This window comes from Dipodomys merriami, unplaced genomic scaffold (assembly GCF_024711535.1).
Source record: "Dipodomys merriami isolate MVZ:Mamm:240054 unplaced genomic scaffold, mDipMer1.0.p SCAF_32, whole genome shotgun sequence".
Classification (NCBI taxonomy): Eukaryota; Metazoa; Chordata; class Mammalia; order Rodentia; family Heteromyidae; genus Dipodomys; species Dipodomys merriami.
The window spans coordinates 8,162,535-8,234,623 of NW_027204715.1; positions in this window are offsets into that span (position 1 = coordinate 8,162,535).

The following is a 72,089-nucleotide window of genomic DNA, read 5'->3' on the forward strand; positions in this document are numbered from 1 at the left end:
CATTTCTTATCAAGCATTGTTGCCTCTTCCTTTGTTTCCCCTTCCCATCCCTACTCTCCCAGCCCTCCCTGCCAAAGTTGTAAAGTTCATTTTTCAACATAACGTCTTGTACATCAACCCAGATGTCCCTCAGTAGATGAATGGATCAAAAAAATGTGGTATATATATATATATATATATATATACACAATGGAATTCTATGCCTCCATCAGAAAGAATGGCATTGCCCCATTTGTTAGGAAATGGAAAGACTTGGAAAAAATTATATTAAGTGAAGTAAGCCAGGCCCAAAGAAACATATGTCCCATGGTTTCCCTTATTTGCAATAGCTAGTCTGTGTCTGAGACAAGCAGAAACGGTCAGACAAGTTGATGTTAGGTGAAATGAACCCCAAGATAAGGACTCACATGATTTTTCTTTCTTGCTATTGTTTCTAACCTATTTATAAGATGATTTCTTTGTTGCTTTGTATATCCCTCCCTCAAGGTATAACTCCTGTTTGCACTGTATTTGATGTTGGTATAATTTGGGGAGCAGAAGGGAAAAACAAATTGTTTAAATGGGGATACAGGCGGACCCATTGCAACAATTTTTGATATTGTAAAAAATAAAAATTAAAACAGACAACGAAGGGAAGAATACCACTGAACAGTGGACTTTCTCTATTGTTTGGTTGCCAATCCTGGGCCTTGAAATCAGCACCTGGGCACTGTCCCTAAGCCTTTTTTTTGTGAAAATATCGTACAGAGGGGTTAAATTACTTAGGCAAGGTAATGAGTACTTTCTTATTGAGCATTGTTGCTTCCTCCTTTGATTCCCCTTTCCTACCTTCAGATCCGCCCCCCCTTACCCCAACTCTCCGCCCTCCCCCCCCCAAAGTTGTAAAGTTCATTTTTGTACATAAGGACTTGTACTTCTCATTGTTGCAATGGGTCCACCTGTATCCCTATTTAAACGATTTGTTTTTCCCTTCCCCTCCACAAATTATACCAATATCAAATACAGTGAAAACAGGGGTTATACCAATTGAAATTCAGTAAACATAAACCCTGAGAATGGCTCTAAGCCTTTTTTTTTCCAAGGCTAACACTCTACCGCTTGAGCCACAGCATCACTTATGGCTTTTCTGTTTAATTGGTAGTGAGGAATTGAACCCATGGCTTCATGCAGGCTAGGCAAGCACTAAGCCACATTCCCAGCCTGGAGTCTCCTCTCCTCTCCTCCCCTCCCCTCCCCTCCCCTCTCCTCCCCTCCCATCCTCTCCCCTCTCCTCCCTTCCCCTTTCCTTTCTTTTCCTTTCCTTTTTGGACGTACTGGGATTTGTACTCAGCACCTGGAGCTTGCTTAGTTTGTGCTCTACCACTTGGGCCATGCTTCCAGCCACAAATTGTGATTTCAATTCTGTTTAAAGAGTGTGTTCCGATTCCAGGGTTCCAAGTCTACCAAACAGTGAGCATTTTTAACAGTGACCACACCAGACACAGTTCTTCAGTGCTCTTCTCAACCATTGGAACAAGGCCAGCTGTGTTCTCTGTGTCTCCCTTCAATCCCAACCAATTTTGCTTCATAGATCTGGGCTATGCCATTATATTTGATCTTTGCAATATACAGATTTGAAACATATCATTTATCAGTAGTTAATAGCCAAGTGATATGATAGATCAATCCTAACATACAAACATTACATTCAAGAAAAGTATATGTATATAATTCATGGTATTTCCAGATAACAGCAGAAGGAGTAGAAATTAACTATTCTATTTATCTGAATTCATTGTAGCAGTGGAGCTAATAAACTTCACATCTGATGATATGTAGAAATGATATAGTGGAGTGTGAACATTAAAATGACATTTCAGTTTTTCTGTTGATTAAATAGATAGACCTTTTATTTATTGATTTTATTATTTTTTATTGTGAAAATACTGTACAGAAGGGTTACAATTACATGGGCAAGATAATGAGTACATTTCTTAGCAAGCACTGTAGCCTCCTCCTTTGTTTCCTCTTCCCATCCTCCCCCTCACCCCCCACCCAATCCTCCCCACTAACCACCCCCCACCAAAGTTGTAAAGTTCATTTTTTGACATAATGACTTGTACATCTCATTGTTGCAATGTCATTGTTGCAATGGGTCCACCTGTATCCCTATTTAAACGATTTGTTTTTCCCCTTCCTTTCCACAACTTATACCAACATCAAATACAGTGAAAGCAGGGGTTATACTGTGGGGGAGGGACATACAAAGCAACAAAGAAATAATCTTATAAATGTGACTCCACTCAGGAGTCAGAAGCAGGAAAATGGATATTTCTGGTGAGGATAAAGCTTTTATCTGGTCAGATTCCTGTCTGCAATTTCCTCATCAGGCTGTGGCACCATTTCTATTCAGAAGGATTTCTTTCTCATTATCTAATTTTCTCTCAACTTCTCCAAATTCTATCACCTTGGAAATTAGATTTCCACAATATTCTTTCTAGAGCCAAATGCTGGGCTGGAGCCCTGGCTCAGTTGGTAGAGTGAACTGAAGAATGCATCATGAGCCATCATGAACCCTTAGGTTCTATTCATAGTCCAAACATAGTAATAACTATCATTGTTAATAACCAGGCATGATTATTAGTTTTGTTTTTTTATTGTGAAAATACCATACAGAGGGGTTACAATTACATAGGCAAGATAGTGAGTACATTTCTTATCAAGCATTGTTGCCTCCTTCTTTGTTTCCCCTTCCCATCCCTTCACCTCTCCACCCACACACTCCCACACTCCCCTACCACTCCCCCAACCCCATCCCCCACACCTCCAAAGTTGTAAAGTTCATTTTTTGACATGTCACAAACAAGACCATACAAAAGCTACCAGCACAACTATGTTTATTGCAGCATTATTTGCCATAGCTAAGATATAACAACCCAGATGCCCCTCAGTAGATGAATGGATCAAGAAAACGTGGTATACATATATATAAAATGGAATTCTATGCCTCCATCAGAAAGAATGAAATTGCCCCATTTGTTAGGAAATGGAAAAACTTGGAAAAAATTCTATTAAGTGAAGTAAGCCAGGCCCAAAGAAATATAGGTCCCATGCTTTACCTTATTTGCAATAACTAGTATATGTCTGATTATTAGTTTTGATGAGACTAAATAAAGATATGTGGCACTTAGAAGCTCTGTTATATCCTCATATTCATAGCACGCCACAGCCCAGTATTTTCTTCTCTTGAGCTACAAGATACATGCTAGGAAGCCATGAAAAAAGGGTGGAAGTTAAAATCTATAAGCAAGATGCATGTATGTGTGTATGTTCATTAGGAGCATCATACGTTTCCTGCAGTAGAACTTGCTAAGTGAGCCTAAACCCAAAAACAAAACAAAAAGGGAAATCATTTACTATTACATTTGTAAAACACTCCAAAGTCAACTCCATGAGTTAATGAGGTCCAACTCCATTTTATCTATAAGCATAGTATAAGTTATATCTGATCTCATTGATTCTGTAGAGAGATGTTTACTATAAGCTCTGATTAGTTTCTTTATCTGCATACTGCTGTTTCACTTCTCTTATTCATGGTTGCTGTGTATATCTATTGCTTTTATGTTTTATTCCTTCTGGTATGTGTTTATTTATGTTAATGCTGCCAGAGTTTTTGGAAGATAATCCTGTTAGGCACAGACTTTTCTCCTGTTACATTGTAGTATAAAAAATGTATTCAAATGCATAATGCAACAGATTCAATTCATTACCTCTGAAGGAAGCAGAAGATTGGCATCAAGTGAATTTTAATTTGTAATTCATGATCATGGGAAGAAAAATAACACAGTTCAGGAAAAGAATGGAAGTAAAATGCATATTTTAAATATGTATTTGTGTGTTCACAATTGAAACAGTTCTCCAAGGAAACTCTTTTATATGGATTCACAACAGGCACCACCTGCTATAAATTTATTTGTTGCCTAACATGCAAGATAGCACTAACAACAGAAAAGTACCATCAGATGCCTTTCATAGAAGAAATATTTCAACAAGACACAGCACACTTGCTTTGTCTCAAATAACTATATGCACTCTGAATAACAAAAATAAAAATATTCTTTATAAAACACTAAATAAATAAGATTATATTAAGAAATATAATTTCATTACTTATTTACCAGAATAATTGGGTTGCCTGATATTAACAAAACGTTAAATAGATTGATTTTGACTTAGAAGATTTTCAATGAATAATAGAGACTGACTTTTTATAGTTTCTTATACAGTACATAAACTATCTCAGTGAGTTTTGTGGTTTTGTTTTAAATTGATAACAGCAAAAAATATGAGAAAAAGTACAATACCAATTTGGTAATCTTAGAAGAATTTAAAATAAGATTTCCCCAAAGTGTACCACATAGACTTGGATATATAACTTTGCTACATTATTCATTCCATAAACAATTGTTGGGTTTTACTCATCTGGTAACATGAATTTTTGTTTCTTTAGGAAAACAAATAAATGAGGTAAATTTTACAAGTAGGCGGGGGGGAAATAAATGCTTGGGATGTTTTAAATTATGTACTAATTGTATTAATAAATACTTCATTATATTAAATGCATTGCCTTATTATATACTATATAATACGATGGGCATGTATTTCATAGTCTAGACTACGAGAGTGACGATGAAAGGTAAAGCAGAGAAGTGAAATGTGCACTGATTTTGTGTTTGATGGAGCTGAGGGCAGGAGCCCTCATAATCATGGAAGCTTGAACTGAGGTCTTTGGTTATGGGATGAGCCTTGGAAACTTGGAGAATTAGCGTCCCAAAAAGAAAGGACATTTGAGGGGAGAAGGTGAAGAGACAATGGTAGGTAGCACTCAAAAAAGTTACAAAGCATGATTTTTAATGGTTGCTCACTTGTGTAAATACACTATTTCCTGATGGAATTCATGTTGCCAACTTGGTCTGGCAGACAGTGGCTTGGGATGAGCGACTTACAACAGCTCTCAAGCACACCACTGGAAGAGTGAGGATGGAAGTTGAAGGATGGAAGGGCCAGTTGGGGGATGAGAAAAAATATGAACTCTTAAACAGTTAAGCACTCTTTTTATATTCTGTGTAAAATGGGAGCCATTAATTAGCTTCAGTTTGCCTAATTCATAGACTATCGTGTGAAAATGTAAGATTATTTAAAGTTTATTTTCAAGGTGACCTACAGAGGGGTTACAGTAGCTAGTACATTTCTTGTCACACTTGTTACCCTCTCTCTCTCAGTTTTCTCCTGATTTCCTTCTCCCCAACTTCACCCCGCCCCCACCAAGTTATACAGTTCATTTCCAACATATTATCTTGTTAGTGTCTCTGTTGCATTGGTTCCCCCTTTGTCCTTTGTGTTACCATTTTGTTGTTCCCCTTTCCTTCCCTAATTCAGATAAACGTATAGATAATATCCAGGGTACCAAAATCATATACAGTGACAACAGGGGATAAACCATAGGAAAAAATGCAAAAGAAAAAAATCACATAGTACATTGAAAACAACAGCAACAATATAGAAAAACTTCTTGTTTCCATATCTTGGACTTCATTTTCCTAAGCATCATCTTATATGGTCATATGTACATAGCTATTGAGCTATTGTGATCCTCTGCTAGGATGAGGGATACCATGAGGTCTATGTTTCTTTGAGTCTGGCTTGCTTCACTTAGCATGATTTTTCCAAGTCTTTCCATTTCCTTATGAATGGGGTGACACCAATTCTATGATAGAAGCATAGAATTCCATTGTGTATATACCACATTTTCTTCTTCTATTGAGGGACATCTGGGTAGGTTCCATATCTTAGATATGCTAAATGATGCTGCATTGAACACGGTTGTGCTGATAGATTTAGCATGGCTTTGTTTGTGGTTATTTAGGTAAATGCCTAGAAGTAGGATTGCTGGGTCATAGGGGAGCACTACGGTTTAAAGACCTCGAGATAAAAGCAGATACCTTGAAAACATTATAGAAGGAATAGCAGAAACATTAAGGCTCCTTGCCACAGGTTGAAATTTTCTTTCTTCCTTTATTTCTTTATTTTTTTTATTTTTTGGGGTCCAGTTGTGGGGCCTGAACTCTGGGCCTGGGTGCTGTCCCTTAGCTCTTCAGCTCAAGGCTAGCGCTCTACCATTTGAGCCATAGCACCACTTCCGTTTTTTTTCTTTTTTGCTTATGTGGTGCTGAGGAATTGAACCCAGGGCTTCAGGCATGCAAGGCAAGCACTCTACCACTGAGCCACCTTCCCAGCCTGAAATTTTCTTAATAAAGACCTAGAAACACAACAAATCAAAGAAAGGTTGGAGAAATGGGATTGTAAGGAACTTCATGGCTTCTGCATGGAAAAGAACACAGTTAACAAGATCAATAGAAGGCCTACGGATTGGGAGAAGATTTTCACTGGCCATACAACAGACAAGAGTCTCATATCTAAAATATACTTAAAAGTTAAAAATTAAATCTCCCAACAACAAACACTCAAAGAAAGTTGCCTGATAAATAAGTGGGCTAAATATTTACAGAGAGAGACTTCTCTGAAGAGGAAATACTATATGGTTAAAAGACTCATGAAAAAATGCTCAACTTATCTCTGGCCATAAAAAAATCTAAATCAGAACAACACTGAGAGTCCATCTTACCTCAGTTAGAAAAACCATTATCAAGAAATCTAGGGGCTGGGAAGGTGGATCAGTGCTTGCCTCGCATGCATGAGGTCCTGGCTTCAATTCCTCAGCACCACATAAGCAGAAAAAGCTGGAAGTGGTGCTGTGGCTCAAGTGGTAGAGCACTAGCCTTGAGCTGAAGAGCTGAGGGTCAATGCCCAGGCCCAGAGTTCAGGCCCCACAAACAATATAAAAAAAAAGAAAAGAAAAGAATTCTAATAACAACAGATGCTGGCAGAGATGTGGCCCAAAGGGAAGCTACTACACTGTTTTTAGGAGTGCAAACTTGTTCATCCATTCTGGAAAGCAGTGTGGAGATTCATCAAAATATAAGTTTTTTGAAATTATATTTAAGTGATTGTACAAAGGAGTTTCAATTTAACATGTCAGGTGGTAAATATCATGCATCTTGAAAAGCAGAGAAGATGTGCAGTGAGACTCTTATCTCCAGTTAACAACCAAAAAACAAAACAAAATACCACAAAATTCAGTAGAGGTGTATGTCAAGTGGTAGAGCATCAGCCTTGAGATAAAAAGTGTCCAGTCCCTAAGTATGCACACCAGCATACACAGCAGTGCACACACACACACACACACACACACACACACACACACACACACACACACACACACACACACACACACATACTTTGGCAAACAAATAAATGAAACTATTACTTTACAAACTGAACAGACAGAATCATAAAGAAGTTAATGTATTTGAAAATGTAGTAGTACTTAGCCCTTCTATTCTATAACACCTATTTGCCATAATCCCTAGGCTCTATTTCCTATAGCCTAAGTAAGCTACTTTAATAGAACCAGAGATTCCAAACAATTCTCATTAAAATCTCAGCAAACAAATTGTAAAAGTCAAGAAACATCACATTTGCATGAAAATGCAAACATTCAGAATAACTGATAAAATAAAGAGAATGAAAAGGGATACTACTTGAATTTAACACTTACTAAAAAGGTAAAGTATCACCGCACTTGTTATTAGTGAAAGGGCAGATAAACAGCCTCATGGACCAGAACACTGAAGATATTAAGCAGCATAAGAATTCATTGGAGACAGCAGAGATTTTTAACACAAACTGTTGAGACAACTGAGCATTCATAGGCAGCAAAACAAAACTCAAGTAAACCATAAACTCAGTTCAAAAGGCAAAACATAAAACATCTGAGATGAGGTTCCTTGAGTGAGTTAGAAATCTTGGATAACCTTGATTTTGAAATTCATGTTTACCTCTGACATCAAAGAATGAAATTTGAAAGAAATTGTTGGTTGAGCTTCATAAACTTTGGCAATTTCTGTGTGCATGACACCTTTAGGAAAAAGCACATATTGCCCCAAACATATACTCAATGAAGGGCTTGCATAATACATACACACACACACACACACACACACACACACACACACACACACACACACACACACACACACGTGCGCGCGAGCGCGCGCACACACACACACACACACAGAGAGACATACACAGAGAACACTTAAGCATTAATGATTAGCAAACAATCCAATTTTAAAAGCAAGAAACATGCCTGAATACACAACCAAGAAAGAAGATAGACATAGAAAATAAGGGTAAGAAAAGATGCACAGCATGTCATTAAAGATTAACTTAAGAAATATTCTTTAAAATGCTAAAAAAAAAACAAAACCACCTGATGCTAAAGAGAAAGTGATGCATAGGAATCATCTTTAACTATCAGTAGAATAGAGACTTATTTTTCCAATGAAACTATTTTGTGTAATATTAAACTTTTAGAGACAACATGATCTGCCTTTGTCAAAAATCTATAGCTCTGTTACCACAAAAATGGGAACATGATTGTAGGTGTGCAGATTTTAGTTAGAATTAAAATATTACTTTAGATTCATTATATTTATAACAATTCTGCCAAACTAATTAAAGATTTTAATAGTAAGCAACAAAACCCCATATAAGGAATATTTTATGGGAACTCAACATTGCCTGATCAAACATTCTGCACATTGTAAAATGTTTACATCGAATTAAGAACAATATCTTTATTATGAAAAAGAGTATATTCTGCCAGGCGCTGGTGGCTCACATCTGTAATCCTAGCTACTTAGGGGGTTGATATCTGAGGATTGCAGTTCAAAGCCAGCCTGGACAGGAAAGTCTGTGAGACTCTTATTTCCAATTAACCACCAGAAAACTAGAAGTAGAGCTGTGGCTCAAGGTGGTAGAGTGCTAGCCTTGAGCAAAAGAGCTCAGGGACCTTGCCCAGTCACTGAGTTTTGAGACCCATGACCTACCAAATAAATAAATAAATATGAGCACTTTCCCCTTTCAAATTTTCATTTTAAACATTCCCACCAATCATTACTAGTAAAACTCCCTAAGGTTTGGTGATGATATAAAGATATTTTTTCTCAGCTAATTCATGCACTTGTGAACATACTAATCAAGCATTGTGTTTAACGATCTTTGAAAGCAAACTGGATGTAAGTTCTGGATGCTCGTAACATCGTTGTCCAGACTTCATGTTTAGACACCAGTCATATGAAGTCTCCCTTTTCTCACAGAACCACTTTTGCCCAGTGGAGTATATTTAATATAATTCTGGCTATTTCTGAGTGGGAAAATCAAATGAAAAGGGAGTAAATGAAAATTCAGAAATACGTATTTGATGAGCGTGACTGGTTTTATCTGTGAGATTCGGCACCCTGCTTATAGACACTAGAAACCCCAGCACATACCTTCAGACAGCAGTTGTTCAACCAATTTTTCTGGGTGGAAGGTCTTGACTAGATTTCTACACACAACATTGCCTTTTAGAGATGCAGGAACTCTCCAGAGTCCTTCTGGGAATTTACTTTTTAAAGGCATGTGGCAGCAATGTGGAGGGAGAGAATTTAATGTGGAAAAGAAGCCAAGTTGGGAGAAATGGAAAAGGCACAATATTTTCAAAGCAAAGCAGCAAGGATCATGTCATATCTGGAACTGAACAGAGAATTGATATAGTATTCTTTGGACTTGTCTTTGTTTTCTTTAAATAATTCATAGAAATAGGAAAATGAATTCTAACTGACTTTTACAAATGCCAAGTGCTAAGCACGGAAATGTGGAAATATTGTTAGCAGATAACAGTATTTTACAATACAAAGAGACACATGTAATCAGGGTTAATTAGAAGAAAAAGACTCATGATTCTTATTCAATAAAAAAGTCCTCAGTTTCACTACTATAAATTAAATAAGGACATGATCACAAGGGGAGTAAAGGAAGCCAAGAAGTAAGTGTTGTTAAAAGATTTTAATTTGTGAGTGATTGCGTCTCCAGCCTGTAATCCTAGCTGCTGAGAAGGCTGAGATCTGAAGATCGCAGTTCAAAGGCAGCCTGGCCAGAAAGTTCTGTGAGACACTGACCTTGAATTGGCCACCAGAAAACCAGAAATGAAGATATGGCTCAAGTGGTAGAGCACTGGCCTTGAGCAAAAGGCCTAGAAAGACCATAAGACTTTGAGTTCAAGCCCTACTAATAGCACACACATCGGGGAACACACACACACACACACACACACACACACACACACACACACACACAATTGTAAAATATACAATAAAATTCCTAGAGTATAGAATGAAGAGAGTAATACAAAATAGAGCTCTCTATGAAACTAGAATTCAAAGACGAGGTCAAGATACAAACCTCACATCTTCAGAGAATGCAGAAGGGCTATGTATTCCCCAAAGAAAACATATACAGTTATTTCCTTTGAATTTAAACTGAAATCTAGTATCTACTTATAGCTTAATATAAATAAGAATTCAAATTATTGTCAGTAGCAACTGTAATTCTTGTCATTGCAATAGTTTAATATCACAGATGAGAAACTGAACACACAAACTATCAAGAATTCACACTTCTTCCAAAATATAATAGTACTTTGCCTATAATAATTAAAAAGTAAATAAAATCCAATTTAAAAAGTAATATTTTGCTAACTATATTTCCATTAAAGCACTGCATATTTTATTTCTTGATTTTATTATGAACATTGTTTTGAGCAAGGGATCATTGCTTCACTGGAATTCAAGATGACCTTGTGTGAATTATTAATGCTTATTACATATCTAATAAATTTAGATCCAAATTCTACATTTTGCCTAAGGTGATTGACATCTCCTATTTTCACAATACTTATTTTTGACCCAATGTTCTTTCTTTCGAACTCCAAAGTTTCTATAATGGAAGAATGATATAAAAAATTCCTAGTATTTACTCTGTCTTAAAAATTAATAAACTAGGTCTGGGACGGTGGCTCAGTGGTAGAGTGCTTGCCTCACATGCATGAGGCCCTGGGTTCAATTCCTCAGCACCACATAAAGAGAAAAAACCGAAAGTGGGCACTGTGGCTCAAGTGGTAGAGCACTAACCTTGAGCTGAAGAGCTCAGGGACAGCGCCCAGGCCCAGAGTTCAAGCTTCATGACCAACAAAAAAATAAAAAAAAATATGATGAGATTTAAGAAATAAAACAATAATTTCAAAAAAATTAATAAACTAAGCAGTATACAGTGTCTCAAGCCTTTATTCCTAGCTCCTTTGGAGGCTGAGGTCAGATCACTGGAGTTCAAAACCACATTGCATGAAAGCTTGGGACTCCATCGCAACCACTGTCCAGATATATTGGTATGTCATCCCAAACTATAGAGTGAAGTACAATAGTAATTCATAACGGTATGCTCCTGCCACTCCAGCACCTCAAAGGGAGTTCAACCAATAGGGGTAGTACAGTCCAGACCACTAAGCAGGGGTAAGTTAGGAGGGCTACTGAGAGAAATCATGGAATCTGTGTGCTGCTCCTTTGTCTTGAAAGCTCAATTACTTTCTCCCTTCCACAATGGTATGAGCCTTTCCACATGTAGCCCTCCCATCTTGGACAAGGATGCGAACAAACTTCTGATGTGTGTGATTTGTCCAGTTGTCATACATTCAGAAAATTAGCATACAGAACAGTGCCGTAGCTGTGAAATTTCTATGCTCCTCTTGTTCCTTCTTTCCACTCCTGTTAAGCCTGACAAAATTAATCTTTTTCCTGACTCCATAGTTTTTTTTTAATTTAATTTAATTTTATTTGTGAACATACTGTACAGAGGAGTTACAATTACATGGGCAGGATAATGCGTACATTTCTTACCAAGCATTGCAGCCTCCTCCTTTGTTTACCCTTCACATCCCTTCCCAGCTTCCCCCCTCCCTCCCAATCCCAATCCTTCTCCTTCCCCCCCTTCCCTCCCCCCGCCCGCACCGACATTGTAAAGCTCATTTTGGACATGAAAACTTGTACTTCTCATTGTTGCAACAAGTCCACCTGTATCCTTAAACAACTGGTTTTTCCCCATCTCCTCTTCAAGTTATACTGACATCAAATATAGTGAAAGCAGGGGTTATACTGTGGGGGAGGGACATACAAAGCAACAAAGAGATAATCTTATAAATGCATTAGAAACACATGCATGAAAGAAAAAAACATTAAAATACACATGTAAGGGTTCATTTTCCTGACATCACATTATCTGACCTTTTCCGCTTGACTCATACATATACTACATATTACAAATAAGGGAAACCATGGGACCTATGTTTCTTTGGGCCTGGCTTACTTCACTTAATATAATTTTTTCCAAGTTTTTCCATTTCCTAACAAATGGTGCAATGTCATTCTTTCTGATGGAGGCATAGAATTCCATTGTGTATATATACCACATTTTCTTGATCCATTCATCTACCGAGGGGCATCTGGGTTGGTTCCATATCTTAGCTATGGTAAATAATGCTGCAATAAACATAGTTGTGCTGGTAGCTTTAGTGTGGTCTTGTTTGTAAACATTTGGGTAAATGCCCAAAAGTGGGATTGCTGGGTCATAGGGGAGTTCTATGAGGGAGTCTTTTGAGGAACCTCCATACTGCTTTCCAAAGTGGTTGAACAAGTTTACATTCCCACCAACAATGAAGTAAGGTTCCCTTCTGTCCACATCCCCTCCAGCATCTATTGTTGTTAGAGTTCTTGATTTTTGCCGTTCTAACTGGAGTGAGGTGATATCTCAATGTTGTTTTGATTTGCATTTCTTTTATGGCTAGGGATGTTGAACATTTCTTCATGTGTCTATTGGCCATCCTTCTTTCTTCAGAGAAGTTTCTCTTTAAGTCTTTCGCCCACTTATTTATTGGACAGTTGTTTCTTTGCGGATTTGTTGTTGGGGGGTTTAATTTTTTGAGTTCCAAGTATATTTTAGATATGAGACCCTTGTCCGTTGTATGGCTAGTAAAGTTCTTCTCCCAATCAGTGGGCTTTCTATTGATCTTGCTAGCTATGTCCTTTGCAAAGCAGAAGCTCTGCAACTTTATGCAATCCCATTTGTCCAACCTTTCTTTGATTTGCTGTGTTTCTGGGTCTCTATTCAGGAAATTTTGGCCTGAGCCAAGGAGACCTAGGGTTTCTCCTATTCCATCCTGTAATGTTTTCAGAGTGTCTGCTTTGACTTCAAGGTCTTTGATCCATTTGGAGTTGATTCTGGTGCAGGGTGATATATAAGGATCTAGATTTAGTTTTCTACATGTAGTTAACTGATTTTGCCAGCACCATTTACTGAAGAGGTTGTCTTTCTTCCATTCTATTGTTTTAGCTCCCTTATCGAAGATTAGATGGCTATAGGTCTGTAGATTCATTTCGGGGTTTTCAATTCTATTCCATTGGTCCTGAGGTCTGTTCTTATGCCAATACCAGGCTGTTTTGATTACTATGGCTTTATAGTAGTGTTTGAAATTTGGTATTGATATTCTTCCAGCAGTGTTCTTTCCATTGAGGAGCGTTTTTGGTATTCAGGGTCTTTTATTGTTCCATATGAATTTTTGGATTGCCTCTTCTATGTCCTTGAAGAATGAGGTTGGAATTTGGATAGGTATTGCGTTGAATTTGTAGATAGCCTTGGGAAGTATTGCCATTTTCACGATGTTAATCTTTCCAATCCAGGAGCATGGGAGGTTTTGCCATTTTTTAAGTTCTGTGTTGATTTCCTTTTTCAAGATTTTAAAGTTTTCGTCATAGAGGTCCTTCACTTCTTTAGTTAAGTTAATACCTAGGTATTTTATTTTTTGTGGGGCTATTACAAATGGAGTTGCTTTCCTAATTTCAGGCACACTTTTCTCATTGTTGGCATACAGAAAAGCCATTGATTTGGGGGGGTTAATTTTATAACCTGCTACTTTGCCAAAGATTTGAATCAGCTTGAGTAATTTGGGAGTGGAGTCTATGGGATTCTTTAAATACAAGATCATGTCATCTACAAAGAGGGAGAGTTTTATTTCTTCTTTCCCGATTTGGATCCCCTTTATGTCTGCATCTTGTCTTATTGCTGTAGCTAGGCATTCTAATATTAGATTGAAGAGAAGTGGAGAAAGTGGCCATCCTTGTCTTGTTCCTGAGTTAAGAGGAAATGGCTTTATTTTTTCACCATTGAGTATAATGCTGGCTGTAGGTTTGTCATATACAGCCTTTATTGTATTGAGGAATGTTCCATGGATTCCTAATTTTTCCAAAAGCTTCATCATAAAGGGGTGTTGGATCTTGTCGAATGCTTTTTCTGCATCTATTGAGATAACCATGTGGTTCTTATTCTTCCTCCTGTTGATGTGATGAATAATATTAACTGATTTGCGTATATTGAACCAGCTTTGCATCCCTGAAATGAATCCTGTTTGATCGTGGTGTATGATTTTTTGGATGAATTGTTGAAGTCGATTGGCCAAAATTTTGTTGAGAAGTTTTGCATCAATGTTCATCAAAGAAATGGGTCTATAGTTCTCTTTCTTTGATGAGTCCCTGCCAGGTTTTGGGATGAGGGTTATGATGGCTTCATAGAATGTGTTCGGTAGTGAGCTTTCTCTTTCAATTTCATTGAAGAGTTGGAGGAGTATTGGTGTGAGCTCTGCTTTGAAGGCCTTGTAGAATTCCGCTGTAAAAACCATCTGGTCCTGGACTTTTCTTAGCTGGGAGGACTCTTATTGCTGTTTCTATTTCAATGCTTGATATGGGCCTGTTAAACTGGTTTAACTCATCTTGGTTTAGTTTTGGCATGTCAATATTTGCTAGGAAAAGGTCCATTTCTGTCAAGTTCTCAAACTTATTAGCATAAAGTTTTGAGAAGTATTCCCTTATAATGTTCTGAATCTTGGTTGTTTCTGTGGTGATGTTTCCATTCTCATCTCTGAGTTTATTAATTTGGGTGTGTTCCCTTCTTTTGCTGATAAGATTTGCTAAGGGTCTGTCAATTTTGTTAAGTTTTTCGAAGAACCAACTCTTTGTTTTGTTGATTCTTTCTATAGTTTTTTTGGATTCTAATTCATTTAATTCTGATTAAATTTTGATTATTTCTTTCTGTCTACTGGATTGGGGTTTATCTTGCTGCTCTTTTTCAAGGAAGTTTAGATGTGTCATTAAATTGCTAGTTTCAGATCTCTCCAATTTGTTGATGTAGGAGCTCAGAGCTATAAACTTGCCTCTGTGTACTGCCTTTGCTGTGTCCCAGAGGAGCTGGTAATTTGTGTGTTCATTTTTGTTGAATAGCATGAACATTTGAATTTCCTTTCTAATCTCTTCCATGACCCACTCATTATTCAGCAGTGTGTTCTTAAGCCTCCATGTGATACCGGACTTTCTTTGGTGGCTTTTGGTGTTGAGTTCTAATTTTATTCCCTTGTGGTCAGAGAGAATGCAAGGTATAACTTCAATGTTTCTGAATTTAGACAAGTTTGCTTTGTGGCCTAAAATGTGGTCTATTTTAGAAAACGGTCCATGTGCTGCTGAGAAAAACGTGTATTCTGATGCTGCTGGGTGAAATGTTCGGTAGATGTCTGTTAAGTCTAGTTGATCTATGAAGCTGTTTAGATCTGCGGTTTCTCTGTTGAGTTTTTGCCGAGTTGATCTATCTAGTGGGGAGAGTGGTGTGCTAAAATCCCCAACAATTAATGTCTTTGGATCTATATGGGATTTGAGGGAAAGTAGTGTTTCTTTGATAAATTTGGGTGCTCCATTGTTTGGCGAATAGATATTTAGAATTGTAATATCCTCCTGAAGGAGAGATCCTTTAATTAGTATGTAGCGACCTTCTTTATCTCTTCTCACGAATTTTAATTTGAAGTCTATTTTATCTGATATTAGGATTTCAACTCCCGCCTGTTTATGGGGGCCATTTGCTTGGTAGAATTTGTTCCAGCCTTTAATATTGAAAATGTGTTTGTTTTTACGGGCAAGATGTGACTCCTGCAGGCAGCAGATAGAAGGGTCTTGTTTTTTAATCCAACTAGACAGTCTATGTCGCTTAATTGGAGAGTTCAGTCCGTTAACGTTAAGGGATAGGACTGAGAGGTATTTGGGAGTTCCTGCCATGTTATCCACCTTCTTGGGGTCTGCAAAAACTGGGTTCTTCCTAAGGTTCTTGGATTCTCAGTTTGGGTGCAGTTTCTTGGCCTTTGCTGTGGTCTTGTTGGTTTTCTATGTGTAGGACATCTTTAAGAATCTTTTGTAGAGTTGGTTTGGAGGAGATGTATTGTTTCAATTTTTCTTTGCTATGGAAGGTTTTTATTTGGCCTTCAGTTATGAAGGAGTGTTTAGCTGCGTAAAGTATTCTTGGTTGATAGTTGTTTGTTTTTAGGGCATGGCATACATCATTCCAGGCTCTTCTTGCTTTGATTGTCCCTGCTGAGAAATCTGAGGTGATTCTAATTGGTTTCCCTTTATAGGTTATTAACCTTTTCTCCTTGACAGCTTTAAGGATTTTTTCCTTGGTCTGAGTTAATCCTGTGTGGATTATAATGTGACAGTGGGATGTCCTATTCTGGTCTGGTCTATTTGGGGTTCTAAAAGCTTCTTGTATCTGAATAGGCCTATCTTTTTGTATGTTTGGGAAGATCTCTGCTAGGATCCTGTTAAACAAATTTCCTAGACCATTAACTTCTGTTTCTAGGTGCTCCTCTACACCCATTATCCTTAGATTAGGCCTTCTGATGGTGTCTTCCAGGTGTTGGATAGATCTATCATATTTCTTGGACTTGTCTTGGATGGTTGTATGTTCTTTCTCTATAATATCTAGGCTGTCTTCAATCCCTGAGATTCGATCTTCTGCATGGTCTAACCTGCTGTCAAGATTCTCTACTTTGTTTTTTATCTCTTTTCCTTCTACTTGGTCAGCTTTGATGGCTTCAAGTTCTTTGTTGAAGCTCTGTTTTAGGTCTTGTATGAATTTCTTTACTTCCTTAATTTGGTGTTCAGTGTTTGTTCTCAAATCACTTAGTTGATTGGTTATGGTTTCTTTGGACTCCCATTCCTTCTGTTGGGTTCCATTCAGCATTCCCTTTGTGGTCTCCCTGACTTCCTTCAGCTCTTTGTTAATGGATTCCATGAATGCCTTTAGTGATCTTTGTGTATTCTCTACCTGGTCTCTCAATTCCTGTATTACTCTTTGATTAGCTTCCTCCCGTTAGTGGGATTCCTGCAGTTCTCTTTGAGTGTTCTCAGCCTGCTCACGCCATTCCTCCCTTTCTCTTCGAGTATTCTCAAGTTGTTCATGCAAATCCTGTATCAGTTTTTGAGTAGCTTCCTCATGCTTATGATATTCCTGTATAAACTTTTGGATGCCTCCTCTCTCTCCCTATCACGCTCATACAGAGTCCTTTGTAAGTTGTCAAACTTCTCATTTATGATGTTTGCCAGCAGTGTTTGTAGGGCTATTTGGGAACTCTCCTCTGGGTTGTTCATTATCTGATCTGACCCCTGATTATCAAGATTGGGAATTGAGATACCCGGATTTGCCATTTTTCTTGTGTTTTTCCGGCTTACTCTGCCCATTTGAGATGAAAATAGCACCAGTTTTGTGCTAGAACACTATCTTAAGGCAACCATCAACCAACGTTTGCATTTATACAGTCAATAGTCTACAGATACAATCTAGTTCAACAGATACATCTATTCAACATCAAACAACTATATGTTAATGGGCTTTGAACCACAGATAAGAATTTGGAAAACCAGAAATATTTAGGGTTAGGGAGAGATGTGGGTAAAAAATAGGAATAGACTGGTGTGGGGAGGCACAGGGAGGGTTAACTATGTCCTAATTTCAATGCAGGAAATAGATTGGGTAGGATGCAAGTAGAGAGAGAGGGAAAAAGAAGAAAGGGAAAGGGAAATGGAAAGAGACCAGAAAAAAATAGATACGTAAAAATTAATATAGTTATATAGATTTAAAGACCATCTTTTTAGAGAGGAATGTGAATATATTGAAAAAACAGGAGGGAGATAGTGGAGATGTGAAAAACTTTTAAAAATGCTTAAAATATTATATAGGTATAAAGAGGTAGTACTGCTATTAAGGAATTTAAGTCTCAGAAGTTTTGGATTGAGTAATAAATTTGTGGATTAAGTGTGTACACAATGGGGGATAGGGTCTACTAGTTAACTATGGGTTTAGCTGAGGATGTGCAGGACAAGAGTTAAGTCACATACAGAAGAACAAAAGAGAGGAAAAAGTGAAAAGGATAAGAAAGGGAGAAAAAAAGATCAGAAGTTCAGTAGAGCTAGACAAAAAACAAAACGATACTTAAGAAAGAAAGAAAAAGAGAAAGAAGACAAGAAAAGAAAGGAAAATGCACATTCACGTATTCCTAAAATAAAAATTATAAGAGGGGAAAAAAAGTTACTAGAAAACAATTACTTTTTCAAAAAAGGCAAAAATTAAAGATTAATAAAAGTTTTAGAAAAGGAAAAATTTTTTTTATATATATAAGGTACCAAAATAAAAAAGAAAAGAAAAAAGAAAAGAAGAAGAAAAAAAAAACGTTCTTTAATTTTTTTTTGATTTTTTTGGAGGGGTGGGAAGAATCCTATATCTCCCTTTTGTCTGTAAACAGCCTCTTGTTGGAGTCTCTGATCAGCTTGAGGTCCTGTGGCTTGATTGGTTTAAGTCAGTTTGTTCGAACAGGCAGAAAAATGCTCTGCTTTACCCAAGATTTTGAGATCTCCCTCCCAGTTTAGTTTAATGGGAGGGTGATCTGCTTTGAGAATCACAAAAGAGGGGGATGCAGTGATGAGGCTAGGTTCTGGTAGAGTTGAGGCCTCTCAACAAACAGTAGCTTTTCCCTGGGGCTATTTTATGAAAAACTCACAGAGCCCAGCCTGGAGCTGTTCTCAGGGTTTCTGTTTTTCAATTGATTGTGGAGGCTGCTAGAGGGAGGGGCAGCCTCTGGCTCTGGTTACCCAGTGAGGAAAGCCACTCCAATGGCTGGTGCCTGAGCTGAGTGACTTTTCCCTGGATGGAGCTGAGTCTGGCAGGTCACTTCACCATTAAATTCTTGTGACCTGCTAAATGACTCGTTTTATTCTAAGGCCTGAGTTGGAGCTGGCAGCTCCTCCGAGCTTTGTCAGTATCCAAGATGGAGATCACCGGTGCTGGGGGGGAGGGGTGGCCTTCCCTCCTCTGCTCCTTGAGAAGGAGTGAGGACGTTGGGCTTGTATTCACGCCGAGTCTTGGATCCTGGGTCGTCTCTGGTCTGCAAACTGCAGGATAAAGATGTCGTCTCCTTGTCGGTTCTTGCTGGTGTTGAGTAGAATCCGCTTGCCTGCTGCATCTGGCTCCTTCGTCCCGGACTCTCTGTGTGAGCGCTCAGGTATGGCCCGGGCTGCGGTCGTGGCTGTGACCCTGCCGCCGCTGCCGCGGCTGCTGGCAAGCGCTCAGATGTGTCTCCTTGTCTTGGCTTCCCCTCTCTTGTCTAACTCTCTGTCCTGTGATGGCACACTTGATGTGATTCTCTGGCTTAGGACTGTTCACTGGAACTCTAAAACTGCTTTCTATGTGAGAGCTTGTTCAGATTCCAGCTTCTCCTCCGCCATCTTCCCGGAACTCTCCCATTCTGAATTCTTTATGCTTGCTTGATGACCTATTTTTTGTCCCACCTCATAGGTTATCTGTCTAAAAACTGCATTCAGCTCATTAAATCAAGTTGAAATGTTAAGCATTTCTGGAATGATGCAGAGAGAAATATTAGATGCTTATATTGGAATCACATCAAATAACTGGCTACTTGTGACTCATTTGCCCATCCTTATCCATCAAGGTATAAGGCCCTAAGAGTCACAGAAAATTAATGAAGAAATGAAGAAGACATTGTTGAAGAGAGATTAGCACATTTGAAAAGTTACTGTAGTGGTTGCTATGTTTTCAGTTCAGAGAATGTTTTGGAAATGTCTGCTTTAAAATAGACTCACTTATTTAATGTGGTAATTGTACTCTAAGGCAGAAGAGGTCAACTCACAATAGTATGTGTCAGAAGCAAAGACAGTGAGAGTGGACATTCTGAGAGACAGAAGGTCCAGACTGCTAATTAGAACAGTCTGACCCACAGCGGCCTTTCATAGGAGTGGAGGTATTATCAAACGCTTGGAAAAAATTAATAAGGCTTAAAAAGTCTACATAATGTATATTAAAAATACAAGTCTAATTCTGTTGAACTCCAATCAAACTTGAGACCTGTCTATAAAATTGAAAATAATTGGCTCTGAAGAAATTCCTGGAATTGAATCAAGTGAGAAATTATATTCCACTGAATAAATGTAAATGTCAGTGAGTTTGTAATAATTCCCAAGAATACACCACCCCAAATTTCCCCCAAATGTTCAGCAGCTCCATGCTGTCATATATTGGGAAAGTATACAGAAGAGAGAAAAATATATAGTTTTCATGGGAAATTTGCAAACTGGGACCAAGGTATTTTATTTCCTGCAAATGAGAGAACTTGTTTCATCAGGGTAGACCACATTCTTAGCTATGTGGTCAATAATATTTCAATCACTTCATCTACCTAGTGACACCATCATAAATCAATCTTTACACTTATTTTCCTTATTATTAGCAGTGCAGCTAAAGTGAATATATATAGTGTTAGGTATATGATCTAGGTTTTGAAGAATTTGTTTCACAGTGTCTGTATTAAACAACAAAAAATAGCAGGGTGTCTGTCAAGATTGCCATGAATATTTAGATTGGTTTGGAAGAAACACATATTGACCACACTCCGACTTGAAATCTATTACTCAATACTAGTTAATGCTTATTGTTATCTTTAGTGTCTCTCAGAAAGGTTTTCTACTTCTCTGTATAATGCATCTATATTCTGCAATAAATTCAATTAAGTATGTCCATATTTTTGCTTTAATAAATATAATAGTGCTAAAATGAATTTATTTTCAGTTGTTTATTGCTATTATAGACAAGTGTTTGTTGTATATAACTTCATGTTAAGGTTTTTACTGTTGCTCAATGAAGTATTTGCTGAGGTGAAAATTTGGAGAATGACATCGATTTCCTTTATTTTGCATGACTTAAGTAAGTTCTATTATTAATTTTCTGACATTTATTTGGATAAACTTATAAATTCATGCCAGGACTGTATGTTTAGATTTTTTCATTAGCTGTATCTTCCAGATTTATATTTAAAATTGTATTCAAGATTGTCATGTTTTTATTTAATATGGAACTTCATGGTGGAAATTCCAGAAAAAGTCATATAGAAACATATAGGAGGTAGTAATACATGGTAGATCATAAAGAAGCTAGTTTCAGGGGCTGGGAAGGTGGCTCAGTAGTAGAGCACTTGCCTTGCATGCCTGAGGCCGTGGGTTCGATTACTCAGCACCACATAAGCAAAAACAAAAAAAGCCAGAAGTAGCACTGTGGCTCAAGTGGTAGAGAGCTAGCCTTGAGATGAAGAGCTTAGGGACAGTGCCCAGGCCAGAGTTTAGGCCCTACAACTGGACTCAAAAAAAAAGAAGCTAATTTCATTATATGCCTTTTAATATCCATGTTTTCAATTTAATATAAATTCTATAGTTTAGGATCAGTGCCAAGTTTAAGAAGTCATGAGCATGAAATTTTTCTGGTTACATTTTTTCTTCTGATTTTTATTTTTAAGATGATATATAAAAGGCTTGCAATTAGGTAAGTCAGGAACTGATTATAATTTTGCATTACAATTATAAAGAATAATATTTCATAATTTGTTGAAATATAATTTTGGTCAGTGTCTTTTATACTATTAATGTTTACTTTGTTTTGATAAAAAAAATGTACAAATTTGTGGTATACAGCATGTTCTATTAATATTTGTGTTGCATATGTTTTGACACCTGTACACAATGGTGAACTAAGTCCAACTACGAGGCATATATTCTACCATACATGTTGATCTTTTTTTCTGGTGAAACACGTAAAATGTTTCAAGTAAATCATATGTTCATCAATGATGAACCATAAATATTGAAAATTATCATTCTATTAAAATTTTACCCCATTCCTCAACATCTCTGTTCTCCCATGTCATAGTTTACACAATCAAAATTTTCAAGGTCCTCCATCAATGCTATAAAATATATGTTCTCTTAAATGTTCATCTACACTAAAATATTCAAGATTATTATGATATTGTGTGTTTTGTATATATTTGACTGGTATGTGAGACAAAGAACTTCTCTGGATAGTTTCTAGAATCAAATAATAGAACATTTCCAAAATACTTAATTTATATTAAGTAAATGAAAATATGTAATATTAACTAGATAAGCCTTTAGTGTTAAAGTATAATATAATGAATTCACCTCTGAAAAGAAATCAAATTCATGAAGGTTCTGGAAAAATTAGGAATCCATGGAACATTCCTCAATACAATAAAAGCTGTATAGGGCAAACCTACAGCCAGCATTATACTTAATGGTGAAAAATTAAAGCCATTTCTTCTAAACTCAGGAACGAGACAAAGATGTCCACTCTCTTCACTTCTATTCAATCTAGTGTTAGAATGCCTACCTACAGCAGTAAGACAAGATGCAAACCTAAAGGGGATCCAAATAAGGAAAGAAGAAATAAAACTCTCCCTCTTTGCAGATGACATGATATTGAATTTAAAGAATCCCACAGACTCCACTCCCAAATTACTCAAGCTGATTCAAAACTTTGGCAAAGTAGAAAGTATAAAATTAACCCCCCAAATCAATGGCTTTTCTGTATGTCAACAATGAGAAAAGTGTGGCTGAAATTAGGAAAGCAATTCCATTCATAATAGCCCCACAAAAAATAAAATACCTAGGAATTAATTTAACCAAAGAAGTGAAGGACCTCTATGATAAAAACTTTTTTTTTTTTTTTTTTTGCCGATCATGGTGCCTGAACTCTGGGTCTGGGCACTGTCCCTCAGCTCTTCAGCTCAAGGCTAGCGCTCTACCACTGGAGCCACAGCGCCACTTCCGGCTTTTTCTGATTATGTGGTGCTGAGGAATCAAACCCAGGGCCTCATGCTTGCAAGGCATGCATTCTACCGCTGAGCTACCTTCCTAGCCCTATGATAAAAACTTTAAAAACTTGAAAAAAGAAATCAAAATAGAACTTAGAAAGTGGCAAAAACTCCTATGCTCCTGGATTGGAAAGATCAACATCGTGAAAATGGCAATACGTCCCAAGGCTATCTACAAATTCAATGCAATACCTATCAAAATTCCAACCTCGTTCTTTAAAGAAATACAAGAGGCAATCCAAAAATTCATATGGAATAATAAAAGACCCCGAATAGCAAAAACGATCCTCAACAGAAAGATCCGTGCTTGAGGAATATCAATACCAAATTTCAAACTCCACTACAAAGCCATAGTAATCAAAACAGCATGGTACTGGCACTAGAACAGACCTCAGGACAATGGAATAGAATTGAAAACCCAGAAATGAACCTACAGACCTATAGCCATCTAATCTTCAATAAGGGAGCTAAAAAAATAGAATGGAAGAAAGACAGCCTCTTCAGTAAATGGTGCTGGCAAAATTGGTTAACTACTTGTAGAAAACTAAAGCTAGATCCTTATATATCACCCTGCACCAGAATCAACTCCAAATGGATTAAAGACCTTGGAGTCAAAGCAGACACTCTGAAAACATTACAGGATGGAATAGGAGAAACCCTAGGTCTCCTAGGCACTGGCCAAAGTTTTCTTAAGAGACCCAGAAACATAACAAATCAAAGAAAGACCGAACAAATGGGATTTCATGAAATTGCAGAGCTTCTGCTTGGCAAAGGACATAGCTAGCAAGATCAATAGAAAGCCTACAGATTGGGAGTAGATCGTCACTAGCCATACAACAGACAAGGGTTTCATATCTAAAATATACCTGGAACTCAAAAAATTAAATCCCCCAACAACAAATCTTCAAAGAAACAACTGCCTAATAAATGAGTGGGCTAAAGACTTAAAGAGAAACTTCTCTGAAGAGGAAAGAAGGATGGCCAATAGACACATGAAGAAATGCTCAACCTCCCTAGCCATAAAAGAAATGCAAATAAAACAACATTGAGATACCACCTCACCCCAGTTAGAATGGCAAAAATCAAGAATTCTAATAACAACAGATGTTGGAGGGGATGTGGACAGAAGGGAATTTTACTGCATTGTTAGTGGGAGTGTAAACTTGTTCAACCACTTTGGAAAGTAGTATAGAGGTTCCTCAAAAGACTCCACATAGAGCTCCCCTATTACCCAGCAATCCCACTTTTGGGCATTTATCCAAATGTTCACAAACCAGACCACATTAAAGCTACCAGCACGACTATGTTTATTGCAGCATTATTTACCATAGCTAAGATATGGAACCAACCCAGATATCCCTCAGTAGATGAATGGATCAAGAAAATGTGGTATGTATACACAATGGAATTCTATGCCTCTATCAGAAAGAATGACATTGTCCCATTTGTTAGGAAATTATATTAAGTGAAGTAAGCCAGGCCCAAAGAAATATAGGTCCCATGGTTTCCCTTATTGGCAATAACTAGTATATGTCTGAGTCAAACAGACAAGGTCAGATAAGGTGATGTTAGGGAAATGAACCCTAAGATATGTGTTCAAATTTTTTTTCTTTCATGCAATTGTTTCTAACACATTTATAAGATGATTTCTTCTCCCCCACGGTATAAACCCTGCTTTCACTGTATTTGATGTTGGTATAATTTGTGGAGGGGAAGGGAAAAAACAAATCCTTTAAATAGGGATACAGATGGACCCATTGCAACAATGAGATGTACGAGTCATTATGTCGAAAATGAACTTTACAACTTTGGTGGGGGGGAGGAGGAGGATTGTGTGGGGGTCGAGGGGGGGGAGGATGGGAAGGGACGGGAAGGGGAAGGGGAAACAAAGGAGGAGGCTACAATGCTTGATAAGAAATGTACTCATTATCTTACCCATGTAATTGAAACCCCTCTGTACAGTATTTTCACAATAAAAAATTTTAAAAAATCAAATTCAATCAATATTTCTTACAAATCTTAGAATTGCATGCATGTGAAAGACTCAGTTTTGTAAATCTTTAAAATTATAAGACCAGGGTTTAGAAATGACTACTGTAATTTATCTTTTTGTTCTTGAGTTCAATGTCTTCCTTGCTTATGGTATAGGTTTCCTCCCAGAAAATGAAATATAAAGAATATCTTAACCATTGTTCCCTTTCTTTGACATGCAATTGATAATGTTTCATATTCTTCACCGTTCTCTTTTTTTATAACCAATCCCTAATAGACCACATTTTTATCTTCATTTCCTTTACTTCCTGGCTACTTGCACTGAAATTTTCTATTTGTTTGTTTTTTCTATTTAAATCTATGGGCTCGCATGTAAACAGAGATGTATTTCATTGAATTTTTGTGTAGAGAAGCTAAGGGGCTGCCAACAACTCTGGAGGAATAATTATTTAGAAAATATGACATACTATATTTCCATAAACAAGAAGGGAATTCAGGCTGCCTGCTTTTCCCATCATCTTGCCTATTGAAGAAAAGTTGCCATTATAACTTTTCAGAAACAAGTGAAATTTTACATGAGCCAGAAAATCTACGAGAAGGAAATATTTGTCCCAAGTTAGCATAGTCAACGACGTAACAGAAATCTACTTTAGCACACAGTAAGGTACTTTAAAAAATATTCCTTTATCTGCAAGGTTTCGACTAATCATGTCCCCTGTGGACACAGCAAAATATATTGTGAATTGTCCTTCGTGGCATTGAAACAACACAATTTTCTTTCTTTTTCTTTGGAATAAATATTAAAATAAAATGGCAGTCATGGTTCTAAGTTTTGGCTCATTCCTTTTGAAATAGGAAAAATAGGATGTCATACATGCCTTTTTTCTTTTACCAAGTCTAATCATATATTGTCCCTGTTTTTATCTCATTATAAAATGATTTTGTAAAACAATAAATTGAGTCTGTCTTTTACTAAAAACTACAAGAATAAATATAATACATGAGATAATTCAAATTGAAATGATAGAGCTTTTCTCTGAATTCAAAGAGATTTGCTGAACACAAAATGCTCATAGTTTACTATGTACATTTTGATAGATAAAGCAAGGGCTGTTCAATCCCTAAAATTATAAAAAGAGGCAGAGTGCCATTAGCTTGTGTCTGTAATCCTAGCTACTCAGAAGGCTGAGATCTGAGCATCTGGGTTCAAAGTCAGCCCAGGCAGTAAAGTTGGTAAGACTCTTACTTCCAGTTAACCACCAAAATGGCCAGAAGTGGAGCTGTGGCTCAAGTGGTAGAGAGCCAGCTTTGAGTAGAAAAGCTAAGGAAAAGCCCAGAACTTAAGCTGAAGCCCCAAGATCAGCACAACACACACACACACACACACACACACACACACACACACACACACACACACACACACACACACACACACACACACACCAAGGATTAACACACTGAATTATTCATACTGCAAAATAACAAAATAACTTATAATATGTAGAGAATTTCCCAGTGTGGTTAAAACACTGAACATCATCTACTTCACCACAAACAACATAAAGCATCTGCAAATAATGTAGCATTTAATCCTGAAATCACTGAGGTTGGAAGTCCATTGAAAAAGTCCTAGGCAATTATTAGATTCAAAGACAAAACATGTGCTTTAGTAGTTCCATTAATGCCACAGATAGTATTTCTAAGTGGACCTATTGAAAAATCTTAAAATAGGGCAAAAATGAAAGTATATTCCCAGCCTCAGAAGTAGTAGCAGAAAATGTCCGGCTCAAAGTCTAATTTCACTGTGATTCTTTTTCCACTCTGTGCTAAGCATAGAATTTGTGTCTGCCTTTTTTCTGCTTTTGTGATAGCGGCAACTAATGCTATAAGGAGGTCTTCTTCTGGCATGCTCAGATCTTCACACAAAGCACTCCCCTTCCTGTGATTCTCCCTCATTGCTCTTCCCCCGTCCTAAACAACACTCAGGGCTCAAAGATCACACACGTATATTTAAATGATGGCCACCCCCTGCCCTCTCTTCACTTTCCCATCCTGATGTGAACATTCAGATATATTTGGAAGCACTCTGTTCAGTCAAAAAAGATTAGGCACCAAGTGTGATCTATAGGAAAAGGGAACATATGTAAACTAAGATAACTACACATGCAAACTTCAGACAAGTCACTAAAGGAATCAAACCAAGCTTCTACTTTTTAACCTTGTTCAACACGATCTAACACTTAATACATGTACTAATTGGGAAACCATTCGTATTTGTACCATACGTCATTCATTTCTCTAATCTATCAATTGAATAGATAGTATCCAAAACACAAGGTGAAATTTAAGCAAAGGATATTGAAAGAATTTACAGAAAAAGACAGGGCGCAATCTCCCATTTCAAGTATTTTGGAGCCTATCCCACTCATAAAATCATATATCAAAACTAAATAAAATAAGGAAAACACACTTTGTCTTGCTTGGAGCATAGCCCAAAAGAATCAACTAAAATTACTTTTTTTCTTTGCAAAAAAGACACTCAATGATCTTTTGTCATTCATGATTTTTCCTGATTCAAGGATGTCAGCAAACTTAGGGACCAGACAGAAAATCATTTGGGTTTTATAGCTATGTCTTCACTATGAGTGCAACTACCCCACAGTGCTGAGCGAAAGAGCCACACAAAATACTTTAAAGAGTGATTGTGGCTGCTCTCTAACCCTTTATTCATAATAAATAGGTGACAGGAAATAAATGGATGTAAGCCATTCTCCTTCAGTTCCTAGATCTAACCCATTTCCTATCCTATGTTACTTATTAATCATGGTAATAATGTCTTCACTTGTGCTATCATCAAACAACTGGGTATGACAGCTTTGCATCCTCAGGATATCTCAGAACACTCTACATTTCTATGTAGATCACACAAGCAGTTCTTATAGCATGCCTGAATCAATCATTTCACCCACATGATCAAATTTGTCATGCTTCAAATTACTTTACATCACAATGAATCAAACCAAGACCTGAGTAAATGGACCAGTTTCTCTACTTCTTACACAGTTTATTCATACATTAATTTAGTTAATTACAGTTTAATCATTTGCATTATCTTCAGTGATTCCTGAGCCTCTCATAGACTCCTCCATAACCTACAACATAATTTGTTTGATTTCACATTTTATTGCACTAGTTACATTTCCAAAATCATATTTAATCTTTTACTTAAAAGGGACAAACTTACTCTGAGGCCTCCATTTGTCTCTCGAAATACGATCCCTTATGTATACCAAATCCCATGCTACAGTTCATGTTCAGATCATGAGCTTTTCAGAAAGGCATTTTGGCTTGATTGGTTTTTGAGTGTGGTTGAGGAATTGGTGCTGCCTGACTTAGAACATGTTAATAATAGACACATTATTAAACTGATGAGCCAGTGGACAAATGTTTTTTAAGTGATCCGATGGTTTGGTTAAAGTTTCCGTGCCCTTTCCCAAGTGTTGTGTATTTAAATTTAATTCTGACAGTGAGACCTTTAGATGTTGGAAACCTAATTCAAGATTGTGCTTGGAGACAGTCTCTGAAAACAACTGTGCTTGGCCTTAGTTGGAGTATCCACGATTAACTACTGATGGTTTGGGAAGAAGAGAGAGAGAAAGAGAGAGACAGACAGACAGAGAGATAGAGAGAGAGAGACAGAAAGAGACAGAGAGAAAGAGGTACAGAGAGACAGAGAGGGAGAGGGAGTGGGAAAGGGAGAGGGAGAGGGAGAGAGAGACACACAGAGAGAGAGACAGAGAGAGAGAGAGCGCAAAGAGGCTCCCCAGGCCTGCTTTCTTCCTCTTGCCCTGTACTCTGCATCTCTGCATTAAACAGGACACAGCCAGACACCACCAATTCAGACTCATGGACTTCCAAAACACACCTCCTTTCTTTACAGCCCTTCCAATTCATGACACTCCGTTATGGCCAACAGAAAGCAGGCTAGTAAGGAGACAAATCTGAGACTCATTGAAGTTAATGCATACTAAGCCAGTATTATGAACTTTTTATTGAAATTCAAAACCCTAGTTATTTTCTGTACATTTTCTCACAAAAGCCTATTATTAGTCAAAGCAGTGTTCTTCATGAATTTGACTCAAAAGATCAAAATCAGATCTAGAGAAATTAAATATAGCAAATAAGAACCTGCAATTCAAAACTAGTAGTATTTTGTTTTCAGTTTACTCCAATTCTTGCCTGGAATATCAGCTTAAGAAAATTTTGGGATATTTTTAGATTTACCCATTTGCCTCACAATAATCTGTATTTTAGTTTGTTTTAAAAATAACACGACATTAACACATCTTTGTTCCATAATGTTTTATGTTTAGATGTATGTATATATTCTGAAATATTTAAGTCAGACAAAATACACTTCTGTCTCCAAAACTTATCTCTTCTTTATAGTGAAAACTTTCTAAATTATTTTTCCAGCTTTAAGACATTGTATATCAACGTTTCCTTCAGCTATCCTTCTGGGCATATCAGAAGCTCTTACTCCAATCTAATTACAACTGAGAACCCACTTACCACGTAACTGTTAAATCAAGTACCATTAACCCTTTCTCAATCCCTGAGCATCAAGCACCTAGTGCCACTATTCTGTTCTTAATTATATAGGATCAACTCTTTTGCTTTTCGCCTGTGAAGGAGATCATTTGGTATTTGTCTTTCTGTGCCTGGTTCATGACTATTTATTTAGAAACTACTATTATTCATGCGAAATTTTAAATTAGAATTCATCCCTGTGCTTTGATTAATAACCTTGGAATGTTTTAGCTTCATAAATAATATACACAAAGATATCTATCCATTTGTAACTATATAGAAAATGGAGTTTATCACATAATATCTTAAGATCATAGCTTAAGTGATAGAGTGCTTGCTTAGTTCAAAGGATATCTTGGGTTCAATCACCAGGGCTCCATAAAAAGAAGATGGAAAGAGAAAGGAAGAAGAAAGAAGAAGAAAAAAGAAGAGGAGGAGGAAGAGGAAGAAGAGTAGTAGGAGGAGGAGGAAGTTTGAAAATATTTTAAAATTCTGGTATACTTTAAAAGTATTATTTTCCTTTTCCATTGCCATATTCATTGAGTGAGTCAATAAAACAAGAATTATTTGCATAAGACGTAGTGGTGCATGCCTGTATTTTCAGTTTGAATCCAGCTTGGACTCCATGTTGGGGACTCTGCCCAAAATGCACAATCTGTAATTTAGTGTTAATTGGAGACAATTAAAAGAGACAAGTGGGGTTCACAAATGTATGCATAGGAAAAAATGGTAGAAAAAAGAAAGATGATGAAATGTCAATGTCCCAAATACAGTGAAACAGCCTTAGGTTCCTCTTCTGTACTCCATTCAATTCAGCGTAGCAAGTTCTGAATATAATTTTACTGAAAGTAGGTTTTGATTGTGCCCCTCCCACAAAGACTTTAATATTCTTATCATCTACAGTTCTGGCAGGGACTTTGGCAAATGCAATCCGTCACAATCTCCATGACTTGGTGAATAAATTCCATTTTCATTCCACCCTTCTGGCCCATTTCCCATAAATTTAAAAGAGCATAGCAGCAACTTGCTTGTTGTATTGATTTTTACAGCCTTGAAGGTGTTTTTAATCTGAAGAAAAGTAAACCTTTATTAACAAGTTGTCACTTTCAGAGCAGATAATTTTAACTTACAGGATTTCATTAGGAAAGAAAACATCCCCTTCCAATAATGTAGAGTGTTGAAAATTGCATTCCTGTTACATGCTGATTTCTAATTTTTCTAAAAGTTCTGCATTTAAGAAGTTCATTTGTTTATACTACACAATACTTTGGAGGTTATTTATTTTAAATTACTGTTCTCCTAGAGTTGCTCATTAGAGGGGAAAAGGCAAATGGTGTCTTTCATCTTTGTGCAACCAGACAAATAGGAATAAATACAATGGGAAGAAGGAAAATAGTCACCAAATTGATTTATTGTGTGTTCAACTTCAAAGATCCAACTCAATTAATCCATTCTAATTTGGATTTGTTGCAAGGTACTAATAATCTAGGGAAAACCTTCTTTAATTCTGTCTCTTCTGTTTTATACATTAATCTGATGTCTGTCTTGCTCAATTAGAGCTGACTTCCTTCAGTTACCTGTCAACATGAATCAATGAAGTTTTACAGCGATTCATGAGTAAATGTCGACTGAATGGAGTCAGCTGTCTTACAATGGCACTCTCGCCTTCTACTTCAAAGAAGGAGAATTCCTCCCAGAAAAGCTTAAATTACTTAATATCACCATGCGTAATCCAGGCATCCCAACAGTTGGTTGTACTAATCCTTTCTTATCTTAGACTCTTAAAAAGCAAGATCAGAATGGTAGAATTTGACCCTGAAAATTGTGTGTTATCTATATTAAGTATAGCTCCTAGTAGGACAGTTTCAGTCTCATTCCATGGTGTAAATGAAAATCCAAATTATATTCGGCAGTAGCATTTAAAAAATACATTAAATGTGTTGAGTCATGGTGACTTACATTCATACTCTAACTACTCAGAAAGCTGATTCCTGAGAATTACAGTTCAAAGCCAGACAGGCAATAAAGATCATGAGACTCTTCTCTCCAATTAAACACCAGAAAAAGAAAAAGAAAAAACATGTCTCAAAGTGGATTTGTAGCTTAAGCAGTAGAAGGCTACCTTTGAGAGAAAAACAGAAAGCTCAGGGATAGTACCTAGCCCTGAGCCCTAGGACTAGCACCCATAAATGTACATGCACACACAAATAGCAAGCTAGCACACTCATTTCCACCTGTTGTGATCTGAGCATTCATTCAATCAATTTCTGTGAGATAATAAAAGAGTTAGATGGAACAAAAGAGCTTATGTGAAGTCATACTGGCCAAAGCTTGGCTTAATTTTGTAGGAGTGCCTGATTTGAACTGAAAGGTTTCTTCAAATTGAATTTTGATAGGAAGATAGTCAAGGGCTGAACTCCCACACCCCCTAAAACACCTACAAGGGTGTCCACATTGCTCTTGGGGAAGCTGACCAGAGAAGTCTGTGCAGCTACACTTGAGTGTCTGCTGCTTTCTTTGTCAAGACCAGAAGTTAGCCACATTCCTGATTGGAATCAGGAATTGGCATCAGCTCCCTGTGAGAAAGGGAGATAACAGGGAAATCAGAAAGACCAATCTACCCGGAAAATAAAATTAATTGGGGAGACTTACTTGATTGATCCTGATACTTTCAGTGCCCAAGATTGAGCCAGTGGCCGGGGGCATAGCTAAGTAAGCAGGCATTTAAAGTCAGACTTGTTTGTATGTGCCCAGTAGTCATGAATACAGGTGACCGTTGTGATGCTGACTCATCGTTTTCCAGAAAATTATTACAATTTGTATCCATTTGAGGAGATGAGACCTGTTCAAATAATTGCAGTTACTTATGTAAAATAAATATAAACGCAAGTTGAGTTCCAATGCCCTGTATTTAACAACATTATGCTGTAAACCAACTCAAGTAACAGACAAGACTGGAACTTTCATCTGTGATGAAAGCTATTCCCAAGTAAGTGAGATCTTATTAAGTAAGATTGAAGGACAGTTTCTGTATTAAATGTCATTGTTAATGGTAGTCTTTTTCTTGATAATTCTTTTAACCAATCTCTGGGAGAACATAATGGGATAATTATTTTATTCTTTAAAAAAGCTAAGTCCAAGTACTATACAAAACTTTCTAATTTCGCCACTCCCCAATTGTCCTGCTAGTCCAAATTTTAGATAACATATTAAGAGTCAATGCTCAGAAGAATAGTATAGTTTGCTATAAGAACGAAAGCAAAGGAAAAAATGGTTTGGGAAATTAAGACATGACCATTAAGCTGCATGTTTCTTTGTAAAGAAAGACTTGTCCAATGCAAGAAATTGGCAGGGCTTTGCATTCTGAGATGAAAGAGCAATTTAGTAACTGTAGATGCATAAGGACAGCCTAAAGGATGGAGTTCTGCTGTCTTCCCTCTGGTGTCAAGAATTTTAGCTAACTCATCATGTTTGATACTTTTCATTTATGTAATGACACAGATTGAAGGAGGGCAAAAATCTGGATGAAAGAACATAGGGAGTGTCATGAAAGGAAACTGAACATTTTTTTTTTATCATTTTGAAGGACTTATGCAGAAAAGAAGCTGAAAATAAATAAATATATATATATATGTATGTAAACACTATGAGGTGATACACGTGTACACAAATGTATTCACCAAAACTATGATAATTCAGAGAATGCAAGCAGTGTAATTCCTTAGAAAGGCTAACTCACAGTGCAACAAAATAAATACCAGTAAGTGGGCATTTGAGCCTTGAAGGACAAGGGAAGTGGGTAGACAAATGTAGAGAAGAATGGGTTCATCAGAATTCAATCCATATTCTGAAACATTCAGAAAATTGTGACAAGGGGTAGGGTTGGAAGGGATGGGTGAGAATTAAAGATAATGAAAATAAATTTGTTAAAAAGGAAGCTGATTTCCATTGACTTGTACATTTTTCAAGATGTCCCTTGAGCAGAAATTGAAATAACATGTTATTTATGAATAGTATGCTTTGTTTCTTTGATTGCTGCTTTTTAAATATAGAAACAGCAGGCTGAGATAGTAGGAAAAGAACATGGAATTTAGAATAAGATGATTAAGTTTAAGTGAAAACTACGCGGTATTGAACATTGAAAAAGGTACTTAATATAATTCATGCTTTAGATTTCTCACTGATGTGAACAATAATATATATTTATCTGAGCTAAGTGCTAAGGGTAATTGCACTTACCAAGCCCCTGGGTAACACTCTCAAATAGCAGCCTCTCTAAATGCAAATACATATTTAATTTTCTCTAATTTGATTGTTCCTTATAATTAGAAATGAGCATCATCGTTTCTAGAGATGAGAATCCTTCTGAGATTTTAAAAATAATTCATGGTTGAGGCAAAAATCTGGTGACCCGATACTGATTCAATTATTTTTCTGGACCACATACATGCACAAGCACATGCATGAACACACACAAGTGTGCACATTTCCCAAGCATACCTCTTTGCTGTGTAATAAGTACCACAACTACATAACCTACACTACAGCCCCACAGCCCCTGTGTGTGCCTTACATGACTGAATACTCTCACATGCATATCTAACCACAGATGAGATTTGTCCCCACTTTGGAGGCTGCCACAATCACACACAGAGTATTTTGACTACTTTCAATCAAAATCCTTTCCACGAGCTGACATTTTCTATCACAGCTTTAGACACACATGGTCCTATTTTTGGTCTCTCTAGATCTATGTCTGCTGAACGCATCAGGTAAATAGAATTCAACAGAATGTAATCTGCGGCAGTCTGTGTTATAATGATGTGCAACCACTGAGGTCTTCCTACACGCTTTCTACCTGCAGCTGTAAAACCCGTGGTGTTGCTCTTAGAAACGAAAGCCACGAGAAGGCGAATGTCACCAGGTGTGGCTCTGGCTTTACTTTTGGGAACACAAGGCTGGTATTCCCACTCGATACCCAGTCCCCAAGATAATAACGTCCGTGTTAATAGGCAGGAACACGTGTTTTCCTTGTGGGTAATTCAGTGATGACGACCAGTCCCAAGCCCTCCATCCATACTTTGGGTCCTAAAGATGTGAATCATGGATATCAGCTAATGATGAATACAGTTTATGTATTGTCTAGTTAGCCATCTAATTAGTCATTGAACCAGGGTGTGGAGCCTGTGCTTTTATAGGATCTTGCTCCAAACTGTCTCCTCTGTTGAGTTTTAGGAAATATGTCCTATCACCGGTCTGCTGAGCTTCTGTCTTTGGTCTCTCACTCACGATATCCATACCTCGTGAATTGAAAATGGCCACTGACAGCATCAAATCCCCTGCGACTTGGAATTGGGCCTTGCGTGGGTGTCCAGTACTCTGGAGTTTTGATAGCCCCACGACAGTAAAAGAGGATTTTACACACTTGACACTGACACTTGCCACGATAAGGGGACAGAAGCGTTCATCCAAGCTGGTGTGAAAGCGGGGCGGGGAGAAGGCACAAACACACTTCGTTGAAAGTCTTTTCAGTGTACATATTTATTTCCTCCCTTGACCACATGACATGCTCCATGAACAGATTGTCTGTGTCCTGTTTGATGTTATACCCAGCAAGAAGAATAGGGCTTGGCAAATGGATGACCCTCCATAGAGCTGCCCTGAAACCATGAATGACAGAATGAATGAATTCAGTAGGAACTAACGTGTCTATTTTGTATATTAATTATATAGAGCAAAAAATGACTAAATCTGCTAAATGATCGATATTGTCCTCATGTATGAAGGTAAAATAAGTTAGTGAGAGTTTATGCTGGAAGACCTGTCTCACATCTTACCGATATATGGGAGAGGTCACAGATGTAAAGCCAAGAAAATGGGCCTACAGCACCATATTTACACGTATCGACTTAAAATCTGTTTTTCTGCCTGAGAATGGGCATGGTAATAAAGCTTGAATCAGTCACCATGATGGAATTACCACAATGCCATCATTTATGAACAATAAAATTTAATCTTTTTCCTCATATAAAGTTTGAAGGGTCAATTTCTTTACACCTTTAAATAAACATATGAAGTTATGATATATGCTCTTGTTACGACTTAACAAACATCATATGCTACTTAATAGAACAAATTGCACACTTACAAAACTACTACCTAAACTAGTTAATCTAGGCACTCAGTTTCAGATCTAAATTAGTGACAGAAACAGGAAATTAAAATGTGCTGGCTGCAATTCAATCGTTCCACAAATCATTATTTGTTTAAAGTTGTGATAAAAAATCAAATCAGACAAATTTACAAGATATATCAAAATAGTATTTGATTTAATGTTTAATTTGGTATCAATAGCTAAAACAAAATTCTAATTTCATGAACTTGCAACCTGAAATATGAAATATGAAATATTTTTCTTAACTCTTAGCCTTAAATATTAAAAAAAACTTTACTTTAAAACTTTGGTCAGTAATCTGTATTTTCAGGTCTTTATCAAACAGGTTATATTTCCACTTCAGGTGTGTGAGGAGGGGTTGTGGGAAAGGAAAGAAAGGAGAGAGAAGGAGGGACTGGGGGAGAAGGAGGAAGAAAGGAGTAGAGAGGGAGAGACAGAATGTTATGTCACACAAAGATCACAATTAACTCATCTTTAATTAAGAAATAGAATGTTCATCTTGAGTACCAGAGGACTAGGATTTATTATGTAAAAGTGGATGAGTTTTATTTTGTGAACTGGCATTGAATTTTATTTACCCTTACAAGCATCTTTAGTTGCTCACAAATATGATCTAGCACATTTTGTTTTCTTTGTCAATGAGAAGGGAGAATGAAACGGAGCCATAATTGTAATGTGCATTCACCACCTGTTGCTTCAAAACCAAAACAAGGCTTCTCTCCTGAGAAATATCCTAGGCTCCTAGAATTTCAACATATGCCTCACCCCTGTATATTTTATATCCCTCTTTCATCTTTTATTAATAGTTACTGGGTCTAAAATTATGTGATCCTATCAATTACCTGGGTATACACACCAAATGGCTTCTAGTTATTGTTGTTTGTACTTGAGTGCATAATGTTATACATACATATTTTCGGTAAGTGAAATTCTATCATTGATATTTCCAGCTGAAAAGGATTATGCATTTATAATTTATAATTTTAATACAAATATCTTTTAAAAATACTTCTTTGTTGTATACACAAACATGGAGAAATATTTTTCTGTATCTCAAACTTTGCCAAAAATGTTCATTAATGAGGTTATTATGAATGTTTGAATGTGATATGTTAAAATGCTATATAAAATGTTTATCATTAATCAACTAAATTATAAAATTTTTCATAATTACATTGTATAAACTTTTTATTAGGTAAAATTAAAATTTCAATAATTCATTTGAGTAAACGCTGTATTTTTTTTCTCTTTTTTGTTGCGGGATGTGGGGCTTGAACTCAGGGCCTGGGTACTTTTCCTGAGCCTCTTTGGGCTCAAGGCTAGCACTCTACCACTTGAGCCACAGCACCACTTCTGGGTTTTGAGTGGTAATTGGAGATGAGTGTCCCACAGGGACTTTTCTGCCTGGGCTGGCTTCAAACTGCGATCCTCACATCTCAGTCTCCTGAGTAGCCTCCTAGCTAGGATTACAGGAATGAGCCACTAGCATCTTGCTAAACTCTGTGTTATAAGTTAAATTATTGAATTTGAAAGCTAATAGAAAATATCTGAGGTATAGGGAACAATATAAATGTTGCTAATAGTCTGTGAAAATCTGAAGGAAAAACTGGAGGCTTCCAAATATTTGAAACTTTTACACTTTCAAGTACACTTTCAAGATGACTTAAATTAATTGAGGTATGCATGTCATATTATTGAATGATATGTTTCATCACAAAAACAAAGAAAAATTAGTGGTGTCATTATTGACTAGGGTAATTTCTAAGTTTAAGATACAGACTGGCTGGTAAATAGTTCATTAAGCAATAATCATCATTGCACAACATGTTGCAGAATTAGGTTTAAGAAAATTCAATAACAGAAGGAAAGGTAGCAAGAATACCTATTATAAAAGAATAACACAATTATATTTCATATAACTAATTTATGGACTTATAATGGTGCAAAATCAAACAAAGCATAGTAGTTTTATATTCTCACAGTCTTCACCATTAAATATTTCTTGTCTTTAGAATGGGGACCAGCCTGGGCTGGGAAGGTGGCTCAGTGGTAGAGTGCTTGCCTTGCATTCATGAGGCCCTGGGTTCGATTCCTCAGCACCACATCAGCAGAGAAAAAGCCAGAAGTGGCGCTGTGGCTCAAGTGGTAGAGTGCTAGCCTTGAGCTGAAGAGCTGAGGGACAGCGCCCAGGCCCAGAGTTCAGGCCCACGACCGGACCTCCCCTCCCCCCCCAAAAAAAGAATGGGGACTAGCCTGAGCTTGAAGTATGAGTGACATGAAATATTTCCAGGAGGAGACAGTGTGTTTCAGATAATGAATACCAGAAGGACAATTGAGAAGGCAGGCAAAATGTTAAAAAATACACATAATCAATTCAAGACTTCATGATAGTCAACCAAAAGTTCATGCGGTCAAGATATCTAGATTCTGGTGACAGCCCTACTTGGTATTCAGATCATCGACTTCTTCACATGGGGGTAAAAAGTTGGATGGATCTCTTGTATGTGGGCACAAATCCCATTGAGAAAGGCTCCCACTCATGATGTAATGCACCTCCAAATGTGTGATGACAGGATTGAGGATTTCAGCATAGAATGTGGGCTGGGCCACTAACAGTTCTACCTACACACGCTATCACATGTTCTTTAATTCTGTTTTAAAAAAAGAAACCACTTCATCACTATTTTAAAAGTAGTTCATATATATATATATATATATATATATATATGTCTATATAGTCATGCATGTATCTATGTGTATATATATGCATATATATTCACAATGACAGTGGTCAGGATACAGTTTTTATTTTGTACAAGAGGAAAATGAACCAGTTTCTAATTGATCGCAAAAAATATTTTTTTGTTTTCGCACACAGCAAAAGTTCAAGAGTCATTTCATTTACCTGTTCTCTACAAGATAAGGACTAAGGAAGTTTTAACTTGTGCTTCCAAAGGAAAGGAACAGCAGCGCACTCTGAAGGAGGCTTGTGAGTGATCTGAGGCAAGGACGAACAGAGGATTTCACAACATATTTTATAGCAGCGACCATTATGCATTTCAAAAACAAATGAACTCAGAAATAACAAAGGTAAGCATGGTCATTAAATAGTAAACTGTGTTTGATTGTTTATGTCTTTATGGCTTTTTCTTTCAAATTCTGTTGACATACTGAGAATTTGCAGGAAAAGAGATGAATGTCACACAGAATTCTAAATGAATTTCATGAACCAAAATCTCAGAGGCAGAAGGATAAACAAGCAGCCTTTACCTAGGAATCAGTTTCTTATAGAAATAACTGGTCTTGAAGTGTTTTTTCAATGGAAATTCTACCCCAGAAATTGGAACATAGCACAACTACTTATTAAAATAAAATCAATGAAAATTTGCAAAAACCTGCTATTTATCAAAGACTGTTCCAACTCCTGCCCTTAGTCCAAAACTGTAAAAAAAAGAAGCAAAACTATAAACGATTGTGTCACAACATATAATAGAGGCACATATAATTTTCAACAGACTATAACTTAACTTCCTTATGGAAAGTTGATGAGCATTTTTTTTCCAACATCTGTAGTCCTTGAGAATCATTTCCCCAAGCTCCAGATCTCTTGAGGTAGGGACTGAAGCTAAGTCTCCTGGCTGTAAAGCAGGATATCTGTTAGCTGCCAGCTTGCTGAGTTGCATCAAAATGTGTAAAAACAATCTATATTCCCTGTTAGCATCATCGGAGTGACTTGCTTTCAACCTAATCCCATAGGACTTTATTTTGAAATCATATTTCCAGACTTTCCTTCAATCATGTGTGAAACTTTAGAAACATATCATAAATCATGCCACATCCAACTGAGGTGCTTCTACAGATATATTTGAGAGTCATTAACTCAGACAATTGTTAAACTTGAGCAGTAAAGAAAAGAAGATGGTAGAGTACACATGAATATGTTTAAAATTCCTGAATAAGATGGAGGGAAGAAAAGATGAAGTGAGATACTTGGAATGTAGGGAGAAACTATTTAACTGTCCAGTGGAATTCCCCCATAACTGGATCATATAACTTGGTATTTTTGTATGTTTTCTTATTGTTAAATACTTATACAAAGGAGTTGTCATTTAAAAAACAGTTTATGAACATGATACATCTTGATCAATAACACCTTTTTCAACATTATCACCCACTCTTTCCCTTCCCTCCCCTTCCATTTCTTCTTAATTTTGTAGGAGACCCATTGCAACAATGAGATGTTCAAGACATTGGCCTCTTGACTACCTTCTTCCCCTCTTCTCTTCTTCATTCATCTACGAAGCCCCTTGAGCCCACCTCACTCCTTTGGAGTACCAGCTTTCCTGGTGTTTCTTTTGTTGAGCTTGCCTTTCTAAGGAATTATACGATTTGAGTTCTCCCTTGAATCTATCATTTTTTTTAAATTTCGTTTTTTTATTGTAAAAATACTGTACAGAGGGGTTACAATTACATGGGCAAGATAATGAGTACATTTCTTATCAAGCATTGTAGCCTCCTCCTTTGTTTCCTCTTCCCATCCCTTCCCATCCTCCCCCCACCCCCCACCCAATCCTCTCCGCTCCGCCTCCCCCACCAACGTTGTAAAGTTCGGTTTTCCACATAACGACTTGTACATCTCATTGTTGCAATGGGTCCACCTGTATCCCTATTTAAACGATTTGTTTTTCCCCTTCCCCTCCACAAATTATACCGACACTAAATACAGTGAAAGCAGGGGTTATACTGTGAGGGAGGGACATACAAAGCAACAAAGAAATAATCTTATAAATGTGTTAGAAACAATTGCATGAAAGAAAAAAAAATTTGAGTACATATCTTAGGGTTCATTTCCCTAACATCACCTTATCTGACCTTTTCTGCTTGATTCAGACATATACTAGTTATTGCCAATAAGGGAAACCATGGGACCTATGTTTCTTTGGGCTTGGCTTACTTCACTTAATATAATTTTTTCCAAGTCTTTCCATTTCCTAACAAATGGGGCAATGTTATTCTTCCTGATGGAGGCATAGAATTCCATTGTGTATATATTCCACATTTTCTTGATCCATTCATCTACTGAGGGACCTCTGGGTTGGTTCCATATCTTAGCTGTAGTAAATAGTGCTGCAATAAACATAGTGGTGCTGGTAGTTTTAGTGTGCTCTGGTTTGTAAACATTTGGGTAAATGCCCAAAAATGGGATTGCTGGGTCATAGGGGAGCTCTATGTGGAGTCTTTTGAAGAACCTCCATACCACTTTCCAAAGTGGTTGAACAAGTTTACACTCTCACCAACAATGCAGTAGAATCTATCTTTTTAAAGTAATTTTTTGTTGTATGTATCCAGAAGATAGCAGTAACAGTGTTGAAATAATGGACTCAAGAATTGATTAATTGTTTAAATTGATCTTTTGGTAATTTGTATTCTTTATTGAAAGTATATGAACAAGGACTGGATCCTTTGATTATGAGTATTTTTCCTCAAGCTTTTGTGAAGATAATGAAAATAAATATTATGGTCTTACTGATGACAGAAGCTCAGCAACCATCTGTTTATGATGAAGCTTTGGGAACAATTCACATGCAGCGTGCTGTAGCTGTCATCTCCTTTACCACCCAAGTTCTGAGCAAAGAATCAGGGACTACAGTACTGACAGGTTCCAAGAAAGAAAAAGCAAAGAGCAATATGAATTTTTAAAGAAGAAACAGACTGCACAGAGTGCAAAGGATGAGCACATAGAGATGACCAATGTGACTTACCAAAACAAGTTTTCCTTCCAAGAAACTAGGACAATGGAAACGTGGAGTGACAGTTACTGAGAGAATGAAATCAAATAGTCAAGTGAAAACATAAAGTCTCACGGTGAGAAAATGACAGCAGAAGAATATCAATGGAACGTGAGAGAGGGAATGATCTCTCCATGTTTGTAATTAAAATAGTTTAGAAAGTTAAGCACTAGATAGGCTGAACACACCGAATCATTAGGTGGACACTGTGCAAATTAATCATGAACAGAATCACTTGAAAAAAGCACCATAAATGGACATTTCCATGATATCTCACTGTGATTTTCAGAACACCTCTGTTTTTTTTCAGAGCTTTTGCTCTAGAAAATTGCAGAGTAAATAGGTGGAAATATCATTTTCCTGAAAATAACAGACAGTTTCCCTGGAAATAAAAGAGTACAGAATGGAATTTGTGGGAGGTGAACAGTGGTTTCTGGGATGGGAGTCTTTGTAATTTGCTTTGATTTTCTTCTCTTTGCCATAGTAATAGAAACATCTAGAACTACTAAGTCATTATGATGATGCTATCTCATGCTGCTGAGTCCCAGTTACTACCAGAAAATATCTATATGTAGATACGCTTTGCAAATCAGACATTGGACCAGAGTGTTGGAAAAAACAATATTAACCTGTACCAAAGCTGCCAAAGCAGGTGAGGTAACGGCTCAGAGATGATGATGGGAAAACAGCGAGCATGATGGAAGCACACACCTCCCACTCTTAACTAAAGAATTTCATGTTGAGGTGTATGATTAATATGACCAAATTCACATGTTTATTTTGAGCATCTCTCTCATGTTGCACGCTGATTATCCTTGGTATAGTTCTGTACCAGAAGGTTTACAGGAGCCTGCATTGACTATTCAGGCTGCTAATAATATATGATGAAGGTCATATTTGATGACTTAGTTATCCTCACTTTACATATAGAAAATAAATGAAGCCACTCATCCAGATGAGTTAGGAATGTCCTCCCATCAAAATACAAGCCCTTTTGTGTATTAGGTGCTATCCCCACTGCAGGGTAGGAAATGTGAATGGACTACAGATGTCTTTGTCAGTGTTGTTATTTTGTTGGGGGTGTTCATCTTTTTTTCTTCAGTCATGGGGCTTGAACTCTGGGCCTGGGCGCTGTCCCTCAGCTCTTCAGCTCAAGGCAAGCGCTCTACCACTTGAGCTACAGCACCACTTCCGGTTTTCTGGTGGTTTATTGGAGATAGGCGTCTCATGGTCTTTCCTGCCCTGGCTGGCTTTGAATTGCGATCCTCAGATCTCAGCCTCCTGAGTAGCTAGGATTACATGTGTGAGCCACCAGCGCCCGGCTATGAGTTCATCTTTTTATTGATGGCATTAGGGTTTCTGTATACTTTCCTATGCTTCTCTTCCTTATGATTTTTTTACGCCTCATAGAATATATTTTAGAAAGCCATGAGTCAATGTACCCTTCTGTCTCTGAAATATTATTGGACCCATGAGATTTCTCATGTTTTAAAGCTGAGGAACAAATCAAGAGGCATGAATATTTTCCTCATCTCTTCCTAAGCACTAATATCTACAACAAATAAATGTACCAATTCATTTTCATTTTCATGTAATTTACTCATATATTATATTACTGCTTATTTATCACAGCATTCAATGCACATTAATTGAGCAATTACTGCTAGAGTTACGTTGTATACAAGGATGAACACTACAATAAGTGAAATAAGTCATGATGTTGTCTCCTATGAGAGTCTAAAGAATTCCTTTGGCAATCATGATGGGTTTTACAAGTCTTTATTCTTCAAAGAAGTCCCAAGAGCTTTCAGTTTATGACCTGTCCAATAATCCTACACCTGACTTGGTATGTCGAGATGATCTGAACTTGTATTGAGCTGCCATATTGGAACACTGGCTGCCATATTGGAACTTTCAAAAGTGGCGTAAAATATCCCTTGATAAGGAGGGTCAGTTGAGCCTTGGACTGGGAACAGTGCTCTAAAGAAAGAAACTGAATGTTCTCTTTACTTTTACAATGAAAGGTAAAGCTTAAGAGTTAAGAATAACTCTTAATGTCCTTCCCCCACAGTATAACCCCTGCTTTCACTATATTTGATGTCAGTATAATTTGTGGAGGAGATGGGGAAAAACAAGTCGTTTAAGGATACAGGTGGACCTGTTGCAACAATGAGAAGTACAAGTTGTCATGTCGAAAATGAACTTTACAACTTTGTTGGGGGTGGGGAGGATTGGGTGGGGGGGGGAAGGCTGGGAAGGGATGTGAAGGGGAAACAAAGGAGGAGGCTGCAATGCTTGATAAGAAATGTACTCATTATCTTGCCCATGTAATTGTAACCCCTCTGTACAGTATGTTCACAAAAAATAAAAATAAAAAAAAGAATAACTGTTAAGGTTTAAAAAAAAAAGTGGCGTAAATTTTTCTCCCTACCTTCTACCTTTTCCTCTATTTCGGTATTCTTAATCTACCTATCTTTACTGATCATGATAATTGAATGATGTCCTCTTTTATTTTCTTGGTGATGATGACACTTTACCTTAGTTTAGATACAGTTGGGTAGAGTGAGAAAAATCTTTCTGATGAATCAAATAAAATTCTGTCAATTCCTGCCTTTCCTCCATGGTTAGTACTTTTGTGTAGATTTATTTTTGTTTTTCTAGGTCTTCTAATTGAAGATTTAAGCATATTTTGAGGGGCTTGGAAGGTGGCTCAGTGGTAGAGTGCTTGCCTTGCATGCATAAGGCCCTGGGTTTGATTCCTCAGCACCACATAAGCAAAAAGAAAAAAATCCGGAAGTGACGCTGTGGTTCAAGTGGTAGACCACTAGCCTTGAGCTGAAATGCTGAGGGACAGCACCCAGGCCCAGAGTACAGGCCCCATGACCGGACCCAGATAAAAAAAAGAGTATTTTGAGTGGGAATCTATCACTCTGAGAGTAAATAACAGTTGTTTAAATATAAAGTTGAATCGTTATTTAAAAATTGAGTTTAACTTCAAATACCAGTAACTCTAAAGAGATAATTTTATATCAATGATATGGGCATTTTTTTCTGTGTACAGAACTAATGTTCTGTTCATTGACTCTGATAACCATTCTTTCCCCTGTTTTCACCAGAAGATCTTCCTCATATCCATTAAAGAACCACTTGACTTGCTGTAAATGAAACTCAATAAATTCTAGGTGGTTTTCAGGTTGAAGTCCTCAATTATTTCTTACCCTCTTTTTCCACTTGCTTCCTCAAGGAACCTACCAAAATTATTATTTTGAATCCCATTCTGTTATGAATTCTGTGGCTTCCCTCTTTGTTAACAAATCTCACAGTGTTGGCTTTCTGAATGAATCTATCCCCAGTTTTCTGAGAAGTCCCAAAATGTTATTGATTTTCAGTTATTCCCAATTTGACTTGTAGTAGCAATGAGACCAAGAACTTCCATTTTAAAAGTTGCAGCTAACATCAGAAGTTATTGTGTTCTCATTATTGACTTGGCTATTATTGTTAACTATTTACATTATTAATCTGGTTATTGTTATTAACCTGTGTTAGTGCTATATCATCTAGGTTCTGTTAATTTGAAACAATAGTCACAACATAGGGGAAACACAGCTATAATGTACAGAATCATACATCTGAAATATACCTCAAGAACCATTATCTGTATCTTCTAACAATGGTAGTACCATTGATAATTACAGACTCAACAAAGAAAGTCAAGGAAATGGATTATTAAAAATACTGGTCCAAGATTTAAAAGTAAGAATCATTAGCTTTAAGTTCAAAGGTTCATGGATTTTGCTTACGAGTGTTTTGCACAGCTGGGGACTGTGGAAAATGTCACCTGGAGGGAAGTTCAGCTTGCCCTAGGAGACTTTTGTTATACAAGACTTGTAAACTTCCCTCATCACTGAGAGGATGGTCAGGGGGCAGAGAATATTCAATATCAACCCAAAGGACACTCAAATGATTCATCACCATACCACTGGAGGATGAATTCCTATCTTGTCTAAATTAGTAAAATCTTAGATATAAAAGCAAAGAAAGTTTTCATCCTCCAGTTAATAAAGACCTAGCTCTCAAACACTGTCAGATGTAAAATTTGTGTCATTTTGTAAAACAAGGCTTAAAATATTGCTGTGCTCTAAATTGGGGGACAAGAGTTTTTGACTGGAGCTTTTACATAGCTTTTGAGAAATTAATCTCACCTGGAATCATTTTATTGACAATTGAGTGATTTCAATAGCTTTTTAAATTATCCTGCTAAGGGCAGGAATTTGAAGGTGAAAGCAATGCTATTAATGTTATAAACAACTTGATGTTTCTTAAAGGCAAGTTATTTCCATCCTGAGAGTCTGGAAACTTTTACTGAATTTGCTTTGATTGTAGAGTAGGTTGATTTTCTTACCAGGTATATCCAAGATCTGTTAGGTACAAGCTGAGTTGTACAGCTGCAGTTTTATTTAAAAAAAAAAACAACTATGATCCTAAATATTCTACTCTACCTTACAGTGTGTGATGCTCACTTTATCCTACTTTAGTGTTGTTGGATGGGGTTTTTAAATACAGAATATCACCTTAGTATGGACCCAATATGAATGAGATTCTATATAACACAACAAGTAAGAATACTAACATCAGTATCTACCAACAGTGTTGGACATGCAACAGGTAACTTTAAATCTCTAAAAACACCCAATGTTGCTTACTAAAAAAATCACAGCATATGTATTTCAATTTCAAAATTACAGCTCATTAACCAGTGTTTTCTGTCATAAAACTCTGAAGGACATCAAACACACATCAAGGTCTCAAGATTCTAAAATGCATCCCAGAGTAGGAATGCCATAACGAGAGTAGAAACTTAAGGAAGAAGCTCACAGTTTGGCAGTCCATTTTATCCCTTCTCTGTGTTCCTTTGTTCTTCTGAAATTTTGTTATACATCACAAAAATGATTGAACATCCAAAGATTTCAATTCCAAAGTTTGAGAGAAGACAAACACTGTTTGGAAGTGATAAACTCACTGAGAGAACTTATCCTTCATTTTGAATACTTAGTATAAAGCTGAGTTCAAATATCTGTGGCCAATAGGTATAAACCATATGGTAAAAATGTAGAATGCACCCACTCAGGATGATTATTTGATTTTCAAATCACGGGCATCCAGATTCAGAGCCTGGGGACTGTCCCTGAGCTTCTTTGTGTTCAAGGTTAGTGCTCTACCCCTTGAGCCACAGCACGACTTCCAATGTGTGAGTGATTAATTGGAGATAAGTGTCTCCTGAGGACTTTTCTGCCTCGGCTGGCTTTGAACAGCCATCCTCAGATTTCAGCCTCCTGGTAGCTAGGATTACAGGCATGAGCCACCAGCAACTGGTATTTTTTGATGTATAAAATTTTCATTAAATCATCAAGTCTACACACAGGAACATTTTAATTTTTATGTACAATTCCATGTACTTTATATTTATATTCAGGAAAGGATGGCAGTATATTAGCTTATTTAGCTTAATTGTTGTGCTGATTGAATTCAACTTTTAGAAGACATTATTTCCAACTTGGTATCTTTATTGCTGTGTCATTCATTTCCCTTTCAAACCTTGTTTCTTCAGCCCACATGAGATCTGCCACCTCCACGTGTTCCTGTGAAATGAGGAACATGGGAAAACAGTTCGCATCACCTTTTTGCAGCATTCTGCGTTACAAGAGTTTCTGTTCTAATAAAGCATTTCTCGAGTGTAATATTTAGGTACGTGGCACAGGGCTTATGATAGAATATAATTATAAATATTATATCATATATGTATATATATATATATATATAATTCTAAATATTTAGAATCACTGACAGGCTGTGGAGAAAGTGCATGCGACTGAGTTCTTTTCTATCCCTCAAAGGGAAGGGCTTTGCAAGAGCTACAATTTCTTTTTTTTTTAATTTTTATTGTCAAGAGGGGTTACAGTTGCATAAATAAGGCAATAAGTACATTTCTTGTCAAACTTGTTACCCTCTCCCTCATTTTTCTCCTACGTTCCCTCCCCTCAACGCCCCCCTCCCTAATTTGTACAGATTGTTTCCAACATATTGTCTTGTATATATCGCTTTTGCATTGGTTCCCACTTTTCCCTAGTCTCACCATTTTGTTGTTCCCCTTCTCTTCCCTAATTCAAATAAACATAGATACAATACCAGGGTACGAAAATCAAATGCAGTGACAGCAGAGGACATACTGTAGGATGAGGAACATACAAAAGAAACAAAAAAAATCACATAGTACATTAAAAACAACAGCAAGAAAGAAAAACCCCTTGTGCCCATGCCTTAAAGTTCATTTCGCATAGCATCATCTTATATGTTCATATTTGCATAGCTATTGAGCTATTTGGCTCAATTTCTTAATGTTATTTTTTAAGCCTAGGAACATGCTCTTGAGAGTGAATAGTAAATTGATATGTACTTCCCTTAATCAATCAAAAGCTAAATCCAGCCTTTACCTTGCTCATGTAATTGTAACCCCTCTGTATGGTATTTTCACAATTTAAAAAATGAAAAAAGAAGAAGCTATCAGAGTCCAAATGAGAAATGAGGTAGCCAGCATGACCATGATGAGAACATGCCAAATGTAGTAGAGAGTTCACTTAATCCCATTAGCAGATGAGCTAACAAACACTGGAAGGGAGCTACTTGTTGTGTGGTGGCTGTTTATTTATTTAGAGAGACTGAAGCTGACACTGACTGAAATAGATAATCTTCCAGATTAATGATATATGCAATGCAGCTATTAAAAGAATAACCAACTATAATTTTCTATGTTTTTACCACTCTGTAAAGGTTTTACAGAAGAGTTTCACCTAAGTGATTATAGTCTGCTGGTCATGCAGAGCAAATGTAATATTTGATATAAAATGGATGGATCATGGCAGGGTAATATTGGTGGCTTACACCTGTCATACTAGCTGCTCAGGACGCTGAGCTCTGAAGGTCACAGGTCAAAGCCAGCCTCGACAGGAAAGTCTATGAGATGCTTATCTCCAATAAGCTACACAGAACAAAAAGGAAGTGGCGCTGTGGCTCAAGTGGTAGAGTGCTAGCCTTGAGCACAAAGAGGCTCAGGGACAGTGCCCAGGCCAAGAGTTTAAGCCCAGGACTGGCAAAAACAAAAAAGAAAGAAAGAAAAATGATGGATCATTGAAGTGGAGACAAACGGGAACAAGGCAATTCAGGCATCCAGCAGTTTGTGATCAACACTTTTTTTAAAATTTTATTTTATTTTATTTGTGAACATACTGTACAGAGGGGTTACAATTACATGGGCAGGATAATGCGTACATTTCTTACCAAGCATTGCAGCCTCCTCTTTTGTTTACCCTTCACATCCCTTCCCAGCCTCCCCCCTCCCTCCCCAATCCCAACCCTTCTCCTTCCCCCCCTTCCCCCCCCCCCCCGCACCGACATTGTAAAGCTCATTTTCGACATGACAACTTGTACTTCTCATTGTTGTAACAGGTCCACCTGTATCCTTAAACAACTGGTTTTTCCCCATCTCCTCCACAAGTTATACTGACATCAAATATAGTGAAAGCAGGGGTTATACTGTGGGGGAGGGACATACAAAGCAACAAAGAGATTAAATTATCTTTTAAAACACTATAAGTGATTAAAAGTTTAAAATTACTTACATAACATGCCAGTTTTCATTCAAATATAAAATATTTTCTTGATTCACATGTGTTTCTTCATTTTAATGTTTTTTATTTATTTATTTATTTATTTTATTGTGAACATACTGTACAGATGAGTTACAATTACATGGGCAAGATAATGAGTAAGTTTCCTATCAAGCATTGCAGCCTCCTCCTTTGAGTACCCTTCACATCCCTTCCCAGCCTCCCCCCCCCCCCGTTCCTCCACCCAATGCTCCCCCCCCCAAAGTTGTAAAGTTCGATTTCGACATGACAACTTGTAATTCTCATTGCTGCAACAGGTCCATCTGTATCCTTATTTAAACGACTTGTTTTTCCCCTTCCTATCCACAAATTATACCGACATCAAATACGGTGAAACCAGGAGTTATACTGTGGGGGAGGGACATACAAAGCAACAAAGAAATTATCTTATAAATGTGTTAGAAACAAATGCATGAAAGAAAAAAAACATTTAAATACATATCTAAGGGTTCATTTTCCTAACATCACATTATCTGATCTTTTCTGCTTGACTCAGACATATACTAGTTATTGCCAATATGGGATGTCATGAAACCTATGTTACTTTGGGCTTGGCTTAATTCACTTAATATAATTTTTTCCAAGTCGTTCCATTTTCTAACAAATAGGACAATGTTATTCTTTCTGATGGAGGCATAGAATTCCATTGTCTATATATACCACATTTTCTTGATCCATTCATCTACTGAGGGGCATCTGGGTTGGTTCCATATATTAGCTATGGTAAAAAAATGCTGCAAAAACATAGTAGTGCTGATAGCTTTAGCGTGGTCTTGTTTGTAAACATTTGGGTAAATGCCCAAAAGTGGGATTGCTGGGTCATAGGGGAGCTCTAGGTGGAGTCTTTTGAGGAACCTCCATACTACTTTCCAAAGTGGTTGAACAAGTTTACACTCCCACCAACAATGCAGTAAGGTTCCCTTCTGTCCACATCCCCTCCAGCATCTGTTGTTATTAGAGTTCTTGATTTTTGCAATTCTAACTGTGGTGAGGTGGTATCTCAATGTTGTTTTGATTTGCATTTCTTTTCAGGCTAGGCAGTTTGAGCATTTCTTCATGTGTCAATTGGCCATCCTTCTTTCTTTTTCAGAGAAGTTTCTCTTTAAGTCTTTAGCCCACTTATTTATTGGGCAGTTGTTTCTTTGAAGATTTGTTGTTGGGGGATTTAATTTTTTGAGTTCCAAGTATATTTTAGATATGAAACCCTTGTCCGTTGTATGGCTAGTGAAGATCTTCTCCCAATCCGTGGGCATGGCTTTCTATTGGTCTTCATAGCTATGTCCTTTGCCAAGCAGAAGCTCTGCAACTTCATGCAATCCCATTGGTCCAACCTTTCTTTGATTTGTTGTGTTTCCGGGTCTCTATTCAGAAAATTTCTGCCTGCTCCAAGGAGACCTAGGGTTTCTCCTATTCCATCCTGTAATGTTTTCAGAGTGCGTGCTTTGACTCCGAGGTCTTTGATCCATTTGGAGTTGATTCTGGTGCAAGGTGATATATAAGGATCTAGCTTTAGTTTTCTACAAGCAGTTAACCAATTTTGCCAGCACCATTTACTGAAGAGGCTGTCTTTCTTCCATTCTATTTTTTTAGCTCCTTTATCAAAGATTAGATGGCTATAGGTTTGTAGGATCATTTCTGGGTTTTCAATTCTATTCCATTGTCCTGAGGTCTGTTCTTATGCCAATACCAAGCTGTTTTGATTACTATAGCTTTATAGTAGAGTTTGAAATTTGGTATTGATATTCCTCCAGCAGCATTCTTTCCGTTGAGGAGTGTTTTTGCTATTTGGGGTCTTTTATTGTTCCATATGAATTTTTGCATTGCCTCTTGTATTTCCTTGAAGAATGTGGTTGGAATTTTGAGAGGTATCGTAATGACTTTGTAGATAGCCTTGGGAATTATTGCCGTTTTCACGATGTTAATCTTCCAATCCAGGAGCATGGGAGGTTTTGCCATTTTCTAAGTTCTGTTTTGATTTCTTTTGTCAAGTTTTAAAAGTTTTCATCATAGCCATCCTTTGCTTCTTTGGTTAAATTAATTCCTAGGTATTTTATTTTTTGTGGGGCAATTACAAATGGAGTTGCTTTCCTAATTTCAGCCACACTTTTCTCATTGTTGGCATACAGAAAAGCCATTGATTTTGGGGGGTTAATTTTATACCCTGCTACTTTGCCAAAGTTTTAAATCAGCTTGATTAATTTGGGTGTGGAGTCCATGGGATTCTTTAAGTACAAGATCATGTCATCTGCAAAGAGGGAGAGTTTTATTTCTTCTTTCCCTATTTGGATCCCCTTTATGTTTGCATCTTGTCTTATTGCTGTAGCTAGGCATTCTAATACTAGATTGAAGAAAAGTGGAGAGAGCGGACATCTTCGTCTTGTTCTTGAGTTAAAAGGGAACGGCTTTAGTTTTTCACCATTAAGTATAATGCTGGCTGTAGGTTTGTCATATACAGCCTTTATTATATTGAGGAATGTTCCATGGATTCCTAATTTTTCCAAAACCTTCATCATAAAGGGGTGTTGGATCTTGTCAAATGCTTTTTCTGCATCTATTGAGATAACCATGTGGTTCTTATCCCTGTTCCTTTTGATGTGATGAATAATATTAATTGATTTGCGTATATCGAACCAGCTTTGCATCCCTGAAATGAATCCTGTTTGATTGTGGTGTATGATTTTTTTGGATGAATTGTTGAAGTCGATTGGCCAAAATTTTGTTGAGAAGTTTTGCATCAATGTTCATCAAAGAAATGGGTCTATAGTTCTCTTTCTTTGATGAGTCCCTGCCTAGTTTTGGGATGAGGGTTATGATGGCTTCATAGAATGTGTTCGGTAGTGAACTTTCTCTCAATTTCATTGAAGAGTTCGAGGAGTATTGGTGTGAGCTCTGCTTTGAAGGCCTTGTAGAATTGCGCTGTAAAACCATCTTGTCCTGGACTTTTCTTAGCTGGGAGGACTCTTATTGCTGTTTCTATTTCAATGCTTTATATGGGCCTGCTAAGATGGTTTAACTCATCTTGGTTTAGTTTTGGCATGTCAATATTTGCTAGGAAAAGGTCCATTTCTGCCAAGTTCTCAAACTTATTAGCATAAAGTTTTGAGAAGTATTCCCTTATAATGTTCTGAATCTTGGTTGTTCCCGTGGTGATGTTTCCATTCTCATCTCTGAGTTTATTAATTTGGGTGTGTTCCCTTCTTTGTCTGATAAGATTTGCTAAGGGTCTGTCAATTTTGTTAAGTTTTTCGAACAACCAACTCTTTGTTTTATTGATTCTTTCTATAGTTTTTTTTGGATTCTAATTCATTTAATTCTAACTTAATTTTAATTATTTCTTTCCGTCTACTGGATTGGGGTTTATCTTGCTGCTCTTTTTCAAGGAGGTTCAGATGTCTCATTAAATTGTTGGTTTCAGATCTCTCCAATTTGTTAATGTAGGAACTCAGAGCTATAAACTTGCCTCTGAGTACTGACTTTCCTGTATCCCAGAGGAGCTGGTAATTTGTGTGCTCATTTTTGTTGAATAGCATAAAGATTTGAATTTTCTTTCTAATCTCTTCCATGACACACTCATGATTCAGCAGTGTGTTGTTCAGCCTCCATGTGATACCGGAGTTTCTTTGGTGGCTTTTGGTGTTGAGTTCTAATTTTATACCCTTGTGGTCAGAGAGAATGCAAGGTATAACTTCAGTGTTTCTGAATTTGGACAAGTTTGCTTTGTGGCCTAAAATATGGTCTATTTTAGAAAATGTTCCATGTGCTGCTGAGAAAAACGTCTATTCTGATGCTGCTGGGTGAAATATTCAATAGATGTCTGTTAAATCTAGTTGATCTATGCAGCTGTTTATATCTGCGGTTTCTCTGTTGAGTTTTTTCCGAGTTGATCTATCTAGTGGGGAGAGTGGTGTGCTAAAATCCCCAACAATTAATGTCTTTGGATCTATGTGAGATTTGAGGGAAACTAGTGTTTCTTGGATAAATTTGGGTGCTCCATTGTTTGGCGAATAGATATTTAGAATTGTAATGTCCTCCTGAAGTAGAGATTCCTTAATTAGTATGTAGCGACCTTCTTTATCTCTTCTCACAAATTTTAATTTGATGTCTATTTTGTCTGATATTAGGATTGCAACTCCTGCCTGTTTATGGGGGCCGTTTGCTTGTTAGATTTTTTTTCCAGCCTTTAATATTGAAAATGTGTTTGTTTTTACAGAGAAGATGTGACTCCTGAAGGCAGGAGATAGAAGGATCTTGTTTTTTAATCCAACTGGACAGTCTATGTCACTTAATTGGAGAGTTTAGTCCATTAATGTTGAGAGATAGAACTGAGAGCTTTTTGGGGTTAGTTCCTGCCATATTATCCACCTTCTTTGGGCTGTGAAATCTGGGTTCTTCCTATGGTTCTTGGATTCTCAATTTGGGTGCAGTTTCTTGGCCTTTATTGTGGTCTTTTGTAGGGCTGTTTTGGTGGAGATGTAGTGTTTCAATTTTTCTTTGCTATGGAAGGTTTTTATTTGGCCTTCAGTTATGAAGGAGAGTTCAGCTGGGTACAGTATTCTTGGTTGTTAGTTGTTTGTTTTTATGGCATGGCATACATCATTCTAGGCTCTTCTTGCTTTGATTGTCTCTGCTGAGAAATCTGAGGTGTTTCTAATTGGTTTCCCTTTATATGTGATTGGTCTTTTCTCCTTCACAGCTTTAAGGATCTTTTCCTTCGTCTGTGTGGATTATAATGTGACTGTGGGATATCCAATTCTGGGCTGGTCTATTTGGCTTTCTATAAGCTTCTTGTACCTCAATAGGCCTATCTTTTTGCATGTTTTGGAAGTTCTCTGCTAGGATCCTGTTAAACAAATTTCCTCGACCATTAACTTCTTTTTCTAGGTGCTCCTCTACACCCATTATCCTTAGACTAGGCCTTCTGATTGTGTCTTCCAAGTGTTGGATAGATCTATCATATTTCTTGGACTTGTCTTGGATGGTTGTATGTTCTTTCTCTATAATATCTAGGCTGTCTTCAATCCCCGAGATTCAATCTTCTGCATGGTCTAACCTGCTATCAAGACTTTCTACTTCGTTTTTTATTTCTTTTCTTTCTAATTGGTCAGCTTTGATGGCTTCAAATTCTTTGTTGAAGCTTTGTTTTAGATCTTGTATGAACTTCTTTACTTCCTTAATTTGGTGTTCAGTGTTTATTCTCAAATCACTTAGTTGATTGGTTATGGTTTTCTTGGACTCCCATTCCTTCTGTTGGGTTCCACTCAACATTCCCTTTGTGGTCTCCCTCACTTCCTTCAGCTCTTTGTTAATGGATTCCATGAATGCCTTTAGTGATTTTTGTGTATTCTCATCCTGCTCTCTCAATTCCTGTATTACTCTTTGCTTAGCTTCCTCCCTCTCCCGTTCATGCCATTCCTGTAGTTCTCTTTGAGTGTTCTCAGCCTGTTCACACCATTCCTGCCTTTCTCTTTGAGTATTCTCAAGCTGCTCATGCAAATCCTGTATCGGTTTTTGAGTAGCTTGCTCACGCTCATGAAATTCCTGTATAAACCTTTGGATTGCCTTCTCTCTCTCCCTATCACACTCATACAGAGTCGTCCTTTGTAGGTTTTCAGTCTTTTCCTGCATTGACCTTTTGTTTGCCTCCTCTCTCTCCCTATCATGCTCTTACAGAGTCCTTTGTATGTTTTCAATCTTTTCATTTATCATGTTTGCCAGCAGTGTTTGTAGAGCTATTTGGGAACTCCCCTCTGGATTATTCATTTTCTGTTCTGTCCCCTGATTATCATGAGTGGGAGTTGAGATACCTGGACTTGCCATTTTTCTTGTTTTTCCAGCTTACTCTGCCCATTTGGCATGAAAATAACACCAGTTTTGTGCTAGAACACTAACTTAAGGCAAGCATCAACCAAAGTCTGAATTTGCACAGTCAATAGTCTGCAGATACAATCTAGTTCAACAGATACCTCTATTCAACATCAAACAACTATATATTAATGGGCTACAAACTGCAAAGAAGAATTTGGAAAACCAGAAATTATTAGGGTTAGGGAGAGATGAGGGTAAAAATAGGAATAGAGTGATGTGGGAAGGCACAGGGAGAGTTAACTTAACTAAGTCCTAATTTCAAAGCAGGAAATAGGTTGGATAGGATGATAGTAGAGAGAGAAAAAAAAAGAAAGAGAAAGGGAAAAAAGAGACCAGAAAAAATAGAAAAGTAAGTATTAAAAATATTATGCAGGACAAAAACAAACTATTCATAGAAGAACGTGAATATAATGAGAGAAGGGGAGGGATATAAAGGAGATGTGAAAAACTTAAAAATAAAAATACTTAAAATATTATATAGGTATAAAGAGGTAGTACTGCTATTAAGGAATGTAAGTCTCAGAGGTTTTGAATTGAGTAATAAATTTGTGGATTAAGTGTGTACACAATGGGGGATAGGGTCTAATATTCAACTAAGGGTTTATCTGAGGATGTACAGAGCAACAATTAAGTCACATAAAGAAGAACAGAAGAGAAGGTGAAAAGGATAAGAAAGAAAAAAAGATCAGTTCAGTAGAGCTAAACAAAAAACAAAAAGAATTTTTTTTGAAAAAGAAAGAAAGAAAAATGCACACACACATGTACCCCTAAAATAAAAATTATAAGAGGAAAAAAAAATTACTAGGAAACAATTTTTTTCAAAAAAGGTTAAATTTAAAAATTTAAAAAGTTTTAGAAAAAAAATTTTATAAAAGGTACAAAAAAAAAGAAGAAGAAGAAAAAAAAAGTTATTTGATTTTTTTGGGAGGGGTGGGAAAAATCCTGTATCTCCCTTTTGTCCTTAACCAGCCTCTTGTTGGAGTCTCTGGTCTGCTTGTGGTCCTGTGGCTTGGTTGGTTTCTTAAGTCAGTTTGTTCGAACAGGCAGAAAAATGCTCTGCTTTACCCAGGATTTTGCAATCCTCCTCCCAGGTTAGTTCAATGGGAGGGAGATCTGCTTTGAGTATCACAAAAGAGGGAGATGGCTTTTTCCTCAAGTTTGGAGATGCTGTGATGAGGCTATGTTCTGGGTAGAGTTGAGGCCTTTCAGCAAACAGTAGCTTTTCCTGGGGGCTATTTTGTGAGAAACTCACAGAGCCCAGCCTGGAGCCACTCTCAGGGTTTATGTTTACTGAATTTCAATTTATTGTCAAGGCTTCTAAAGGGAGGGGCAGCCTCTGGCTCTGATTACTCGGTGAAGAAAGCCACTCCTAGGGCTGGCACCCGAGCTGGGTGACTTTTCCCTGGGTGTAGCTGAGACTGGCAGGTCATGTTAGGTTCTTGTGAACTGCTAAATGACTCGTTTTCTTCCAAGGCCTGAGTTGGAGCTAGCAGCTCCTCTGAGCTTTGTCGGTATCCAAGATGGATATCTCCGGTACTGGGGGGTGGAGGGGTGGCCTTCCCTCCTCTTCTCCCTGAGAAGGAGTGAGGACGTCAGACTTCTACTCACGTGGAATCTTGGTTCCTGGGTCGTCTCTGGTTTGCGAACTGCAGGATGGAGATGTCTGCTCCTTGTCGGTTCTTGCTGGTGTTGAGTAGAATCCGCTCACCCGCTTCATCTGGCTCCTTCTTTCCAGACTCTCTGTGATTCAGGTATGGCAGGTTTGGCCACCGCCGCCACCACTGCCGCTGCAGCGGCAGCTGCTGGCAAGAGCTCAGATCTGTCTCCTTGCCTGGATTTTCCCTCTCTGGCCTAACTCTCTGTCCTGTGATGGCACACTTGGTGTGATTCTCTGGCTTAGGACTGTTCACTGGAACTCTAAAACTGCTTTCTATGCGAGAGCTTGTTTAGCCTCCAACTTCTCCTCCTCCATCTTCCCGGAACTCCCCTCCACATATGTTTCTTCTGTTTATTTATTTTATGTAGCAAATAGGCCAATAAGTATTCTTAATCGATGGTCTTTTCACGCACAAGAGCTAAAGAACTCACATCAGGTCTTTATAGGACCTATTTGTTTATAACAATTCCTTGTGTCTAATTTCATCTCTGTTCTTGAAACAAGGCAAAGCCCAGAGAAATAACATTTTTCCACTCCAGACAAAAGAGAACTTAACTCCGGACTTGTGTCTTCCATGCTCAGAAATGCCATTCAATACGGATGTCCACACCACCACAGGAAGTAGGATGCAGGAAAACAATTTCAAGACTGTGGTGGTTACACTCACTGCTTTGGTTTAAACACCTCCAGCGGCTCTGGTTTGCCTCATTCTTATTCTAAACTCCACATTCTGAACTGTGTTTTGATGCTTACTTCCTGTCTCCACTTCTGGTCAGCAGACATTGAATATGGTAATTGACTGAACATCCTTCAGGCCTCTATCCTTCTAACACAATGGCCTCCTTCTCTCAAGAAATTATTCAACTGTAGCCTTTTGCCTGGTATGTAGAATTTGGTTCTTTTCCATTATCCTTGTGTATTTCTGTCTTTGTTATTCTGCTTAAGTAGAATAGGGAGGCATATTACCTCTTAAAATAAACTGAAGTCATTTGAGCAGGTGACATTAAAGTATGACACTTTTCCCACCACATAGACAGTAGCTTAGCTTTGCTTCTGAGACATTGTCATAATAAGTTCTATATTATTGTTACTTTAAAGAATTGCTAGTTTGTTACGTTCAAATAGACAGCCATTTTGTCTAGAAACCAGTTCAAATTACTTAGAAGTGTAAATTATCTTTATAAATATTACCAGATATGCTAAGGCAGGCTACCTGTTCTATGTTTGATCTATTTGACTTACTTTCTTTTATTCACATGGTATTATTGGACATTATAAAGATGACTGAACCAAGGTAATCCCATCAATCCAGTAAGTCACCATATGCCCACACATGGCTCTGGTACCTGAGCACAATGAAAACTCAAAGGTTCTAATGTTTGTTTCATGGGCTTTGTGGCATGTTGATGTTGTTTCAAATGTGATGTAATGAAAAATATCATGCAAAACTAATGCTGGCTTTTTTCTTCTATCTCACAATCAATTGCAAGATGGGAAAATGCTCACTAGATCTGAAAAAGTTAGCTTTTTTGTTTAGCAATTTATCCCCAAAGAAGCCAAACTGATGAAAATCACTGAACCAGAACTGGCAGCTTGTCAGTTCTTCTGCTCAATGAGAAGTCAGGAAACAGACACAACTCACCAGAGACCACTCAGCTCAAGATAGCAATGGCCCACAGGCTTTCATTGAAAATAATTTCTAGAACCATTCAAATGTAGATGGATATACTCATTGGATGTTAAGAAGAAAATTATTTTCATACCTATTCATTTATTCTATGACCTTGCAATTGGATGTTTGGAAGGGAGTCAGAGGGCAGAGTGACTTTTAAATTGTGATTACTTTCTCTACTCTTTTAAGAAGAAAAGATAAATGTAATTGTTGAAGTAAACCTATTTTGGAAGCTTTATAAAAAAGTATTACTTCCACATAATTTCCTTATGCCAACACTTTGTGAATCTTAAATCCTCATTAAGAATTTCAGATAAATTCAAGATAGATCTGACAACATATTGAGAGTGCCAACTAATTACATTTAAATAACAAAAAGCTTTTCAGTTTATAATTACCAGTAACCACCATCTAGTAATTTATTTCCATTCAAACAGAAAATAAATTTTCTTTTCTGTACATTCACAGTTCTCTCCACTCATTAGTGATTTTATGATGGGATTAATAGCTATGATCTTCAAACCTGATGATTTAGATGAAAGGCATACACTAGAGTTGATAGATGGAATTATTAGACTCAATCAAAAAATCTTATTTTAAGTACTCCATTAGAGGTCAATTGTTGATGAATTTGTTAGCTGTGTTTACTAAATACATTCTTCTACATAGCAACCAGATTTTTCTTTTGCTAATATAATAAAATATACAATTTTGTTCCATCAGTTCTTTTTGACAAATGGAGATCCAGAGAAATGGTTGGAGATATATGGAGATGAGTGACTTATGGACCATTTTCATGATGAAAGAACACTATAAACCACAATGAAAATGACCCATCAATTTCTCATGGCTCACACATGTTATAACACAGAATTAAGAAGACAGCCACATGTGGCATACTGAAAAAATCATTCATCAAGCTGTGTTGAAGTAAATGAATATATAGAAAGAAAATGTAATTGAGTGTTCTTTTTGAACTTTAGCCAGGGAAAAATTATTTATATATGCATATATTTTTATATTTATAAGGGACCTGTATTAGCCTAAGCAAATATATATACACTTATCATATATAATATTTATTATAAAACATACTAAAAGATATTTTATATAAGCTATAAAAGTATATTATATAATTTACATAATATATGGAATTTATATTATATGAAGTCTATATTATATATAGATTGTGTGTATTATTTATAGATTGTGTATATATTATATAGATTTTATAGGTTACATATGTGTGCATACTATATGATGACTATGATGGCTGATTCTTCCCAGAGATGAAAAGAAGTTTTACACACACACACACACACACACACACACACACACACACACACATACACACACACACACACACACACACACACACACACATCTCAATTAGTGTAATGTAAATAAAATTGAGGATGAGAATTATATTATCTCAATTGATGCAGCAAAAGCCTTTTATCAGATTTCAGAACAATTTTATGGTAAAATTTCTGAAGAAACTAGAAATAGAAGGAATATACCTCAATCTATATAGCTAACATTATACTAACTGGAGAAAAGGTAAACTAATTTCCTGTAAAGTCTAGAACAAGGCCAGGTTGAATACATTCACCACTATTACACAGTGTAAGAATGGAGTTCCTCACTGGAGCAGGAAAGCAAGAAGAGAAAAATGGATTCAAGTATAGAAGGATGCATTCAAATTATCCCCATTTACACCTGATGTGGATATACATTTCACCAAATAGTAGCACATTTAGTAACATGATGATGTTGCATGGTGACTCTGCTGAGGAAATCCATGCAGTTAGATAATTTGATGTTTTTCTTTCCTTTTTTGCTTCATTTACAAACAGCAGTAATAATAGACTAATCCCTAATCACAGATCTGTTCCAAATAATAAACTAACATTGACGGAAAATCTAAAGCACAGTCAGATTAAAGAGAGCTGAAGTGGCTTCTCTAGAGGCAAAAATGGTAGCTGTGTAGCCATGACAACCTGATTTTAAGTCAGTGGAATACTGTGAAATCAACGAGTAAGATAGCAGCCCTTGTTGCAGCACATTTAGCACAACTAATCAAACCAAGGTCAGGAGCTGGTAAGAGCTGGGCAGTGAAGAGATAAACTTCTATGGCAGTTTCTAAAAATATTGTCCACAGATGCAGAGAATAACTGCTTTTGTGTTTATGCATGGCAGAAAGGATACTGCAAAATTCAGGAATTTTTGACATTGTGGACAGTTAAACTGTCCTAATGAGCAACTTTCCAAGTAAAATATAATAGACACAAAAGCTGTATTGTCTGAGAAAGGAGCATGGCTTAAATCCGGGGGTCTGGAAGATCCCCATAGTCTCCTGCTCATTCCTTGGATGGATTTATTGAACCTCATTTTGTTCCATTTCATGCCCAAATCTATAAAAGTTATTTAAGATAACATCCTTGGAGAACATTGCCTTTCCTAAATTCTGCTTTAAATACACAAATATAATATATGTAATGTCTGTGCAAATAGATTATAAATAGATACATAATAGATAGATCATAGATGATACATAGGTAGATAGAGAAACAGAAATATAATGTCTTATTTTATGCAACTATATTTTCCTACTTGATCTATTCTTTGTGTCTGTCATGGGGTTTGAAGTCAGGGCCTGATAGCTGTCCTTGAGTTTTCTTGCTAAAGGCTGGTGCTCTACCACTTGAGACACAGCTCTGCTTCAGCTTTTTGCTTGATAATTGAATTATTACTGCTGCTCAGGCTGGTTTCCAACCAAGATCCTCAGATGTCAGCCTACTGAGTAGCTGGAATTACAGGTGTGAGACACCAGTTCAGGCTTGATCTGACTTTTTTTTAATTAAAGACTGGTGCCCTGAAAAGTAATTTCTGGTTCTTACACCATTGCTCCTCATTTGTTAGCCACCGGGTAAGTTCTAGGTCACAGTGACCTAAAGTGCTGCCCTTAGAGAGGTTAGTGATTTGAAATTTTAAGAAAAATTCATTAAAATGTGCATAGTAATGTTATTGGCTAAGCACAAAATTCAGGTAACAATGCTCGATAGAAAATGTACTCATCACCTTACTCATGTAACTGTAACTACTCTGTGCACTATTTTTACAATAAAAAAGTATTAAAAATAATCTCCAAGTAGAAATCACTCTGAGTTCATGTGTTGGAAAAGAAATTCATAAAGGAATAATTGTTGGGTGAAGGAAACACAGGTGCACACACCCAGAGAGGACCCTGAAACAAGCAGACGTCTGGAGGAAGACTGATTTTATTCAAGACAGCTACTTGATATCTCCTGCAAAGGTGTATGCACAGGTTTGATGGTGTTTAAGTGTTCAGTCTAGATACACATTGTTCCTTTAATTATATAAGTTTGTTCGTTTCTTCCTAATTTATCTGCCCACTTATCTTTTAGGTAGGAACCCAGACTGGAGGTTCATATTGTACTGTCTCACTTAACTGTTCCATTTTTATATTTGAGCATGTTTCTATTACTATGCTCTTCATCTTGTTCAGTAACATTGTTTGGCCTAGAGGAAAGCCAGATATAAGTTCTTGTGAGTTCATCCATCTATGAAATTAATCTCTATATACCAATGCTCATGGACTACAGGAGGAGCCTGTGGTAAACCCAGAACTAGTAATGACTACCTACAAACCCAGCTACTTGGAATGTTTTGAAAGGATAATTATTATGATAAAAGAAAAAGAGAACCAGAAAGAAAAGGTTAAATATTTCTGTAGATGAAAATAGATGGCTATTAATCAGACTTGAAGGTGCCCTCTCTCTTTTTCTCTTGTTCTCTATATTTTGTTTGTGAATTATATTGGCTTTAATTTATATTTCATGGTCTATTATATATTCACATTATGAGGATATTTATTTTTCCAAGATTCAGCATTTTTATTCAGAATACATTATTTAGTTGAATCAAGAAAATATATACAAAGTATGCTGAAAATAAAAATAAATTCAGTATGACTTAGCAACCTGAAACTAACATGACTCAAAACATTGAAACAATGAGGTTACCCACAGTTGATATACATTTATATCAAATACAAAAAAATTAATTTAAATAAATATTTTACCACAAAATTAGGACAAAGGACTTAAATATATATGAAATAATCAATTTTAATAAAAATCACTGAGTTAAATGGCTCAACAAAATAAAGCCATAGAGAGATACTAAAAAGCATTCTAAATTTAGCTCTCAAAGAAAAATATATTGAAGAAATGTATTTTATTTCCCAAATATTGAGTGCTTTACTTAGGAATGTCAGAGCAGTGAAAATCAGTATAGAAAGGATACAACAGCAGATAAAGAGGTACTTACCAAAATTATTGACACATGACAATTAGAATTGTGCCAATAATTGCTTAATCTTTACTTAATCATTACCATTGCTATTCATAACAAAATGTGAAATTCTATTTTCCCAACTTGTGTGTATATCCATACACAATGCAGAAATTTAGGAAGAAGAATCCATGAAATCTGAATTTAGATTTTTCAATTCACATCCACATATTATGAAATATCCTAAGAAGTTTCAGTCACAGCTTTAACAGTTCTTACAAAATAAAAGGCAGCTCATAAAAATCTTTACCCTAAAGCATTCATTCTTTTAATTTGCTAAGTGCCATAAAATTAACTCTCATACAGAATGTCAATACAGAGCAATCATAAATATAATCTATACTTTTAAAATAAGTTTTTATTGTGAAAATACTGTACAGAGGGGTTACAGTTACATGAGCAAGGTAATGAGTACATTTCTTATCCAGCATTGTTGTCTCTTCCTTTGTTTTTCCCCTACCATCCCTTCCCTCCCACTTCCTCAACTATACCCATCCGCCTGCCTAAATTGTTTTTTTTTAATTTTTATTTTTTTTATTGTGAAAATACTGTACAGAGGGGTTACAATTACATGGGCAAGATAATGAGTACATTTCTTATCAAGCATTGTAGCCTCCTCCTTTGTTTACCCTTCCCATCCCCCCTGCCTAAATTGTAAAGTTCATTTTTCTTTTCTTTTTTTTAATTAATAAGGTTTTTTTATTGTGAAAATACCGTACAGAGGGGTTACAATTACATGAGCAAGGTAATGAGTCCATTTCTTATCAAGCATTGTTGCCGCCTCCTTGGTTTCAACTTCCCATCCCTGTCTCCCCTCTCTCCCCCCATCCTTCACCCCCCCTCCCCTTGCCGCCGCCAAAGTTGCAAAGTTCGTTTTTCAACATAATGTCTTGTGTATCTGGTTGTTGCAATGGGTCCACCTGTATCCCTATTTAAACAATTTGTTTTTTCCCTTCCCCTCCACAAGTTATACCAATATCAAATACAGCGAAAACAGGGTTATACCATGGGGGAGGGACATACAAAGCAACAAAGAAATCATCTTATAAATATGGTAGAAACAACAGCAAGCAAGAAAAATCATTTGAGTGTTTAGCTTGGGGTTCATTTTGCCTAACATCAACTTGTCTGACCGTTTTCCTTTTTCAACATAGCATCTTGTACATCTCATTGTTGCAGTGGATCAATGCTTATAAATATAACAATAAAATATGGAAACAGAAGTGTTTGTGTATTTGAACCTGTTGTCTTTAGAATTTTGTAAATACTTTTCATCTTCATTGGCAACTTCTTTTAGCATCACTTGTCATTTTGGTGAGTTTGCTAGGTGGAATTGTTATCTATGGCACTGGTCTGGCATTCCTTTCCAGTTCAAGGGAGGTAGCCAATCAGCTATAATGGCTGGCAGATTTGCCTTTCCTTCCCAAATACCAATCAGCAAATATTTTACCATGTGCCTCAGTACACTGAACTAAGTTGAAAAATGAGTTTCACATGAAGAAATTAGTAGTTTCACACAAAATTGTATTAGGATGAGAAACACTTTTTAAACAAATAAATGATGTTTTACTCTGAATAATTTCGGTTTAGGAATTTGTAAGTCATTGCCTGTCTCCAGCAAGCTGGCCACTGCCCCAGAGATAGAAGGTGCTCTGCTTCTATCCCACGGCCTTTGGTTGACAATACTGTGACTACAAAGAATAAGAGAGTAGTTAACATCCAACATATGTTAATTAATGTTCCTTATTAAAATGTGTTATTGTTGCCTTTTATTCATTCTTAATACTTAATTCATTGCTGTAGGGGATGTAATAAAACCATTAGGGTTTTCCAAATAATCAAAACCCAACAGAGCTGCATTCAATTTTAAATACTAAGAACCTTCTACTCATTTGCTGCTGTTTAAAAATAATATTGTCTCAATATGTGGCAAGGTATAATTCAAAATATTTTATCAAAGGAATAGGTAAATACATTATCTTGGAAAATTCAATTGACTTTGAAACAGTTTCTCTTAGAAATAGATGAAGTTGTGCAAGTTTGCAACCATTGTTAAAGGCACTTGAGATAATGACATATACCATCATACATGAAACAGAGCTCATTTACTCAGTGGATAGTTTGTTTTCTCTAAAGCATCCTGGCTAATGCTCAAGTAGACCCAGAATGGTCCATTAACAGGCTACTCTGTTGACTTCAGGGGCAATGTGTAGTCTCCAAGAGGCAAGCGGGAGCTCCCCACCCTTCTATCAGCCAGGTAGGCTGGACAATGTTATGTGAACATATTAATCCCCACTCCTCTGGGCCTTCCCACAACAAAAGCTTATTTCTTACAAACAAAACATCTGGCTGTTGGAGACACTTAGGTGAGCTGTCCTCTTCTGAAAACAGAGACTGCTTTCATCAGAGCACCACAACTGAATTGTTTCAAGGATGCCTTTTAGGTGGCTATGGAGAGGGAAGGAGGGAACGTTTCTGAGAACCTCCAGCCTGCGTTGCTTTCCATGGAGCACCATGGTTTTGTCGGTTACTTTTTATTCAAGGCTAGTCATACAGAACGCACAGCAAGGAAATGCAGGGAATATGCAGATACAGGAGGCAAAGGTGGTTTATCCCACAGAGAGAACATTTTAGTTTTAGCTCTTTTCCTTAGGAATAGTTTCCATTGTGAAGAAGTTCTGAGACTTTTGTTCTGTACTTCCTGGGATTCAAGGCTATGACAGGTGCAAGAGAAACAGATATATATACACACACACACACACACACACACACACACACACACACACACACACACACACACACAGAGAGAGAGACAGACAGAGACAGAGAGACAGACAGAGAGACAGACAGAGAGACAGAAAGACAGAGAGACAGAGAGAGATAAAGCTGAAGGCCACAATGTCCTCATTCTACTATCAGCTAATAGTGTAGGCCCAAGTAGCATTTCAGTTTCTCAGCAAAGCCAGCTTTATGTACACATTAAAAATGAGGATGATACCTTAGAAACAAGTACAGAACAGCATTATCTTGTGATTAGAAATAGATGAGGTTATCTCAAGCTGCCAGAATAGAGTCTTGCTTGTATTATTTATCAGAGCAATTATTCTTCATATTATTTTTTCTGTGATTCTTTGCTTTTTTTTCCCCAGGCAATGTATATCATGAATGCCTTTGGGATTATCTGTGAAAAACAGTAGAATAAATACTGGGCTAGGGACCCTAAATTGTTGATTTCCAAAAGCTTGTGACACTCTTTCTGGGGAAAATATTGCTAGAGTTTTTTTTAAAAAATAAAAAGTTGTTTACTTGAAAACATGGCTTAAAGTGGAGGAAAATTCTGAACAACATTTTAAAAGGAAGACATACATAGTTTGCTTCCCAAGAAATGAAACTAGTAGTTTTCCAAATTAACATGTTTGTATACTTGGATTTGGAAAAAATTTTAAAAATATAATTATGGTGAGCTGATCTTAAAAATCTTTCTTTATAAAATGTTTGGATAAACAAGGGAGGCCTTAATATATACTGCCATGTCTTCAAAATTAGCATCTACTCCTTTCCCCCATGTCTGCCTATCTTCTACAAAGAAAAATGCAAACTTTCTTTGGCTATTCTTCCTTTGATAATGTTCTTCAAAATACAGAGCCAAATAATTCTTATAATATAGAGAGGAGAACATCATAGAAATGTCAAAATATCATATCCATTGGCAAATCCAAGAATCATTTGCATTGAAGGGGATTCAGTGGTTCAATGATATTTTCCTCCTGAGTAGAACTCCTTTGTGTTCCTTTGAAAAGTGCTGGTAAATTCGTAGTTTATTCAATTCACTTTAGTTGTATCAGCTAGTAGCTTTTTAATTTAATCTAGGTGAGAAAATGTCAAATTCATTAATTACATATTCTTATTCTGCCACATTTTTAGTCATTTTATTTTAGAGATGTATTTTTTTTACTCTTTCTGATCATGGGAATTTAAATAGCTTCAAACATATTATAATGAGTGTTTCTGTCATTGCTACTTTAGCAATGAAAAGATCTCCTCAACATTTATCACCCACAAAAGATTTGTAAGAAGACTTGGAAAGTTTGAGTTATGAAACTGATATTGTGTATTCAAAATTATCTTGGGTTACTTTTCAGCAGTATGTCAATACTAAATATAAAATACATGGATAAGTTCCATTTAACTACTTTTTTTCTGTACTACTTTTTTCTGTACTTCATTGAGTGAAAAACATGAAAAATCAAATTTTGTGATATTCAAAATAAAAATGAAAATTAATGAAATGGAATCATATCTTTCTGCAGATTTCCAGTCAAATTACATGCAATACTGATTATTGTTAAAGAGATGTGCCAGATGACTTTGTTGCATTTTCAAACACCGATTATCAGGGAATGCAATCTACTCATTTTTCTGTTTTTCGACTTTCTTTTCAAATGCTAACATTAATCAATCCTGTCAATTTATTCAATGTATTCAAATTCTACCAAGAATGAAAAACATTTGAATTTCAAATGATATTTGGAATAGACACAAAAGTATTGTTTTTATTTTATTCTTTTGATATTTGGGTCAGAATGAAACATTTTCCCTTGAAGAAACAGAATTTCAGTTAAATTAATCTTCAATGAAAACCTTTGGTTTTAATGTAAAGTAAAACATGCATTTTAGGTAGGGATCAAATATCAACCTAGGATCATATCTTCTCTTCAAGCTTATGTGTATGATTGCAAGTTTATAAACTCTGTAACTTTGATAAGGAAATTTGACTTGGAAATAATTTACTATATTTTATAAGCTGACAAAAATCTTGGTTAGGTTTTTTAGAAAATATACTCAAAATCTTGTGTTTGCAGTTTTCTGTATTCTGCCTTTACATGTGACAGAATTGATGATGTTGGTATAGATTATTCTTTTTGGAGAGATGATATTGATAGATTGATGTAGATTGTTCAGAAACATAATTTGAATGACTAATGCACTGTTTTTCATTCATTCTTTTTCATTACGTGGAAAGGAAAGGCAATCACAGAAAGAGCAGCACAATGGATGAACTAAAGCAACATTGACACTCACTTGACATGTTGGATATGAACATTACAACTTGTAGAGGGGAATAGGGAGGGGTAAGTTAGAGATAGCCAGGGATGGGGTAACAATGATTAAAAACAAGTGTACTCATCGCCTTACTTATGTAACTCTAACCACCTGTACATCACCTTTACAATAAAAATATATATACACAAAAATAACAATCAGTGCTTCTGAAGAGATTGAAAACAACATTGCAATAGTGACCTAATATTAACTTAAATGAACAAAGCACTTGATTGAGATAATTAAAATCCAAGCATGTATTTTTTAAGGCAGGCTCTTACTGCATAGTCCAAGTTGGCATTGAACTTGAGATTCATCAGCCTAAACTTCCAGCATGTGAGGAATAAACATATGTACCACGGTACCTTGCTAACAATAGACATTTCTTTGAAAATTAATGATACAAACACAACTCTCAGAAGAGAGCCTTCCATAATAGTTATTGTGGCAAATAGATTTAAACAGAGCAGAAGGCTCTTCTGTGAGATTTCCTGTGGCACCTTTGGCTGGATCTGTTCCCAGTGGTGACAAAGTACACATTATTGTTTCTGAAAAGCTTAGCAGTATGGCCACCAGTGTGTGAGACAACTTTTCAAACCAAGAAAAGAATAATGCCTAAAATTTGGCTATGATTTTTATTATAATTTCATAGATACTAGTAAATATAATTATAGTTGCAACTATAAAAATGTAACATTCGACAGCAGCGAATAAACCACGGAGGGGAGGGAGGGACACACAAGAGAAAAAGAAATCACCAGTGCATTAAAACAACAACAAAGAAAAACCTCTTGTTTCCACATCTTGGAGTTCATTTCACTTAGTATATGATCGATCATATGTCATATGGTCATATGTACATAGCTATTGAGCTATTCTGCTCATCAGCTAGCACTATCCTAAATGTATACTAATTATTACAAATGAGGGAAACCAGGGAATTTATGTTTCCTTGGGTGTGGCTTACTTCAATTAATATGATTTTTTCCAAGTATTTGATTTTTGTACCCTGGGTATTGTATATAAGTTTATCAGAATTAGGGAAGGGAAGGGGAACCATAAAATTATGAGACAATTGACAAAGGGTGAACCAATGCAACAGCAATACTCACAAAACTGAAATGAACTGTAAAACTTGGGGTAGGAGGGGATGGGAGGGAGGGAAAGGGAAAGAAAAATGAGGGAGTGGGTAAAAAAATCGACAAGAAATGTACTCATTACCTTATACATGTAACTGCAACCCCTCTGTACATCTCCTTGACAATTACATTAAATTAAGAAAGAGAATAAAGTATATGAGAAATTAAAAAATGTAACATTTGAAAGCACCTCACGTAGTACAATCAGAAGGAAACCTGCTTGCAAAAAGATGTGTTTACCTTTGTCAACTTGCACAGATGCAATTTCATATTAACAGAGACATATAAAGAGATTAATAATTCAATCACTTATTAATTTTATTAAAATTATTGATTTTATTAATAATTTAATATTTTCACTGTGCATAATTTGTTCAGTTGACTAACCAAATGACACAAAATCCATAGTGGGCACAAAACTGCATCCTGGTAATGTAAGGCACTAAACTGCACATCATATGTAATGGGCAATTTTAGAGTTCTACGCATTTCCTTAAAGATGCTTTTGGCATAGAGCATGGTCTGTAAGCAATGAGTCAAGAAAAACAGTATGTAGTGATTGCCACACTAGCTTCCCTTATGTAAAGGGTTGTGTATTAAAGTAATTTGACCACACCATTCTAATATTTAATTCCATTTTTGATCAGATTTCTGAGTTGTCCCTGTCTAATTATTTGAAACATCCTAAAATAGATTAAACAGAAAAAGATTACAATGGAGGTAGAAATAGATCTTACTCATGCAAGTGTACATAATATACCAATGCCAAATGGGCTGTGAAAATCGTCAAGAATACTCATTGCCAGATACACATAAAATACCTCTAGCCATCACCTAGTGTCCATGCTACAGCTTTAAAGCTCAAGTATATTACATGCACACCTTTCCTTTGCTACTTTATCCAACTGTAAGAAGTTTAAGTCCTAACAGTGTACAATTGGTAAAGACTCAACTCTTCTCCCAGAACTCCAGGTCTATTTATGGGTTGATTTCTCCTCCTGCTGAGGTACCAGCAAATGTCTGAACTTTATTCTCCTTTGAACCTTTTCTCCTAGGCACTAGCCAGGACATCTTTACCTATGTTGGTTTCATATCTCCTTTTCATAAATTATTCCATATAGATTGCTTATCCACCAATTTCTAAAGGACTAAATGTCAAACCCTTGGATAGTATTGTCCCTGGATTGTGATGCATTGATATTTTCCTGGTGTTATGGGGAACATGAGATTAGCAAGTACACAGAAGAGGCGAATAATATAAGGTTAGCAAATATGTCCGAAGAAGTGAATAGCAAATGTAGGAAGATGAATGAGCTCTCACCACCTGTGAGAGCCAGGAGATGCACCCTGTCATAGAAGTCCAAATCTTCCATTGGACATAATTTCAAAGCAGAGTTGGAACAGACAGGATGATACAGAGACCACAGGTATGGAAGACAAAGACATGTCATGTCTAAACAAAGCATCACCGGTCTTTATGCCCTGCTGTCATTGCCACTGCTATTACTTTAATTTTTTAATTTTTATTATATTTTATTTTGTGTGAAGGTGCTGTACAGAGGGGTTACAATTACATAAGTGAGTTAATGAGTTCATTTCCTGTCCAACATTGTTGCCCAGTTTTTGTGTTATCAATAATATTACCTCTAGACGAATAATACTTTCTGAGCTGTCCCAGCTGTTGTCCTGACGGCAACAACGAGCAAATTCGGATTTCCTTCATCTGTATGCAAAGCCACCAAAGACAACCCCAAATCCTGCAACAAGTCTTCCCTATAACCCTCTACAGAGACCCAGGCTCCCAACGAAGGTGAGTATAATAAACCCACTCTATTCCATATGAGTGTCACCTCATCGCATAGACAAACCACACTACCTGCATCCTAAACCTGTTATTTGCCTTTGTCTCTCCTTTGGATTTGTACTAATGGTGCAAAATCAACAGTAGACAAACCACAAGTATCTTTGGCCTTGCAAGGTTCAGCACCCACACTTGTAGACTGAAAGAAAAATAATGTGGATTGAGAAAAGTAGCATTAACTTTCAATACCGTGTGTTACAACACTACACTACACTACACTACACACACACACACACACACAACACTTTGATGATCTCCTTACATGCAAGGTATCTCAGGGCAAATCCCATGGGTGAGGTAGTCATGACATGGAGCACTGATGTTTTCCGAGAAGCACCAGTTTTACTGCAGAACTGTGACTAACAGAACATTTATAATTTTCCAACTTGATATCGAGCAGACATTCCTAGAGGAAATAGACAAAGTCTTTCTCAAGACAAACAATGAGCAATACTTGCTTTCCTGAACATTGTGCCTCCCAATGAAGCTCAGAAACATGACACTCATAACTGTCACCATGAGTTTGACACCTTCTTACAATTAAAAGGGACATACAGACATTAGTAACATTCACGAATTTAGTGAACATACATTATCTAAATGCCAACAGCAAGATACATGGTAAAAATTCATCTGAAAAGCCAAATAATATAATGGACTTTAATGCAATGAAATATGGAAGTACATTGATGTGTTTACAGATTGCAATTGAGAATGAGTTTCAAGTAAATATCACATATTATATATTAGTGTAATGTCAAAGACCAATATATCTGATGATTAGAAAGACAATTCAAACATTCTTTTCATTATAATGCATATTAATAGAAGGTGGATTTCTAAATAAGAGATGGTTCTAGAAATGAGACACGTATAAGTGACTTAATGGCTCTGTGTCAGAGACTTATAAAAATATTAATAGGTCTCCCCTGTCACTGGGTTTTATCACAACATAGTTTTCATGAAAAGTATCTTGTTTCTATTAGCCTACTGTGCATGTCGTTCTTGGCATGCAAACCTATAAACACTATACAATCAAATGAAATATAAATAAACAGTTCAAATTTC